This window comes from Macrobrachium nipponense, chromosome 18 (assembly GCF_015104395.2).
Source record: "Macrobrachium nipponense isolate FS-2020 chromosome 18, ASM1510439v2, whole genome shotgun sequence".
NCBI lineage: Eukaryota > Metazoa > Arthropoda > Malacostraca > Decapoda > Palaemonidae > Macrobrachium > Macrobrachium nipponense.
Genome location: NC_087211.1, coordinates 29438456 through 29505460, shown reverse-complemented (window position 1 = coordinate 29505460; position 67005 = coordinate 29438456). Strand labels below are relative to the sequence as shown.

Here is a 67005-nt window from a genome sequence, read left to right as displayed (position 1 = left end):
TAGTGTGTGAGTGTGAATTTATGTGGATATAATGTGTAAAACAGAGCAAATGATATTTACTTAATTTATTTAATGTCGTGTTAACGGCCTCCGTATTCTTGGAAATCTTCTTCTTCTTCCTCTTTTTCTTCTTCTTCCTCCTTCTTCTTCTTGTTCTTGTTCTTGTTCTTCTTCTTCTTCTTCTTCTTCTTCTTCTTTCTTCTTCTTATTATTATTATTATTATTATTATTATTATGACCTTTCATATTGTGTTAACAGGATATCGAAGAATGCAAGAGAAAGCTTCATGCTCTGGAGGAGATCCTGACTTCTTATCAAAAAAAGAGACACATTGACCTCTCTCATGGGATGGTTGCCATGACAGCAGAAGAAGATATCCCTGAGCATCTGACTGTAAGTTACTTCTCATTCATTACATAGATATACAAAGTCTAAACTACTGATGATAACTATATAGAGAAAGAGTGGATCAAGGAAGGACAAAGCATTTCTTAGCTAAGACACAAGCCTCATCCAGTTATAACTAACAATATCGTTCATTAGACATAAGATTAGCATCTGTCATTAAAAATATATGTAGATAGCTTTCACAAATGGGGCTTTTATGAGCTGTTCTCATGCCTAACCTAAAGGTTTCATATCGGTGGGTAACCCAAACAAGAGAAATCTACAAAATCGCATAAAAGTACAAACTTTCGTCGAGTCAGCATTACGAGCCAAGTTTGAGTCATTCTAACTCACTAAAAACTTATGGAAGTATTATCAGATGAATATGGGAAAATATACTATTTGTTGATAATTGTAATTAGAGTCGGGTTATGAGAGATATCGCTATTCTAAAAACAATTACGACAACTTTTTCCTACCTGCAAATACGGACAAACTGAGATGGAAAATGTTTCCGAAAAATATTTACACAAAGTTCTTGGAATTAGTATCATAACTGTAATCTCCATTATTGTTAATATACATCAGTGCTATAACTGTGATTGTTTTCATTATTACATTATTCACTTCAAATCTGCGCAGGTTGACTACCTGCGAAGATTAAAGGAACCGATCAAGCAGGCGTTGAAGCAACGGAAAATATTCGCCATTCAGAATTACCTTGGACAGACGCGCTATGCAAGAATCACCATCACAGAGGGCAACGAAATATGTCTTCACCATCTGACGGAAGAGCTGCCGCCTCCCAAGGCCCACTATATCAAAGTGAGTTATTAAGATCGCGAGGAATTTTGATCAGCGATTTGAATTTTGATTAGGGAACCTTTTTTTACAAGTTTCATCGCCAAATCGAAAGAACATTATTAATTAATCTGAATCTAAAACGATTGGTTTCTGAAGAAACGCCTTCAAAAGCTAAAGAATCAGTATAAGATTGACGTTGCTTTTCAAACGTCATTCTTTTTCATAAGCAGGATATTATGCCCAGAGAACCTTCTCTAACATTTCCAGTTCATCAGTTCTTAGTTCAATCAGCCTTCTCCGTCTAACCCACGAGAACTTTTCCCACTTAAAAATTCATTCATTCCCCTGCCATCCCTTCACAGCTATGATTTCTGTTCGACAACCAAATGGTCATTTCCTAATCAAATAACGCCATTTCTCCTTCAGCATTGCGAGGTGATGAAACTCGTTGATAAGTCTTCCCGAAGGACTTTTCTGGACCTAAGAATTGGAGAAGAGGACCTCGGCAGGCTGTTGCTAAAACTGACCCCGGACACTGTCAAGGCGCAGCACCATGCCCTCCTCTGCACGGGGGAGAGGGGCATCTCGTACGCCAACGGCTATCTCTACGGCGTGAAGGGATCCTCAGACGACAACGAATGGCTGTGGTTCAATCCGGACGAGAGGAGGGTCTCCTGCGGAGGGAATTTCATATTTTCTGACATGGACGTCGAGGAGGAGTGGAAGGATGTTTATGTCAGGCCCATGGTTGTCGGTGCGGTCGCCACCAACTTCTTGGGCAGGGATACCCTCAAGTTCACTATCTGCCTCAAAGAGAAGCCCCATGAGAAAATCCGCGGGACGTTCGGCATGGTGGAGAAGGGCATGGGGGTGCTGAATAGCGCTCTCTCTCGACAGCCCAATCTCAAGGAATTCAGGATACACGACTGCGGTATTGTCCTCTCCCACGAATAGTCAGTCAGTCAGTCAGTCACGCGATGTCATAGAAGAGATTGGTCGTTTCCACAATTGTGCTTTCAAACTACTGTAACCTAACCGAGATACCTTTGTCAATCAAGAAATGACTCAGAGGTAGAGTAAAATATTTTATAAGCCTGACATGATTTAATATGTTTCCCTCTGGAAGTTTTGTTATGCTACGGTTAACTGTAATCGCTGTTTCTGCTCCTGTTTTGGGTTCATCTATAAATGGTAAACTGAAAAGTCACGTCACAGAATTACGTACAGTTTGAAGTCATTAGACAGCCATTCTAAAGGTTACCTCATTAACCTTGCTTTACTTAGAGTTAGGCAGGAATTTTGCAACAATGTAGCTGTCCTTCCCAATATCGGCTTTTGGGTCTTTGTCAGAGAGAGTTTGGTTGAAGAAAATACTTACAATAAAGACAGCGGTCGGTGTTGGTTGACGGCGCTCTCTTCTCCGCCTTCTGGTGCCGAGTGACGGCCCACATGAGTGCACCAACTGGAATATAGCTTCCACTGCCGGTGCCTGGGAGGAATTCTCGGGATGCAATAACATCAATTACAGGTTTAAAAATGTAGAGTTTTGGAATCGGATGAATTTCTACTCTGTTATACTTTCCCAGATAGGACAAGATTCCTCTAGATATTTCATCTTACGAAAATGGATGTCAGTCAAATTCCAAAGAAAATGGGGCATTCCCATTCTGTGAAACGCGATGTAAGAGTCAGTGCAAAATAAATAACTAGGAAGCAAGTGCCCATGCCCGAGGTCCCTAGAGAGCGGTCAGCAGCGAAAGTGAAGAAGCACGAGGCGCAGACGTGTAAAAAAATAAAATAAAATAAAATAAAACAGATCTTGTAAGCACACCATGAAAGTAATTTTGGGGTTATGAAAATGACAGATTCTAAAGATAATGAATAAAATATTTAACTTTTCAGTTACACTGAAATCTTCGTGTCCTAACACACTGGTGTAAAAGAAGAAAATATTTTGCTTTGACCCTGATTAGTTGGGACATTCCCTGGAAAACACCTGAATATTTGACACACGATGGGTCCTAAGCGTATGGGCACGGGAGGGGGGACACTTCTAAAGGTCTCAATAGATTACTGCAGCATTGTTTACTCAAGGGAGAAATGAAAGGCGTATTTACCTTCAAATTCAGGTTATTTATCCTTGTTATGTATTTTAACAGATTAGTAATTAGTATAAAGGAAGCAAGCCCCTATTAATGAATCGCAAGGAACATCCGTACGGTTGACTGCAACTGAATGTATACATGCTCTTGTAAGTGCTATAATTGTAGCCGTAAGAGTTATCAAAACTTTTATAAATTCTTTCACACCAATTTGGTTGACCTTGACTGCCATGTCTCTAAATGTGGGTTCAAACTCCCACGAGCAGTATGACACCTGAACTTCCAACGAAAATGATCGCCTTTGGGTACGAATTTCTGTTTTCGATATAAATCGAGTGACGGTGGTCTACATATATACGTTTAGTTCCCACACCATTGGAAGCTTCTCAAATGATTTGTTGAAGTTTTTCAAATCTACGTAATCGCATTTCGGAGAAGCACAGGATAAATGCAGTCCGTTAATAACGGTGTCTCATTCATATTCAGATAAGTGCTTCTAAACCTATTCGTATTTCTCACATCAGCAGGTTTGTATTGATTCTGAAAGTCATGGAAGCAAATTGCAGCGTAAAATTACGGCGTGTGTATGCCTAAATCTATGTGAATGTGGATGCGCACCTAAGTTAAGTGACTGAATTTTCTGTGTTGTTGGTCTACTTTCTAGAAAAGGTTCATGAACCAGCAAAAATTGGGTGAAGATAGCCCCCCGACGAGCAGTCATACTCTTTCTCAGTTAAATTGTCAGATTAATATAAACTGTCCACTCGTTCCGAGTTGTATAAGTAACATGACATTCGCGAGCTGGAATTACGGCTCAGTTTCAGAAATTTCAGGTGGAAACCGGGAGTCATTACAGAATATAGATGATTAAACCCAAACGCAAATATTAGCTGAATACCTGCGATTTAATTCAAGTAGATGGCCTCATCATGACATTTGTAATGGACGACTCGTCATCCTATAGAGCCAATTTAAGTCTCAGGTCCCTCTTCGAGTCATAGTAATTACAACTCCATTAACTATTGAAAACGGGGCGTTGAAGATTCCAAAAAATTAAATTCCGGTTTGATTTGATTCTTTTAAAAAAAGAGTTTATATCAAAAGAATTTAACAATGATTTCATATTTTCAAAACCACTGCAATAGGGCAAGCTAAAAAGTTCTTAGGGATTTCTTTCTCCATATTACTTTCACCATAAATCTTTTTATGGCTTTATTATAACAAATAATCTGTCCCTATTTTTCTAATGTATTAAATTTCTTGATCCAAATACCGGGGACTGACAATGCGCAATGCTCGTAAAAACGTAGAAGAAAAGATTGATATTTTTATGAGTGGTGGGCTGAATAAAAAGGGACAGAGCTTAAGTTGCTGGTTGGAGTCCTATAAATACTGAGTTTGCATTGTGTATTAAAACATCTAAAAACGGGATGCAAGTGTTGTTTGCTAATTCTAAAGTAAATTAAATGGATGATACCTCATTATTCAAATTAGTAAGAATCATTCACATGAATACCGGCAGGCAAAAAGGCTAAAATAGCGTCAACATATCTATACCACTTTGAAGGAGTAAAAATAATATTAGGTAAATATCGTCTTTCAAAGAATTCCACTTACAAGTTTGAGAGGAATGAGGATAAAGGGTTGGTTATTGCCATACAAAAATTTGTTCGTAAAATTCACCATTCAATATAGATTTACAGTCACAAATGCACAAACTAGTAAGTGAAATGATGTGACTCACTGGTAGAGGTAATTTATGATGGATTAGTTCATTACCAAGATGCTCTAGGGTAGAATCTATCGGGATTTTAGTAAAAAGAGCATCAAAACTAACGAATCTGTCAGTGGGGAAAAAAAGTGATTATGTTTAATTTATCAACCAGATCTAGAGAATTATGTATGTGAGAATCGGAGAGAGTTCTAAGTAACGGAAGTTTATATGATATTGAGCCAACAGTACTGATAATAGGCAGCACAGGATTATTTTCGTTGTGCGTTTTCACTAATCCCTACAAGTAAGGTAACAAAGGAAATTTTACTGACAACTGAGCTGTTAGCTCTTAACTATTTTGTTGTATATTATCTATAAGAATTTTTTTTTCACTGTGCTTTTGAAATCTTTTTATGACTTGATCACGGATATTTTTTGTTAGTCTTTTGTGATGTGAATTATATAGTCTTTTTTAAGATCAGTCAAACTTTTCTTACAGCGAGCAGGGAAGTTACTTTCTTGCCAATAAACAATACCTTTAATTATGTCAACATGAGTTTGTGGAAAATCACAATACTTTTTCAAATATACTACATAGTGACGACGCAATCATTAAACCAGACGGTCTATTCGATATAAAGAAGGAGTAATCATATCCGAGCGCACTCTCAACATTTGCACTTATTTGTTTATTTGGTATGTTTACATCACAATCATGACGTACACTATTAGTCCAGTCACACCTACTAATAAGATTTTCAGTTTTCTGGCGAGTTCCTTGTTTGGGCATCTGCAGTCCTACGAAGTTTTCCATAAATTTCTTGTCGCAGCGAGTCCGTCCAATCAGCCGGGACGGAAGACTGAAAGAAATTTTGGCTTTTCCTCATTTCTTAAATTTTTCTTTTTCTTCTTGCTCTGCGTGCTGCGATGTGGCGTATTAACATTGTAGTAAGGATGAAATTCACAAAATCAGGCTCACTTATTAGATGAGTAGACCAAAAACCTGACTTAATATTTATCCTTTTTAGTTTGTTTATGTAAATATAAAACAAAGATACTATATATATATATATATATATATATATATATATATATATATATTATATATATATACATATATATATATATATATATATTATGCATTAGTTTGAAAAATACATATATTTCATTATAAATATGTACACACAAACAAAACAGCTGTTTGCTGGATTATTATGCATGTTTCTTCATCTAGATTATGCACATAAATGAACACATACATGAATGAACGCATAATAACGTAGGTAGGGGTAAGAGTAATACATGATTTTTTTTAAACGACGCACGGCACTGGTCATGACTTGCTGTTAACTGAGGCATGAGGGCAGTACACAGGTGAAACAGAAGCAATTTACCTTGCACCTGCAAAAAAAAAAAAAAAAAAAAAAAAAAAAAAAAAAAAAAAAAAGAGAGAGCCATCATCAAAACGAATAAAAGGCCGCAGTCGGCTGGCGAACGAATCACTGGCATCTCTGTCGTAGGGCCGTGACAGAAGACATCGTCCAGTTCGTTCTAGACTCAACTTCCTACAGTCAAGGTCTCCAGCACTGGTTTGGAAATGAGGCTGGCAGAGAGAGCACTGTTTTCGTGGCCTTTAGTCTTCCTGCTTCATGTTTTCGTCATAACTGGTACCGGTATGTAATCACTGACTTTCTCTCTCTCTCTCTCTCTCTCTCTCTCTCTCTCTCTCTCTCTCTCTCTCTCTCTCTCTCTTGCGTTAGATTACATCAGAGGTGGCCAAACAGTCGATCGCGGCAACTTGTTGGGTCGATCAAGTGACGCAATTGTACTCATGTTTTATCGTGCTATGGCTCTGTGAAATATTTTTTCCCCACGTAATAATATGTGATTATGTCGTATGGTAGATCATAAAAGAGTTTCAGTGTTTAGAGTAGATCTCGGAGTCCAAAAGTCTGGCCACCCCTGGATTACATACATGCAAATTCAGACAATAAATTCGTAATTCGGCAACGAGAAGCTGGAAATGCCCCTATATTAGAAGCACATACCTTCATTGTTTATTGAGAAGACTCATATGTGACTGTATTTGTTCAAGGAAAGATATTGGTGATTTCAGACGACACGTCCAATGTAACTGGTTGAGGACTATAACTTCCCATGGCGTCAGTGGTGGAGTTGTTGCACGTGATGATCGTGATAGCGAGAAAGACAGGACAGGGCAGATCCCTGATGGAAGATTGTTGCACAAAACTTCCGAATTGATCACGAATGAAGGGCCTAAGCTAACCCACTTTACGGAGCTGTAGAGAGTTGATATCAGATTAAATGATCAGTTATTCTTGACAATTTTTATCTTTTATTATCTGTCCCGTAGGGCGATAGTGCCGTCAGTGCTTAGGCATTACTTAAGGTTCTTTGCAGCTTCCCTTCCGCCCCTAGTTGCAACCCCATTTATTCCTTTTACTGTACCTCCGTTCATATTCTCAATTTGCAACTAAAACACTGCAGACAAAGTCAATCAGCGAGGAAATACCCGACGCGCCACTTTTGCGGAGATTAATCCCCCTTTCAATTCTTTTTACAGTCAATTTCCGTTTCAGCGCTGAATGACCTCTTAGGTTCCAGCTCTTGGCCTTTGGCCTAAATTTTGTATCATATTCAATTCTGTTTTAAATTACCTGCTTTATTTATCGGCGCTTGGCTTTATGCCTAAAATCACAAATTCCAAAGTTAAGGTTACCACATTTTTGTATTCTATTTAAAAATTACTTTTACATTACTTCAACAATTAAAATGCTGAAAACAGTAATTTTTTGTAACAATTTCCTCAACCACAAACAATCTCCAATATTTTCAAGACTAAGACAAAATGGCATTATCAGCTGTCTGACTTATTTGTATAAAAGAAAAACATAAAAACTATGTAAATTCTTGAAAATACAGAGAATCTCGATTTCACACACACACACACACACACCAAATATGTATATATATATATATATTATATATATATATATATATATATGTATATATATATATATATATATATATATATATATATATATATATATATATATATATACATATTATGTGAAGTTAAAAGGCCCACAAATAAACACTAAAAATCATATATTTCGTTTGCCACTACTTCAACACCGAACATTTGCTAATGTGGGAAGATGACTCAAGTGATTGTATGCAGTGTGGAAATGAGGAATAACGACTTGATCAGAGATGGTGATTAAGTTTCATGATCCATGATGGTTCGCACCCTGAATTATTCCTATTCTTAGTTAGATTGTAGGTGGCAGATTCCAGAATCACCTATGCTAGGTACCTTTTCGTAGTCCCAAATAAAATATGCAGATTGCATCTGATGATTTAATATTTTGAACACCCCCTAGATAGCATCACTTCTCATCATTACGCCGCTCGTGTCCGCATCGGCCTTGATAACACCTCGGTCTAGGTACTACAAGGCCACGTAACCCCTGCGTAACGAACAACGTTACTCTTAAAAGTAACTTTTATAAACAGAGATTCTGCCGTAGTATATTGTGGTAAATTTCGAAAGGGAAATTTTTCTTCTCATTATACCTCAAAATATGACATGTTGATGATATACTCATGATCTGGGAGAGCAGCCTACGATTTTTTCAGTAGACCAAATAAGTTGAGTCCAGCTATTAAATTGAAAACAGTAGGCAAAAGATTGCTCTTCCTAGGCATTTTGATCATGAGAGAACAAACAAAATATGATAGCGGTGGGCCAAGTCGTAGGAAGTAAGACCGCTTTCGGACATACAGTAGGGCATACTACAGCGGGAACTGATAGGGCAAAGTACGGTTTGGTAGGACAGGTCAGGCCATATTTATACCAGTTGAAAGAGAGCCGGTCACATCTGGTTCACGCTGGCGTGATTCTCCTCGGGTGCTTTCATCTCCACCGATAATCCTTGTTAATTACCTGAAACAGGTCATTGGACCCCAGCAGAGAGGTATGGAAAATGGGGTACAATAGAGGCTATCGTGAGTCAAGAGGTACCGCTGTCATGCAGGTGTGTGTGGGCAGAATGGCAGAGGCGGAAGGGTTGCGATAACAGTAGCAGAGAAAGAGGTCAGGTAGGAGGCAAGATGGGGCAGGTCATCGAGACGTGTGAACTTTCACGAGTTGGCTTCTTGGAAAATTAGACTGGGGACCTAAGTACAAAGGCGTGTAGTAGAAAAGGGGTCTTTATTCCCTTAAGTGCAAGTGACCCTTCTATGGGTTTGGCATATGGCCGGCATTAACGTCTGACAATGGGGATGACACCATATAGGTGGACACCATGTAGGTGTGGAGTGTCATTAAAATCATATTCGCTGAGGAGAAGAGGTTTGACTGAAAATGGAATCTCTCACGGTGGTCCAAACAGTCAAAACAAGATGGGGGTCGCGTTTACTTGATTTGACACTTCCCGTTCCTGTATTTTAGTCCTTTCAAATATTCCTTCAGTTTCCCAATTTGTTAAGGAAAAGATAAATAAGAAGAGGGTCCAGATTGGACGCTCTTAGCATATAATACATATATATATATATATATATATATATATTATATATATATATATATATATGAATAACTTGATCACGAAGTATATAAAACGTGATGCTATGTATACGTAAATAAAGGTTTTTTTTTGCCACGAAGGAAAAAAATGAAAAAACGAGTTGGCCGAGTACTTTCGGTCCTATTCGGACCCTTTACTGAGGCATATATATATATATATATATATATATATATATATATATATATATATATATATATATATATATATATATAGGATATGCAGGAACTTCCATATACATTCATAACTTCAGGAAAGCCGAAGACACATGAAGAGTTAAAAGGGTTTATTCGCTAAGAAACGTTTCGCACAAGGAACTTTGTGCATCATCAGTCTGTAGTAAACTTGATATTAATTTACAACACACTAATATCAAGTTTACTATAGAAGAGGAAAAGGAAAATTGTCTACCATTCTTAGACATTTGCGTTAACAGAATTGACCATCAATTTAATACAGCTGTCTATAGGAAAAAAACGTATACTGGTCTAGCCAATAATTTTTACAGCTCCTGCCAAAGAAGTTTTAAACTTAACACTATCTCCACTTTAGTTCATAGAGCCCTGAAGTACTCTTCGAGTTGGGACATTTTTCATAGGGAAATAGAATTTTTACTATCTTTTTTCCAACAAAATTCATATCCCAAAGACTTAGTTCAGAAAATAATTAACAAAATTTTAACTAAATATCTGAAACCAGTACCACCGATTGTTGACGTTCCAAAGAAACTCATGTATGCCTCGATTCCTTATATTTCCAACCTGAAACTGTCAAAGAAACTTACTCAAATCATTGAAGGTGAAATTCCATGTTTAAATTTAAAATTAATATCAAATAACCCGAGTAAAATTGGCTCCCTGTTCTGCTTTAAAGATCGTCTGCAGCCTTTTATGAGGTCTAATGTTGTGTATAAATTTACGTGCCCAGGATGTCCTGGTATTTACGTTGGATCTACCAAGAGGCTGTTGCAAATGCGATATTGCAGCCACATGGGGTGTAGTTTTAGAACTGGCCAGAGATTAAGTAGACCAGAGCATTCAAATATCAAAAATCATGCCATCAAATGTAAGATCGAAGTCAAGAAACAGCACTTCTCCATTTTAGGTTACAATAAGGACTCTGAGTATTTAACAACACTCGAGTCATTATTTATCAAAAGACTTGTTCCCTCATTGAATAGCGGTAGTTCATCGTCTCCGCTATACCTGGCATAGTCTTCTTTCTGACCTCAATCTCATTTCTAGTCATTCTCTCTCCTCCTTTCTTAGCGAATGGTTGGTATTTTAGTAGTCGTGTTTTAATGTTCTTATTACACTTTTAATGTTCTTATTTCACTTTTAACTTTGAATTATGCTAATTTTTAAATTATAATTTTTAAATTTAAAATTTTAGATTGTAATTTTTATTTGTATTTTGCTTTTATTAATTTAAAATGTACTTTTATTTTTAACAGACTGATGATGCACAAAGTTCCTTGTGCGAAACGTTTCTTAGCGAATAAACCCTTTTAACTCTTCATGTGTCTTCGGCTTTCCTGAAGTTATGTATATATATATATATATATATATATATATATATATATATATATATATATATATATATATATATGTATATATTGTATGTATGTATGTGTATGTATGTATGTATGTATACATATGTATGTGTATGTGTATGTATGTATGTATGTATATTACACATACATACATGAATACATCCATATAGGGGCATAGAGAAGTCAACATGATCATAACTCCAAATGTAGGAAAGAAACTTAAAAGCGATTAGTAAGCAGAAGATACTGCTGGCAAAATTTAAATCAAATCAGTGCAACATGAAAATAATAACGTACTGTTTCCCATCTAAAAAACTAAAAGGATTAATTTCATATGGACTTCAGAATGTCGTTACATAAAATGCTAGATATGTTGGTGATATGAATTCAATAGTTGGCTGGATCAGTATAGTAGGTATAGTGGGCAAGGAAGACTGCAAAAAAGCATGAGATTCATTTTATTAGTGATCCTATTACGAACAATATGACAATTACAGATACTCTTTCCCAACAGAAGGACATCCAAAAACACACTTACACATCTCCAGATAGATCACATCGCCATTAACTGTCAGAAAAAAAGAACACGAAAATGTTAAGAGCTTTGGAAGCACAGCCGTCGGTCATGACCACCGACATGTTGCCACAATAAATCTGAAACTTAAAATCACCTAATCAAAATCTGATGGAATAACTATGTGCAATCTAGTCAAGTTTCTTGAAGATGAACGTAGGATTTTACGAGTGCATCACCGTCAAAACGGGTTCGGAGTTCTAGAAACCATATCAGAGACAGAGGGAGGACAGTTTTGTCGCCAAGAATGTGCATCAGTCTGGTGAAAGAGAGAGGTTCTGTGATATGGGGTCAAAAGATGGAAACCTTGCACATCGGATAAGACTTGTATGCAAATGGGACTTGGAGAAAAATTTCAGGGAAGACATGAAATAAGGTTTAATGCACTCAAAATAAAATAAGGTTTAATGCACTCAAAATAAAATAAGGCTTAATGCACTCAAAATGAAATAAGGTTTAATGCACTCAAGTTTAGATAAGGAAGATGAATAAAGACCTAGAAGAGGTAATAGGGAATATTTGGTCAAACAAGAGGTTGACATTGACTAAGGCACATATTCCGGAAGTGGTATTGGCGTTAAGGGTAGGCTCCACTTTGGGGGGTGCCGATCGTAAAAAATATTTGCCAAAAATACACTAATCAAGACAGGCTAATGAAATTTTCAGGCATTATTAGCACTATAATAATGCATATTCCCTGTGAGTTTTATCATCCTACAGGGAAAATTCATGATTTTATGAAAAAAAATGTGAAAAAACGGAAATTTCCGGCTCCTCGTACTGAAGGTTATTTGGTGATTGGTGAGAAACTACAGTCTTGAATAGAAATTCGGTCTGACAGAATGTTGGTATATCCACCTGGAACATGCACAAAAAAATTATCAAAATAGAACAGTAAATAAGCACGTAATAACAAAAAAAAGAGCAACAACTTTGTAAGTTCAGCGAAAGCCCCGCCGAAATAGCAGACTATAGCTAGGAAGAAATATTCAGGAAAAATTCAAATCTCGATTTAGGGACAAAACCTTTTGAGAGTTTGTAGTTAATATGTCACTTGATAGCCTAAAACATCTAAAAATTATATTATTTAGGACAATCAAAGAAAAAACCACCCCCACCCTTTTTTTTTTTTTTTTTTTTTTTTTTTTTTTTTTTTTTTTTTGTTTTTTTTTTTTTTTTTTTTTTTTTTTTTTTTTTTTTTTTTTGGAGGTGGGTTTTCTTTGATTGTCCTAAATAATATAATTTTTAGATGTTTTAGGCTATCAAGTGACATAATAACTACAAACTCTCAAAAGGTTTTGTCCCTAAACCGAGATTTGAATTTTTCCTGAATATTTCTTCCTAGCTAATGTCTGCTATTTCGCTGGGGCTTTCGCTGAACTTACCTGAAGTTGTTGCTCTTTTTTTTGTTATAACGTGCTTATTTACTGTTCTATTTTGATAATTTTTTTTGTGCATGTTCCAGGTGGATATACCAACATTCTGTCAGACCGAATTTCTATTCAAGACTGTAGTTTCTCACCAATCACCAAATAACCTTCAGTACGAGGGGCCCGGAATTTTTGCATTTTTTCACATTTTTTTTCATAAAATCATTAATTTTCCCTGTAGGATGATAAAACTCACAGAGAATATGCGTTATTATAGTGCTAATAATGCCTGAAAATTTCATTAGCCTGTCTTGATTAGTGTATTTTTGGCAAATATTTTTACGATTTTTTACAATCGGGACCCCTCCAAAGTGGAGCCTACCCTTAAGGTAGTCAACAAAATTTTGAATAAAATATGCATGAGAGAAAAGAAAAAGAGGAAAATAAATACCGGCCAAAGGATTAACTATCAATACAGTTAACTCCTCATGGAGTTAACTGTATTGATAGGAATGCCAGAAGCGGAAGAAGACGTGAATGTGCTGACCCATGAACTATGAGTTTTTGAAGTGCAATCAGTAATAAAAAAAAACTTAAAGGAGGAAAAAATCATGTTATGATTGTAATAGATTTTGGCACCCTAATTCTCGCAGGTACTTTTAGTTACTTTTGCATATTGGCCATTCTTTTATATACTAAGACATCAAGAGAAAATATAATTGAAATCAAACTAGAAAATCATAAGTAAAATTCAAATCCTCAAACCAATCAAGAAATAGTCAAACCTGATCAAAGGAAATTATATCACCAATAACATTACAAACAAAATAGTGAAAATAAGGGAGGAAAACAAAAATTTTTAATATAAATATAACTTAAAGTGCCTGTTAAAAGATGTATCAAGCACACAATCCCAGCTGCCGTCCTAAAATGGCACAAAAACACGTTACAGAAACAATGAAAATTTTTTTGTTAAGTTCTTGAAAGTACCTCACTAGAGTCTTTTACTCATTTACCATAGTTTAACAATTCACTGAATAGAGATCGATAATTCTTGACACGGTCGCTTGGCAAAATCACTTCACAATTCGGTGAACACAGTGAAGTAACTAGGCTGAAAACCTTTCATCGCAACCAAGACTTTCCAAGAGTCATGAAGCGACCATGAATCCCTTAATGAGTAAGGCAATAGACTGCAGAATAACGAATAGGGAAACTAAGCCAGACTATTAGGAACTGGAAATCATAGCAAAGGTACCAAGGAAACGTGACCGGTTAAAAGTGGTAACTACTGAAGCAATGCATTTGCGTTGTTCAACAGTAGCGCCCGCAAAAATTCGATGAGGCTGGGGGGCACTTTTCCATGCCACCCAGTCTTTCTCCCCCCCAAACTGATGAAGACCCAGCCCCACCTAGGAAAGTTGTACCACCAAACTGCAGATTTGAATACTGCTTTATTTTCAGATATCATTACAAATGAAGCAACATCTATTTTGCAATAGAAAAAATATAAAAATTACTAGTAAATGTTTCAAAAATCAAAATGGTATGTGAATTAGATCTTTCTTTCGAAATTTTATAAATCCTGTAGTCCCTTTGATTAATCTTAGATTATCGTGAAAGACAAACTATTTAACTACAATATAAAGTCAAGTCGCCTTCTAGAAAATATATCGGTAACAGAAGAAATAATTTCCTGACGATTTTCTGATAAATCGGCACGCTGAATATATAATTTGGCAAGACCATTCAGTTGATCTTATCCCATTGTTGCTCTTCTATATCTCTTGACGAGATCGAGGGTTGAAAAGCTCCTCCGGCAGATGCAGAAGAAGCAGGCAAATATGCATTTGTTTGTAACAGCCTTCTCGGTACTGGATCATTTTCAGAACACCTCTCTAAAATCTCGTGCATTTCACCTTCCTCTCCAAAGTTTGTGTTCAACTTCATATTCCTCAACATCGAATATACAATCAAGTACATCATTTTTATACATATTCAGTGCAGGAACCAAATCCTGGAATGTTGTGCGGCTGAAATAAGTTGGCATCATGAAACTGAGCCCACACACACACACGCACAACCCACACACAAATATATATATATATATATATATATATATATATATATATATATATATATATATATATTCATATATATATATATTATTATATATTGCTACTTTCAAAATGCATGTTTCCCCTCTTTGAAATGTCTTGTAGATTGTGTAACATTTTTTCAGATTCCTAGATAGCTTAGAATAGGATGTTTTTAAAATGTGTGTTCAGATTTCGCATTAACGTCTTGTAAAAGAATATAGATATAACGTAAAGAGAGAGATCCTTGTCTTTTCAAAGCTGCAAATGTTTAACTTTTATGTCAGCACTTTAAGATTGGAGTCTGCGAGATCCGTTTGCTTCCCTGCTCTGTCAGCGCGTTTGATAGCGAGCTCGTTGTCATCAAAAACATGTCAATCTTAATTATCGTTTACCCTCCGTTTCAATCGGGTACGTATCTGTTGAGCATACTTGTATGGTACGTGTATATCTTTGTCAAGTCCCACGTGGATGTTGCACATTATGTGTGTAAGATTGCGTCAGATTTCATAACTTTCAAGAAGCTTTCGGCCTAGAACGTTTTGAGACATCTGCTCTGTCATTTCCATAAAGGAAGAGATTTTCATTCGATTTTAAGACCTCGAGGCAGTTAGATCTCCCTCTCTCTCTCTCTCGCTCTCTCTCTCTCACTCGACATCGAGATTATATTAACGTAGCGTAAATTTGGTCACTCATAACTTGTGAGAATTCTATATTTGATATTTCTTAGAATTTATTTAGTGTTATTTAGTTTCTTTTGTGGAATCTGAACAAACATTTCGTAACGGCGCCTGGTTTTTGTGAAATGTAATATACAAGCTGCAGCAAAAGAGAAAGAAACTGGTATACCAAGGTAAAGTGTTGTATATTTTTATTAGTTGCAACTAATAATTGTTAGGAACAGTGAATAACTAATAATGGATAGGGAGTGTGTTTAACTAATAACGGATAGGAATTGTGTTTAACTAATAATTGATAGGAAATGTTGTCTGTTACGAAGGTTTGGTAAAAACTGTTGGTTACAGTATTTTGAATGAAAAGATTTACACTTTTACACATTGCTGATATTTTTTTGTGTTTGTGTCTGTTCCATTGTTTGTGCACTTATTCATTCATTATTGAAGTGTGTCTTTTTGTTTTATATTTTCATTTACATTCACCATTTAATTGACTTAGTTATTTTCATTGCTTATCATTGCACATTTAATTAAATTTAACACTTGTGAATTGATTTGCATTTACTTAGAATTCTTTTCAAGTTTTATTGTTGTTTAGCACTTGTGAATTAATTTCAAATTTTCAATTATTGCCTAACACTTTTGAATTTTGATTGAATTAATTTTCTTGAATTTTGTGATAAAATAATTTTGATTTAATTTTACTTAATTTGATTCAAGAATTAATTAAACTTTACTTTGTTTTCAAGTAACAGTAATTTTCCTGATATTGTGAATTTCACTTATAAATTTTGAATTTAATAATAAATTTTTGTATTTAAAATTTTTATAAGTGTTTTCTTTATCTTACACCAGTATAAATATATTTAATTATGATTATATTCATGTTAGGTAGAGACATAGAGTGGTAATTGATTTGCTTTCCTTCAATTTACTTGAAGTGACTTAGAACCAGGGAAGTACTTAGACTTCTGAAATCAGGGAAACACTTAGAGTTTTAAAGTTGTTGAAGGAGTGATGCCCTTTGATTAATTTAATTACTTACAAGATTACCTCACACCTGTTTTAATGAACTTAGTCTGATTTTCTGCAATACTGGTAAGTGTTAAGGGATCACTGTTGCCTTTAGTGTATTCAGTCGTTTAAACGTGTTATGAGGGTTCAGGTGTTTGGCTTTTGGTGAGGTAATATTTGATGCAAGGTAACCAGATACTTGGCACTTCGTAACATTGTTTAATGGTGCCCAGACCAGGGAAAGCAGATTTCATTATCACTCTAGAATATACTGGTGGTGTTAAGAATTTATTTTGTTAGGAGAGTGACCATATAATTTTTTTTTGCATTTATTGTATTGAATTGTAAATTGATAACTTAGAGGAAAATGGCTCAGTTCAATGTTCAGGAATTTTTAGCAGCTCCTTCCGTCCAAGTTTTGTCTGAAACCACTCTGTCTAGAGCACAGTGGAGCACTTTAGCAGAGGCATGTGGTGGTTATGTGTCTACTAGTATGGTAAAGGCACAAATAAGATGTATTGCTATGGAATCATTGATAAACTCTGGTAGAATAACAGATGAAGATGAGTTAGAATTGGCTCAAGAGTTGTTGAATGTAGCACGTGCTGATCTCATAAATAAGCAAGCAGAAAAGAAAGAGAAAAGTGATGCAGAGTTAGAGCTTAGACGCATTGAAGCAGAAGAGAATTTGATTAAGCTAAAAATGCTTGCTGAAAGAGAGAGAATGCAAGCTGAAAGAGAAAGAATAGACAGGGAAAAACAAGAAAGAAGAGAAAGAGAAGAAGAAAAAGCAGCAGAAGAGGAAAGAGAAAGAATAAAAGAAGAAAGAGAAATCGCAAGACATGAAAGGGAAATGGAATTAATGAGCTAGATCCCCATTACCTGTAACACCGTCTAACCCTAACCAAGGTAATCAAGACCCTGTATTTGATGTAGTGAGAGTACAGAAGTTAATCCCTAAGTTTACTGAAGAAGCTCCAGATGAGTTTTTTGATCACTTTGAGAAAGTGGCTTCAGGTATGGGATGGCCAGAGGATAAATGGTCAGTTTTGCTACAAAGTGTCTTGATTGGTAAAGGGAGAAGCGCTTATCTAGCCTTAACAGCTAATCAGTGTAAAGACTACAAGGTACTTAAACACAGTGTGCTACAAGTTTACCAGATGACCCCAGAGTACTACAATGAGAGATTCAGAAATTTAAGAAAAGATGAGAAGGGAACCTTCTTAGATTATGCTTACAAAGTGAGGTGTTTCAAACGTTGGGTAGAAGCTGCTAAAGTTAAAACTTTTGATGAGTTAGAAGAGTTACTTGTTCTTGAACAGTATCTTAAGGGAATTCCTGAACATATAAGAGCCTATTTAAGAGAGAGAGAAGTGAAGAAACTTGACAAAGCCGCTACACTTAGTGAAGATTACAATATAATCAGTAGCAAACGCAATTACAATGTCAAGTACCAGAGTCAACAACGCCCAGGTTTTAAGTCTTATCCAAATAACAGGAACAAATTTAATGGGAAACCTTCAAGTGATACTACTAAGAGTACACAAGGTAATACAGCTCAGCAAATTAATGTGAAATCCTCATCCAGTTTTTCAAGACAGTTACAGAAACCTAATGTTGTCTGTTTCAAGTGTGGAAGAGTAGGACACTACAGTCAAGAGTGTTACCGGAATCAACAGCAGTCAAAACCAGTTAGTCAAGTTGTGAAACAAACTACGAAGAGCAGTGTGGGAAAGAATCAGACTCCAGAGAAGAATGAAACTAAACAAGCTGAATGTTTAGCAACCAGTGGAAATGTTACCTCAAGCAGTGAGTGGTTAAGCAGTGTAGAGGCTTTTAAGCCATATATCTATGAGGGTATGCTGTCAACTCAAGAAGGAAGTATGCAGGTACCAGACAAGATATTACGTGATACAGGGAGTAACCATAGTGTGGTAGTACGTGGTTCTCACCCTCAGTTGGAGAAGAGTCTCACAGGAGATTCAGTTATTTTGAAGGGTATAGGAGGAGAGGAAGTAACTCCTATATGCCGCTTACACCTGTCATGTGAATTGGTGACAGGGAATGTTGATTTTGCTGTAAAGGACTCACTAGCTGTGGAAGGTATACATGTTCTGTTGGGGAATGAAGTTGGTGGTGTGCCATTTATTCCTTGTCCTGTAGTGACAGACAAACCATTGAGGATTAGTCCTACAGAAGAGTTGGAGAAGAATAACCCCCACCTGTTTCCTAGTTGCGTAACTACCAGAAGTATGAAGAGGACTACGACTGTAAGTGAAGAAACTGAGGATTTACACACTCAAGAAGGATCAAGTGAAGGATCTTTGTGCTTAGAAGAATTATTCCAGGGAAGTGAAGTTTCCCATAGTGCTGACCAAGAAGAGATTTCCCAAGAAGATGAAGATGAAGACGACGACGACGAAGAAGAAGAACCTGATGTTCCTGAAGAGACTCCGAGTAGTCAAAGTGTTACTGAAGACAGTAGTGAAACTACAGTAGCTGAGTTAGCAGATATTGAGAATTCAACCCTTGAAGTTGGTCAAGTGACAAGAGAGAAGCTGATGGACTTGCAGAAGAAGGATGCATCGTTAAACTGATTTGTTCTTCAGAGTTGTTGATCGAGAAGAGATGCAACAAACTCCTACCTGTTACTATCTGAAGGAAGGTTTACTGATGAGGAAGTATAGACCTACAGATATACCAGGAGATGCTGTATGGGGCGAATATCATAAAATTTTGATTCCATATCCATTGAGAAAGCAAGTGGTTGCAGTAGCTCATGAGTCTGGACATATGGGAATCAGGAAGACTGTGGAGAAGATCATGAAATATTTTTTCTGGCCTGGACTTCACAGAGATGTTAGCAGGTTCTGTCGTGAGTGTCATACCTGCCAGATAGCTGGAAAACCGAATGAAACCATCAAGAAAGCCCCCCTACAACCTATAGAAGTTAGAGGAGAACCCTTTAGCAAAGTGATTATAGATATGGTTGGACCGCTGCCGAAGACAAAGAAAGGAAATGAGTATTTGTTGACATTAATGTGTCCTGTGACAAGGTATCCAGAAGCGATCCCTGTTAGAAACATATCTGCCAAGGTAGTTGCTGAGAAACTTGTGGAGTTTTTCTCAAAGTTTGGTATACCAGAAATTGTACAAAGTGATAGAGGAACGAACTTTACTTCCAAGTTGTTCCAGGATGTGATGAATTTGTTAGGGGTGAAACAACAGTTATCAACCGCTTATCATCCAGAAACTCAAGGTGCCTTGGAAAGGTTCCACCAGACATTGAAAAAGTATGCTGACAAAGTATTGTTCTGAGTCAGGAAGAGAATGGGATGTTGGTTTACCATTAATGTTGTTTGAAGTTAGGAATGCTTATCAAGAAAGTATGGGATGTTCACCTAATGAGATGATTTTTGGAAGAGAAGTGAGAGGACCGTTGAAGATTCTTGCAGAAAATTGGGAAGAAAATCAAGAGGAAAGCCAAGCAGAGTATGTGAAGAACTTAAGGCAGAGGTTGAAAGAGATTAGAAAATTCTCTTTAGAAAACTTGAAAATGAGTCAAGAGAAAATGAAAAGGAGATTTGATGCTAAGACTAAGCTAAGAAGTTTTAGTGTTGGTCAACAAGTGTTAGTGTTCTTACCTGTCAAGAGATTTCCCCTCACTAATAAATTTCAAGGTCCTTACAAGATAATTCAGAAGTTAAGTGATAGAACTTATGTGATTGAAACACCAGAAAGAAGAAGAAGACAAAGGAAGATACATGTGAACCTCTTGAAACCTTATTTCTCAGAAACTAAAACTGAAACTGTGTCAGTAACCCAGACAACTTTATCTACAGAAGACGATGATGGCTACGAATTGGGAGCTGCAAGCAAGATGAATAATTCTTCAATTTTGGAAAATTTGGAGGATAAACTGAAACATCTGAGTGTTGAACAAGGTGAAGACTTAAGTGACGTAATTAGAAGTTTTCCAGAAATTTTTTCAGATGTGCCTAGGCGTACTGATCTGACCAAGCATGAAATCAAGATTCAAGAAGATGGAAAACCTTTCAAGCAAAGAGCCTATCGCTTATCACCGTATCATCGAGATGTTTTGAAGAAGGAAGTTGAGTATTTGCTGCAACATGGATTAGCAGAACCCAGTTCAAGTCACGTTAGTTCTCCATGTGTGTTAGTGAAGAAACCAGATGGTTCATTTAGGATGTGTACTGATTATAGGAAGCTGAATTCTATCAGTGTGGCTGATAATTATCCTTTGCCTCTTATAGATCAGTTACTTGATAATATTGGGCAAGCCAAGTTTGTTTCCAAGATAGACTTGTTGAAAGGATATTATCAAATTCCCTTAGATGAGAATGCGAAGCTGCTGTCAGCTTTTATTACTCCTTTTGGACTATATCAGTATACTGTTCTGCCGTTTGGTCTGATGAATGCACCCGCAACATTTCAACGAGTGATGGATCAACTGCTAGGATCAATAGAAGGAGTAGGTGTATACCTAGATGACATCGTGATTTACTCTACAACGTGGGAAGAACATCTGAAGATTCTGAAGAAAGTTTTCAAGAAACTACAAGAAGCAGGATTAACAGTCAACCTAGAGAAGAGTGAGTTTGGAAAGGCAACTGTACAGTATCTTGGGTTTGAAGTTGGGAAAGGCCTTCTTGCTCCAGTAAATGCTAATGTAGAAGGTATCCGTAAGGCTACCCCACCTACTACCAGGAAACAGCTACAGAGATTTTTAGGCATGGCTGGTTTCTATCGTCGTTTTTGCCCAAATTTCTCAGCTGTAGTAGCTCCCTTGACAGACTTGACTAGTCCCAAAGCTAAGTTTATTTGGACTCCAGAGTGTCAAGAATCCTTTGAGAAGGTAAAAGCCATTTTAACTTCAAGACCAGTACTTCAAGCTCCAGACTTCGAAAAGAAATTTGTGATACAAGTTGATGCGTCAGACTGTGGTGTTGGAGATGTTCTACTTCAAGAAGATGAAAATAATATCTACCATCCTGTATGCTTCATGTCTACAAAATTGAAAAAACATCAGAAAGTATACTCGACAATCGAGAAGGAAACTTTAGCCTTAATCACCGCATTGAAAAAATTTGAAGTGTATGTGAATAGACCTAGGAATGAAGAAATATTAGTGTTTTCTGATCACAATCCACTGTCATAATCCAAAGAAAATGACCTCACAATCAAAGACTGACCAGGTGGTCTTTGTGCCTGCAATAGTATAACTTAAGAGTGCAGCACATTAGTGGCAAAAACAATGTAGTTGCTGATTATTTATCTCGTTGCGAATCGTTGGATTCAACACCGTGATAAAAAATCTTCTGGGGGAGGTATATTATATATTGCTACTTTCAAAATGCATGTTTCCCCTCTTTGAAATGTCTTGTGGTTGTGTAACATTTTTTCAGATTCCTAGATAGCTTAGAATAGGATGTTTTAAAATGTGTGTTCAGATTTCGCATTAACGTCTTGTAAAAGAATATATATATAACGTAAAGAGAGAGATCCTTGTCTTTTCAAAGCTGCAAATGTTTAACTTTTATGTCAGCACTTTAAGATTGGAGTCTGCGAGATCCGTTTGCTTCCCTGCTCTGTCAGCGCATTTGATAGCGAGCTCGTTGTCATCAAAAACATGTCAATCTTAATTATCGTTTACCCTCCGTTTCAATCGGGTACGTATCTGTTGAGCAGACTTGTATGGTACGTGTATATCTTTGTCAAGTCCCACGTGGATGTTGCACATTATGTGTGTAAGATTGCGTCAGATTTCAGAACTTTCGAGAAGCTTTCGTGCCTTGAACGTTTTGAGACATCTGCTCTGTCATTTCCATAAAGGAAGAGATTTTCATTCGATTTTAAGACCTCGAGGCAGTTAGATCTCCCTCTCTCTCTCTCTCGCTCTCTCTCTCTCACTCGACATCGAGATTATATTAACGTAGCGTAAATTTGGTCACTCATAACTTGTGAGAATTCTATATTTGATATTTCTTAGAATTTATTTAGTGTTATTTAGTTTCTTTTGTGGAATCTGAACAAACATTTCGTAACGGCGCCTGGTTTTTGTGAAAGTGTAATATACAAGCTGCAGCAAAAGAGAAAGAAACTGGTATACCAAGGTAAAGTGTTGTATATTTTTATTAGTTGCAACTAATAATTGTTAGGAACAGTGAATAACTAATAATGGATAGGGAGTGTGTTTAACTAATAACGGATAGGAATTGTGTTTAACTAATAATTGATAGGAACTGTTGTCTGTTACGAAGGTTTGGTAAAAACTGTTGGTTACAGTATTTTGAATGAAAAAGATTTACACTTTTACACATTGCTGATATTTTTTTGTGTTTGTGTCTGTTCCATTGTTTGTGCACTTATTCATTTTCTTATTGAAGTGTGTCTTTTTGTTTTATATTTTCATTTACATTCACCATTTAATTGACTTAGTTATTTTCATTGCTTTATCATTGCACATTTAATTAAATTTAACACTTGTGAATTGATTTGCATTTACTTAGAATTCTTTTCAAGTTTTATTGTTGTTTAGCACTTGTGAATTAATTTCAAATTTTCAATTATTGCCTAACACTTTTGAATTTTGATTGAATTAATTTTCTTGAATTTTGTGATAAAATAATTTTGATTTAATTTTACTTAATTTGATTCAAGAATTAATTAAACTTTACTTTGTTTTCAAGTAACAGTAATTTTCCCTGATATTGTGAATTTCACTTATAAATTTTGAATTTAATAATAAATTTTTGTATTTAAAATTTTTATGAGTGTTTTCTTTATCTTACACCAGTATAAATATATTTAATTATGATTATATTCATGTTAGGTAGAGACATAGAGTGGTAATTGATTTGCTTTCCTTCAATTTAATTGAAGTGACTTAGTACCAGGGAAGTACTTAGACTTCTGAAATCAGGGAAACACTTAGAGTTTTAAAGTTGTTGAAGGAGTGATGCCCTTTGATTAATTTAATTACTTACAAGATTACCTCACACCTGTTTTAATGAACTTAGTCTGATTTTCTGCAATACTGGTAAGTGTTAAGGGATCACTGTTGCCTTTAGTGTATTCAGTCGTTTAAACGTGTTATGAGGGTTCAGGTGTTTGGCTTTTGGTGAGGTAATATTTGATGCAAGGTAACCAGATACTTGGCACTTCGTAACAATATATATATGTAATGGGGACATTTCCCATTATTTATTTGGTAAACGTGTAACTCGAGCGTCAAAGCAAACCAATACACACAGCCCCTCTCTCTCTCTCTCTCTCTCGTCTCTCTCTCTCTCTCTCTCTCTCGGCAACTCCTCTCTCTCTCTCTCTAAGAGACCCCTCTCTCTCTCTCTTTCTCTCAGCAATCTCTCTCTCTCTCTCCACCTCTTTCCACTCTAACAGGTAACCAAAATGAGAGAGTTGCATTACAAAAGACACATTTATTAACAACGAATAAATAATGAATCAATTCAATTAAAACCCCAACAAAAATGTCTGAACAGTTATAGTCACACCAATCGTCTCTATCCATCTGGGACTCCCTTTCGGTCCATTGCCAGAACCGTCTGTTTCAAAGACACAGGACACATCCCATAAGTACACACACAAGTTTAACAATCAGAGACTAAAGACTGAATATCCTCACAAAATGTCAAATAGATAACAAGCCAGTCTTCGGCTAAAATACTTCAACACTCACCCAAGCAGCCGGAATATCTCACTCACTATTCCAAAAACACTTAGGCACCGCCATCGTGGCTCTGCCTTCCTCCCAAAGACGCCTCTATCAAAATCCCCCATAGACTTGTGTATGATACACTTTTAACAGAAAGAGGCGCACACGCACATACGAACGCACAGTTCGTTAACGCCTCACACTTACTGGCCGCAACCAGTTTCACAAAGGCACTTTGAGAAGAGTTAATAAACTATCGTACATTGACTTGTCTAACTAAGCAGTTTTATCTCACGCCATCCATAGAAACCCATTGTCAGCTTCTCTCGGGTCGTCGCCTCTGCTCTGTTCTTCACATTCCATAGGTTATTGGCAATATATTATTAATCAAAAACCCTGGGCCTTTCATATATATATATAAATTTTTTTTACCTCAACTTAGAGAGGGGGGCCACGTCTCCTAGTACCCACCACCCCTGCAGTCGCAACGGTTGTTCAAATGGAAGAGAAGCGAATCTTTCACTTATTTAGAAACAGGGATATCTAAAATAATATGTTCAGTAAAGTAAGAATTTACTGAAACACTAAAAGAGGCAAATATAAAAAGTTGCTGACTGAAACTGCAATGAAAGGTCTATTACAGTTTACATCACTATACGGGCATGCATCATGGTATGTCAGTGAAAGTTAATCAACATGATTTATCTATTAGACAGCAAAACTTGAAGCATTTGGAGTCAGGACAGAGTTAGCAATGATACCTTCAGGGAAATTACGGAAGTTCCATGTCAGTTGCGTATCTAGACACTTAATATTATCACATATGGTATATATGTAACTCGTACACACATATTTATATATGCGCGCGCACACACACATATACGTATACATACATACATACATATATATATATATATATATATATATATATATATATATATATATATATATATATATATATTTACACACACACACCCAGTAGTAGTTGTTGTTGTTGTTGAAATAATCATGAACTAAGCAAATGTTTGCTACTAACAATGATTTATTGAAAGAAAACAATGCTCTATGGGACCCAGAAGAGTTAGAAGACCCAGACCTCTAGAGTGGAAGCTAAGGGGTGGAGGATGGAAAGGAAAGGAGATCAGAGGAAGATAAGTCTAAGGGAAGATATGAATGGCAAAATTTCACAGAGGTACTTTCCGTCTCGTACCGTTGGAGATGATAGTAAATATAGATAGAAAACGATTAGCTGAGAAATGGGCACACACATGCACGCATATACATGAGTATATGAAAATAAATACACAAGCACACACACGGCAAATTATAATAAAAAACCCATTATTTTGTGTTCAACCTAAAAGTTTGCAGTCGTGTTTGAAAATCCTTTGATAAATTACCTGTTACTGAAATTCCATTCTACAGTCTCCAGGAACCTTATTCGTCACTTCAGCAACTCCATTATATACTACTGCATGATTTTCATATTGAATGTACTTCTTGCATTTCTTGAATGCTGTTTCCCATTCTGCTCAGCTTTTTGACTCTTCAACTTGCAAACATTTTCTCCATTTTCCCATTATTCATTCCTTTGACGGCAAACTCTTCTATAGTAATTATCCTTTGAACCGCCCACACTTCTTGATACACGTCAGACACCAGCTGCTTTTAACACTTGCTGCCTAGACTAGTCCTTGATTGGTTTTTGCCTGCTGTTCATTAGAACCACCAAAGTGCTCTTCCCCGTCTTCTTCTCTTGTAGGGACTGATACTTCTTTTGATTCCACACTCTCGTCAGAACTCCCTCTGCCTCTCTTGCCTTGTGCAATCTTCGTTCTTTCGGAGACATTCTTCAACTATTTTTATTCTCTTTCTTTGTCAAAACACCATGCGAGTCAGCCATAAACAAATATGTTAGTAAAGAAAGAAAGAACTGACCACCCTTGCTTAATTAATTAACTTGGCTTTGCTGAAAGTTTGACCTAGGACTCCATCAAGGGCGTCCAGCGGCGATGTATTCAACCTAATATTTGTTTGTTTGATGTCCCAATGACCTCTGAATAAACGACAGGCTCTGGAATCAGAAAAATGTGTCCATCGGTGCAGACTTCAAACAGTGACGGATTCGTATCCTGGAAACTTGAGTGGTTCTTTTTATTTCCAATATGCTTTAGGTGACGATCACAGCTCTTCTGTCCATTACTTTTCTAATATCTAATGCCGACAGAGAATGCGACCCTTTCTTCCTTTTTGAAGAAAATGATGCTTTTTTCTTTTCAGGAGGACAGACTCACGTATGCGATGGCATTTCAGGCGACTATGATACTTGGTGAGTTACACTATAATTTATCATTTTTGTTTTTTACTTATCTTCAAATACAGTAAGAATAAATTCAAAAGTGTCAGCTTATTCAGGGTAAATATCGGTTTTGCAACTGCCTAGTGATTTTTGCAGCGAGAGAGAACTGATTAGAAACCGAGCAAGAAGTTTGATTCATAGCTGTAGTTAATATAGATGTGGTTATTAGTTACCAAAGGATTCACTGGACGCCATATGTATTTGCCTATTAACAGCTGTAAATAGAGATTCTTAACAATATTCCATAGCAAATTGCTCTCTTGACAGTCTTCGTGTCATGTACTCGTCCTTTTTCTGTTCTATGAATATAATCATCTCTTCTACTAAAGTAGGGAAAAATAGTATAGAATTTAAAGTCTATGATTAGAAAAAAAAGATAATACATGGGAGTGCGAAAAGAAGAAGTTAAGTATATCTTAGTTTAACCAGACCACTGAGCTGATTAACAGTTCTCCTAGGGCTGGCCCGAAGGATTAGATATATTTGACGTGGCTAGGAACCAATTTGTCACCTAGCAACGGGACCTACAGCTTATTGTGAGATCCGAACCTCGTTATATCGAGAAATGAATACCTATCACCAGAAATACATCTCTCTGATTCCACGTTGGCCGCGCCGGGAATCGAACCACCGGATTGGCAGCCGAGCGCGAAAACCACTCGTCCAACGAGGAACTGCGAAACGAAGAAAATTCAATTTATGATAAGCCCTGAAAGATCACACCATAAGGTTTTCTATCATACTTCTAGAAGTCGATTTGTAATGTAAGGGGTTTCTGGATTTTAAAAGAAGTACAGCGGATAGTTCAGTCAAGTGAATGAAATCATAAATGGTCATTGCCATTCATTAGGTCTATTCTTGTATCCAACATTAATACTTTCATAAGGTCGAATTTGTCATGAATCTACCTTTCTTGAGCTGTTCCTTGTGGTGTACTCTCACATTACTCTATAAATTTCCTCGCAACTCTCTCTCTCTCTCTCTTAGTGTAATAATTGGGTTATCTGGCGTTGCCTTATCTATATGTTGACATTTTCACTTGAAAGTGAACACACACCGATACAGAAGAGCGAAATTGTTCATTGCAAGATCATCACTCTCTTATGAGCTTCCATTGGCCGTGTTTATCAAACTCTGTACATACGGCGGAATTGCATTGAGATTGTTCGTAATATCCATAACCTTATTCTTAATCTTTTGAGGACTTTAACCTCTAGTAACTTAGAAACTTTAATAATGCACTGGTCAACATACAACCCCATCACCATCCCAGTCGAAAAAAATAAAAACATAAGCCACACAAGAACAATGACTATATAGATAAGTAAACTATGGTAAAAATGTCATGTAATGAATTTATATAGTTTTTTTTCTCTCCCTCGAGTTGAAATATATTGTATCTAGAATAAACACACCACCGCCTGTTTTTTTATACGAGCAACAGAAGAGAGAGAGAGAGAGAGAGAGAGAGAGAGAGAGAGAGAGAGAGAGAGAGCAGTAAAACCACTGAATTGATTGCTTAAATTTATTTTGTATACTCTATCTAAATTTTTTTAGTATTATTATCTTTCTCTTCCGAAATGGAACACCTATGAACCAAGTGTAAAATCTTCCTCTTCCGGGAAAACGGTGAAACCGGAAGTGACACCCTCTTTTCCATTCGATGACGTTCGTTCGTCGCTACGATGAGCCGGAAAGAATATCTGAAATTGATGGGAAACGGTTCTTACCAAAATTCGCAGTATTGCTCAAAGGCCCACATGCTTCCTATGATTTTCGAAACAATCGGAACATTCCTGGCAAGGTGAAAGCAGTTCACAGTCGTAGACAGTTGGACAAATTTGCATGCGTTTATTGTTCACGTTTCAGGAGAGCAAAAGCTGCCGGTAACTACAAAGTGATCGTCGTGGGAGGCGGCATCGCTGGACTCGAAGCCACTAAGACCCTCCTTGCAAAAGGAGTCAGAAATGTCCTTCTGCTCGAGGCTCAAGATTACCTTGGAGGACGAGTGAAAACCTACAGGCAGGGTAAGGAAGGAGTTAGGGAGACATTTTTTTCTGAGAGCAAACATTGAATCATTTATTTCTGATCTTCTAGACTTCAATACAAGGCATTGTTTTCTGCAAGAATTCAGAGAGAGAAACCATCTTTACAATTCCTCATTTACATTAGTTACTAAAAATAATTCCTACAATTCTTTTAGTACTGAATGATCAAAAATTATAATATTTGCATGTAAGTTCGTGCTACAACTTTGCTTGATCATGACGTGCCTGACTTCATTACAAGAATCTTTCCCTCAGTGGTCAGTACAGATTTCAAACCCTTGCATGCTTCCGTGTCAGCAAATTCGTAGTAGACAATGTGAAAGGGTCAATTATCAAAACTTTATCTCTCATCCACACTGATTTGGTGGCAAAATTATTACACGGAAATTTACTGATTATCGTTTTAGAATTTTCGGAAGGCAACAGGAACTGTTTCTTGATGTGAGCTACATATGGGTTCAATAATTACCTTTCTTAATGGAGCTTTTGATGCTAAATCTGCGTAAAAAGACCAGCAGACAAAGAGGCTCGGACAAGAAAACATAGAGAAAAGTTTCACTGACCAATTCTTGCACCTTAACAGGGTCAATTCTGGTGGAAGATGGAGCAGAATGGATTCATGGAGGCTACATGAATCCACTCTATGGATTAGCTGAAAGTCTCGGCGGTCTGACGCAGCCTCTACCTGACGAAGCCTACGGTAATAAACACAGGATCTTATTTGTGTTGGCGAGTGCGTGTGTGTGTGTGTTGTGTGTGTGTGTGTGTGTGTGTGTGTGTTTGTTTGAGTCTCGGGCTTATTTCATTCAATTTTCCAGTCAACGTTAGACATTCAGTGTGGTTTCCTCCCAGACAGACTTCCTTATCACGATTTTCTTTTTGTTTCCCCTCGTTTGCAGCTTATGAGTCTAATTTTCTGAACAATCATCTTCATGATTTTTGCTTATTTACCCGTTGATAATTCTCAGCTTTTTAATAAACGTGTATTTAAGCTCTTTCGTTTATTTGATTTAATTTCTCCTTTTCTTTCTCATATGAACTTCTGTACTGTAATGCTTCCTTTGCAAAAAAAAAGTAATAATGGATTTTAGGGGGGACGGTAAAAAATAATAATTAAAAAAAAATAATTAATTTAAATTAAAATTAAATTAAATTAATAATATAGAATAAATTAATAATAATAATAATAATAATTAATAATAATAATAATAATAATAAGTAGAGAAATGGAACGACTGAAATATTTTCTTCCGTTTATTCCCATTACCGGAAAATGTCGTCACATAAAGGAAGTGAAGAAGGAAAACTGTCTTGGGTCAGCACTTGGATCCAGGTCCGTCTCGAAATCTGGACTAACTCTTCCATGGGCCACAGCCTCGCTTCCAAAACATTGAACTTAATGAGCAAATCCTGGCAGACAAAAAGACTAAGAAAAGACACTGTAAAATGTATAACCTCTTTCCAGCTTCACTGGCGGAGGTATTTCTCGCGACTCCAAAACACTTTCAGATAAGTCATACAGTTTATACCAGTCAAACGGCACAACTTTAAAATGACTCCTCAGGAGATGGACCTATTATGAAGCAGAGTTCTCTTTCAGAAGGTCATTAACAACGCCACACATTAGTATTTCTGCATAATGATACCATTATATAAACGCTCCCATCCACCTGATAGGCATCAGACTTTACGAATATTTACGTTATCTATTCATAAAATACCTTACAAATTGTCTTCTTCATATTCCGTTTTCATTTTGAAGCTCTCCTCTCAATCCTCATTTGGTTTCATAGACATGTCCCTTTTTGCTTGTCACTTACAATTTATGCTGTAGTTTCCTGAAAAACTTAATCATGAATATATAATAGGTATTTATTTATTTCTGAAATCTTGGTTTCCGCATCTTTGCTTGTGTAACTTTTGGAATATTCCTTCGTGACACGATGGTCAGAAACCTGTCGTATGGAAATTTTCTTGCTCACCTTTATTTATTTATTGATTTGTTTATGATCACAAGAAATTCAGAGGTGTCAAGGTAATAAAGCCTAAAAGAGGTTTGTTAGTTAGTGTTGCTCTCTCGGAAACAAAAGTCCTAATTATTTGTGCATTACATATAGGAGCATCAAATAAAGTATTCATTGGCCCCAGTTTATCATCTTCACTCACACTATGACACTTTTGATCACCATCATAGTTCGTTGCTTTATTATTCCACAGACTGGCGCGTAAGAACTCAAGACGGCCAGGTGGCAGACGAATTTGGGTACCTCGCGGCAGCAAAAGTCATGGAAAAATGTGAGATAGACTCAATACTGGCCAACTACCACGATAAAGGATATGGAGATTGCTATCTTGACCAGTAAGACATACTTAAGGAAAGCAAAATGCTATCAATTTTGCTATTAAACAGGTCTCAGTTTCCACTTGTTCTTTCGTGCAACATAATTTTCTTGTATTGCATATGTAAGGAATTATTTTTCGACCTGTCAACCCACCTTGAAATTTATGCTTATCTTATTTGCTCCAAAGCCTCCGAACAGTGGATGAAGGAAGTCGACTTACGAATCCTAGTGGCTATCTTAGGCTCTGAAAATGAACTGGACTCTAAATTATGAAAGACTGACATTAATATAAAAACTTTTATGTCGGTTTAGGGCAACAAACGAGTCTTTTTACAGCATGTCTACTTGAGCGGGATAAAAGTTCTTCAGTAATAAACAAAAGAAAGAAGCATACTTTTGAATTCTGGTAGAGTGAAGTCTTGACTTGTAATGAAAACCGATATTTTGGAACTTATCGCTATGTGAAATCCACCGGAAAGAGAAAGGAGAGTGAAAATCTGACATGCTTTACACCGGCTGAACAGAGTAGATCCCTACAGCAACAGTGCTTGATAAGGCTTTCAGTATCGAGAACTTTCTGAGGAGCTCGGAGGGTTCAAGTACAAGATATACGAGTATGGCCAATTCTTTATCGTCGAAAAAGAATTGCCGGGAGAACTTTGCAAGGAAGCTAAATAGAAACGACTACTTCAGAATCAAACAGTATTGGACTCTTTGTGCAAATTGCCCCTATGCGAGAATGTAGCTGAAGTAAAGGGTTGGGCTTTAAGTGCAACATCAGATTTAGAAACAAATCTTGTCAAAACCTAGTCAAGTTTATTGCTTTCATTCCTGTTCAAATTTTACGCTAAATATGCCCAACGCACTAATCTGATTAGACATAGGTGTTATTTACCCATGACTGCAAACAGGCCATTGTGGTGAGAGACCTTAAGAGCTGTGAAATGATATTGACAAATATGAAAACTAAATAAGCTAAATTCTTTATACAACTCATTCAAAGGCAGTACAAACACTAGAATTGATGTAAACATTCGAGCAACAGAAGAGTTTTGAAATATCTGACCCTTCAGATTTTTTGCTAGACTGACACATTAAAAACCAGCAATATCGCCTCTACTGCTTGACAAAACTACTTTGTCAAGAAAGCAGCCAATCCAGAATGAAAGTAATCGAGGAAACCTTCGAGAGCCTTTTTACTTCGCAAGAATTCATTCACCAGACCAAAGAGAAACTAAAATGTTTTCGATTCTCAATCTAGTTAACACAACCTGGGACTGACAGAGTAAATCACGAGAGAGAATATGAAAATGCTGTGATTTATAGAACTAGATCAAGGTCATCATAGCAATTAATATACTGGATGCCTTAGATTACCAGTGACAATCGATGCCTAGCAACAATACCACAATTGCACTGTTGAGATGAACAAATTAATAGTGATTTCAATTCATCAGTTTTGTGACTCTGATTAATAATATGTGTTATTGTATTACATATGCATTCCTTCAGAGTTAATCTCCGAGTTTCCTTCTAATATCTAATTCTTTACTAAAAGGCGATAGCACAGCAAGTCATGTTGTTTTTAATGAATTCCATATTTCGTCATCAGAGTTAATTATTTTTTTTTTTGCAACGAGCGACTAATTTGGATGTGTGCCAGGCAAGACTGTCCGGAATGCTCATTCCTTTCAGAATGCAAACATTTGCCTCTATTGCCGTTTTCATCATAATATACTATGTATCAGTGAGAATAAACATTTTCATCCCTTCGTAACTATTACCAGACATCTTTCCTTTCAACAGATTTCCGAATGTTTACCAGAATTTCGGAGCGGTGTCATCGGAGAAAGACGCCTGGCTCCATTACTTGCACATGGTAAGCATAGGTCGTTCCTTACCCTTCCATTAGAAACATTATCCAGATCATGTCGAGATGCAAAGTAATTACGGCTGTAGGTAGGAGACGCTACTAAGCTTTTCCCAGACAACTTGTGTATACAAATTTACATTTGGGAAGGGGATAGAAAGCCTACGATAATGTTTAAACTTTTCAGTAAAGATGATCGATTTGGATGGTCTGAAAATAAACGGGAACTCTGCTTGTAACGATGATGAAAGCAAAATAAGTAATCCCTTCAGTAATAATGATAAATAACAATATACCTAACATTTTCTTGAACTGCTGAAACTATGAAGACAAAGAATGGCACATTTCATTATTATAAATCAATCAGAAAGAAATCACCAAAAGGCGTTTAGTCCAAGGTATAACGGCTACCTTTTCGTTAGAATGTTCTTGATATCTGAAATAAAGGACCGATTGAAGCCCCTTAACCAAGTGCCACAGCCCAGCAGTTGTTTGGCTGGACTTCAGAGCTAAGTCTTTTATTCGTGTATGTATTTTTATGGCCAGGGAGGTGCTTCATCAAACGAGGCACCGAAGAGGTGAAATGGTTCACTGTAGCTCTCCCTCTCCTGTCATTGTTCCTATACCTTCATAAGCAAAAGATCTCCTTTCTCTATTCAGAATGAGCGATGTTCAAAGTACAGACGAAAATTAACACGCAACAGGAAAAATATCAGGGTCAATCCACGTGGCATCTCCGTACTATGTAATGAATGACAAAACCGTCAGAATTACTTCAGCCGAAACCGCGTCAAATTGCCACGTATTTGATAGCAAGTATATATGTGCATATACAGCACACATATACTTATTTTACTAAAATATTTAACTCCTAATCTCTGGTTCTTTAGAAATTCTCTCTTGCTATATTATTCTAAATCGATTTGTGTCTGCGGAATATTGGTATAGATTCATATATACCACATACGTATGTGTGTGTGTGTGTTTTTAGTGTATGTATATGATATATATATACGTATGTATATATATATATATATATATATATATATAATACACATACACATACACATAAATGTAGTATATATGAATGTATACCAATATAGCGCAGACTCAAATTGATTTAGAATAATATAGCAAGAAAGAATTTCTCAAGAACCAGAGATTAGGAGATAAATATCTTTAAAAAATAATGGAATTTAGGGCCGTTCTCAAATTATTGTTTATCTCTTTCACTCTCTCGTTGATGAAATTGTTTGACTTTCTTAACACAAACCCTGTTACATGCATTCATTATTATTATTATTATTTTATTTTTTTTATTTATTTTTTTTTTTTTTAATTCTATCACAGTCCTCCAATTCGACTGGGTGGTATTTATAGTGTGGGGTTCCGGGTTGCATCCTGCCTCCTTAGGAGTCCATCACTTTTCTTACTATGTGTGCCGTTTCTAGGATCACACTCTTCTGCATGAGGCCCGGAGCTACTTCAGCCTCTAGTTTTTCCAGATTCCTTTTCAGGGATCTTGGGATCGTGCCTAGTGCTCCTATGATTATGGGTACGATTTCCACTGGCATATCCCATATCCTTCTTATTTCTATTTTCAGATCTTGATACTTATCCATTTTTTCCCTCTCTTTCTCTTCAACTCTGGTGTCCCATGGTATTGCGACATCAATGAGTGATACTTTCTTCTTGACTTTGTCAATCAACGTCACGTCTGGTCTGTTTGCACGTATCACCCTATCCGTTCTGATACCATAGTCCCAGAGGATCTTTGCCTGATCGTTTTCTATCACTCCTTCAGGCTGGTGCTCGTCCACTTATTACTGCAAGGTAGCTGATGTTTCTTGCACAGGCTCCAGTGGAGGGCTTTTGCCACTGAATCATGCCTCTTTTTGTACTGGTTCTGTGCAAGTGCCGGGCATTCACTTGCTATGTGGTTTATGGTTTCATTTTTCGTATTGCACTTCCTACATATGGGAGAGATGTTATTTCCGTCTATCATACTTTGAACATATCTGGTTCTTAGGGCCTGATCTTGTGCCGCTGTTATCATTCCTTCAGTTTCCTTCTTTAGCTCTCCCCTCTGTACCCATTGCCAATTGTCATCGCTGGCTAGTTCTTTAGTCTGTCTCATGTATTGTCCGTGCATTGGTTTGTTGTGCCAGTCCTCTGTTCTTTCTGTCTTTCTCCTGTCTCTGTATATTTCTGGGTCTTCGTCTACTTTTATTAGTCCTTCTTCCCATGCACTCTTTAGCCACTCGTCTTCACTGGTTTTCAGATAGTGCCCCAGTGCTCTGTTTTCGATGTTGTCGCAATCCTCTATACTTAGTAGTCCTCTCCCTCCTTCCTTTCGTGTTATGTATAGTCTGTCCGTATTTGCTCTTGGGTGTAGTGCTTTGTGTATTGTTATTTGTTTCCTGGTTTTCTGATCTATGCTGCGGAGTTCTGCCTTCGTCCATTCCACTATTCCTGCGCTGTATCTGATTACTGGCACTGCCCATGTGTTTATGGCTTTTATCATATTTCCGGCGTTGAGTTTTGACTTGAGTATCGCCTTGAGTCTCTGCATATATTCTTTCCTGATCGTGTCCTTCATCTCTTGGTGTTTTATATCTCCTCCTTCCATTATTCCCAGGTATTTGTATCCTGTCTCATCTATGTGTTTGATGTTGCTCCCATCTGGTAGCTTTATCCCTTCAGTTCTCGTTACTTTGCCTTTTTGTATGTTGACTAAGGCGCATTTTTCTATTCCAAACTCCATCCTGATGTCCCCAGATACAATCCTTACAGTCTGGATTAGGGTATCCATTTCCTTGATGCTCTTACCATACAGCTTGATGTCGTCCATGAACATCAGATGGTTGATTTTGTTGCCTCTTTTCTTGAGTTGGTACCCGGCATCCATCTTCTGTAGTACTTTTGTCATGGGAATCATGGCTACTACGAAGAGTAGTGGGGACAGTGAGTCGCCCTGGAAGATCCCTCTCCTGATATTAACCTCTGCTAGTCTTATTATTATTATTATTATTATTATTATTATTATTATTATTATTATCTTATTATTATTATTTAGTTATTATTATTATATTATTATTATCATTATTATTATTATCGACAAATCAATGAAGAATGTCACAGAATACAAGAGAGAAAGGAGAAAATACGCCAAAAGCAAAGCCCAGAACAACAGATGATCGCGACAAGCAACACTGTGGCAAGATAGACCGAGTAGAACGGTTACATTACCAGACAGACGTATGTATCACTACGTGAATATTTAACGTGATGTTTAATAGTGGCGTTTGCCTTGACATACAAAGCAACCTAACACTTCTTTCGTTTACTGATTTCTTGAAACCGACACGAAACTTCAAGGAAATGCACAAATCAAGATCAGTGATCATAAAAAACCTTTGCAAACTGTAGATACATATTTATAGACACGCAATCTAGGAATGCTACGCAGTGCTACGTATACGTTTCTATAAACGAATGTGCGTCATCATGCTGGTATATACGAAGGAATAAAGAGGTCACGAGGCTTTTAGTTTTATCGCAGGTGTTCTAACCGCCTGGTTCAAAGGTCTTTCATTAGCGGGAAAATTATTACAGCAGGCGCTTTCATTTTTCAAACGTATAATGATAGATACGAAGCATATAATCTACGAGAGGACGTGGAAAGTGCGTGGAAAGGAGAGTGAGGGAGAGAGAATAAAGTAGGCGCAGTCATTGCCTACAATTGCAATGGGAACGGGAACAGGCCTAACGTGATGATCTATTTAACGAATAACTTTTCATCCTAAAAGAGTGCTTAAGAGAAGATAGGAATAAAAAAGGGCTTTCTCTCTCTCTCTCTCTCTCTCTCTCTCTCTCTCTCTCTCTCTCTCGTCTTTTAAAGTTTATTTTAGGATACAACTTTCTCTATTCCTGACAATTCCTAAATCGCCCATGATCACTTTCTTCCTTTTTATGATTATTCAGACCTATTAAGCATTTTTTTAAATTAATTTTTTGTATTAATGATGAGTAAGTTTGAAGCTTGATGAGGGAATTATCAAAGCACCCAATCCTTGTCTCGACGGAAGCATTTGGCCCCTTTAGCAGGAAAGACTCACACGAAACAAGTTAATGGCCATTAACTGCAAGGAGAGCTTAAACTGAAAAAACACCCATTTGTGAAAGAATGAATAAAAACAAATTACTGATGATAAATCAACCAAGGAGTACTTCCTTGGGAAAGGTTGCAGTGCAAGTCAGAAAAGCTACAGCAATGGTACAGGGAACTTAAGATTGGTATAGGCCCACAACCTCTTTTAATCTTATCCTAACCAGCATCTCGAACAGTGCAGCCACTTCATTATACTGGAATAAATACTTGTGCTGAATCCAACCCTTAATTTTTTTTCTTTTAGCAACGAAGTTTTTAGCCATAAAAATCAACCAGTAATGCTAAAACCATGCAAATCAAGACTCACTAACTCCTTGATAATGACTTTTGTATATTCTATAAATAAATTTATACAGAAGCACATTACTGTAGCTACATGTAGTTGTTCTGATCACTATACTCTGTTTTTTTTCATCTGTCCATCTGCCTGTGGTGTTTTTGTATGGTAACACTGCGTCCCGGGCTTTAGATAGTAACGCTATGCGTAAGTTTTAGGTAAATAAAAGGATATCTGGGTGTACATTTGCAACTGAAAAGTGTTTTAATAATTTACTGTATGCGAATTACACCGTTAATATTCGAAATAGGATATTATTATAATCGTTGAATGTAAGCTGAATGTAACTATCTAAAGCCCGGGACGCAGTGTTGCCATACAAAAACACCACAGGCGGATGGACAGATGAAAAAAACAGAGTTTTTATAGGTCTTATCACAGAAGTCTGTGATACTAAATTTCTGTTTCTTTGCACATTTTATATAAAGAACTCTCGCCTTCTTCCTCTTGTCTCTCTTTACTGATTTCTCTCTTATCATGCATCGACAGGAAGTAGATATCACTGTTCCACGTCAAACCAACAGACGAGAGCAAGATTTTATAGTTGTGGCAACAGTCGGCTGTGACTGTCTGCCTCCGATAAAATCCACACGCGTGTCATTTTCCGAAAGTCTTCCTCCTCGATGAAATCATTTCCTCATTGGACTTCGTTTCCTTTACTCTTTATGATTCTGCGATTTGAAATGACATCCAACTACATAGACTGAACTTGAAACACTAACGATCTGCATAACACTTCTTTCACTATTTTATAATAAAAGGTGCACACATAGTTTATGAATTGTTACCTTAAATAAATAAACGTTGATGTGGTAACAGGCAGTAATCTGAAGTTCAGTTTTATCTAAGGTTAACTGATTGATTCGACAACATACTAGGCATTACAAACTTTATGGTCGTTGGCGATTATATGTGATATGATTATATTTGTTTTGCAGTGGGTGGTCAAGGATACAGGAACCTACGACTGGAGAAATCAGTCCGGACGAGACGCTGACCACTTCACTGACTGGGGTTTGGATGAGTGGAATCAGTGGGCAGCAGGATATGACACCCTCATTAATTATACTTTGGTGCGTTACAAATCTTTTAATATAATGAATATTTACAAATGCGTGAAAAAAAAAAACTAGTACAAGAACGAAGATATGCCACCATGGCTCTATTAGGGCAATATTAAGTTACCAAATTTGATATTCATGGTGCTGTGGGGAGATAATGTGACTGTCAAGGTGATTAGGAGACGTGAGTTTGATAAACAGGAAGTGAGGAGAGCATATCAGTAGAAAATAGGCGATCAATCGGTTGGAGTTTAATTACCAGATGATGAGGGAGCATATAACGGGTATGTAAAATTCGATGTTATGATACTACTGAGTCGCTTCAGAGCAACGAGTAGTGCAAAGTTAACATCTGAAGTTCAATATCGACAGGTTCTCGTTCCTTTAAGCTTGCCAGGAAACTGACCCATGACTCTAATTACAGAAAAGCATTGACTCAAACATCACCAAAACATCCTCGCCAGTCTGCAAGATCTTCTGGAATTCAAGTTCGAGTCGTAAGGCTGTCGTTGTGACGTCTGCACAGAAAGCTTATACCGCAGATTATGTCCTCGTCACAGCGTCTGTTGGGCACCTGAAGGAGAGACACGCCAAGCTCTTCTCGCCAGCCCTTCCTACATCCTACAGCGACAATTTTAAAGTGAGAACACCTGACTATTATCAAATTCCTTTCTGAGAACCTTTCAGCGTGACAATCAGATGAAAAAGTTGAATTTTGTGTCATTCCTGTTAACTGTTATTGCTTTATGCAAGAACTCCATAAATTTCCAGTAGCTTGATCTTTGAGAGTCACAGATGATTATACTTTGATGTGTGAGTATTGGTAATACTATTTCACCGTAAACTCAATCGGCTTTTTAAACTTTAATGTGGAAACTCCTAACGTGTACATTGTGAGAGCTCTATTTTTTAACATGTCTTATTTCGTTTTAAGAGTCAAATAAATTTATTGCACTTCAGTTCAGCAACATACTAGAACTCAATAATTTGTTTATCTTATAATATTTCAGCTGAGAACTCAGTTGAACTCTATTTCCTATTAGTGTTTTGATCTGAGTCCCTCATACACATATCTTTTCGGTGTGAGATCTTTCTCTGTCTTTACGTGAACTTCTGTGAACTCACTGCCGACGCTGATTCACAGCATCAGCTCTATATATATATATATATATATATATATATATATATATATATATATATATATATATATATATATCAAATGTCTACCAGTAACATTGAAAGCATTTGCTCTCTTACAGAAAATCGAGCTGGGTATTGCAGATAAAGTCCAGATTGGATGGAACAGCCCGTGGTGGGGGTCTGATCCTCTGGATTTGAACGTTATTTTCACTGCAAAGACGCTGCCCGCGAATGAGGTAAAGTGGAAAGTCTCTGAAATGAATAATACCACGAAAACAGTGGCTAATCGTTCGAAATATTTCGTAATTATTGTTCAATGACGTTTCAGGATAAAAACTAATGAAAAATGACGCTCTTATTGAGTCCGTTGCATTTCTCCAATTGTGTTACTTTTATGACTGGAATCTCAAGTTACGTACACACAGAAATAGGTTAGGAATTGCCGATGGTGTCATAATATTCAGCTTTACATAGACTGGAACATTATAATTCTAGCTTTCACTTTCTTATTCAACTCGAGACAGTTGCAACCTTCTTTCTGCTAAGACAAAAATATTCTATTAAGTCGTTAGGGATTTTCTCTTTCTGCAATTGTTTCTTTTCCTTCTTGAAGCTGTTTCTCTACCGGGATTCACTGCCGTCAATTTTCTTTTCATCTGATGAACACCATAATTCAATATCTTTCGAGTAGTCAGAGCCTGTGCTATGTGCTGGCTTAATCCAACAACAACAAACTGAATCACTTGCCAATAGAAGCTTCAGCGCAGCTAAGCGGAAGAGAGGGTGGGTGACCTATGATGTCATACTAATGATCACATACTTTGTAGGTGTCATGATACCCCTTAGTCATCCTGAAAAAGTGGGTCTCAGCTGATGCCCAAAAGAGCTAAAGCACAGCTTTATTTCCTTCAGGGGGAGATTAAGACGTGTTTGCATTATCGACACACATTAGGAATACCAGAATCCCAAATTGTTCACTAATTTGTTTAACATTGGTCACTGTCGGGGCATGTAAAATCCTGACTATTTCACTCTTCACGAAAATGTAAAAACATATGCTCACTCACTCTTCCAGACTTGGCTTTATGGCATTATGGAGTACATGAGCATCCACCAACAAACTCCCATAATCCAGAGTTTTCTCACGGGAAACCACGCCCTGCTCATGGAGGCCCTTTCAGATCAAGAAGTGAAGGATCACCTGCTGCGCTTCCTTCGAGCAGTGACGAAGAAGGACATCCCACCGCCTACATTCTTCAGGAGGTCATATTCCTCTAAAGTTGCCGCAAAGGGCCTTCTCTTGATTCTCATATCTCTCAGCTTTTGTTTCCATATGCATATACTCACTCCTTTGAATATTTATTGCCTTCGCAAGAAACACGATCATGTTCCGATTCATTGTCTTTATTCTCCACTTTTATTACACATGACTAAGCAATCAACTTTATAGCAACTTGGCAGTTTACCTACCAGGTTAATGGCCACTTTTATAACGACGATCACCTTCAAACACACTTCACGTTTCCTGCTTCAAAAAGAGAAAGAAAGAAGGAAGGAAAGAAAGAAACAGGAGTATAACGTCTGAAATCATTTTCCCTCGACACTTTGGACGACGCTGTCATCTGCAGGATGTAACGACTTCCTATCTTAGAACAGAATGACAAATTTTTTTTTAAATCGCCACTCATCGTTACTTTATCGCTACTTTATCTAATAAACTCTTGCTTTTTTTACTATAATCTGTGAGCAACGTTTGACGTACATTACAAGAAACCTTAGACGGAAAGTAGACAAGGAGCTAAGAAATAAAATAATTGACAAGATTCCTTTACCAAAAGTGCAACATGGTACTCATATCTATTTTTGTTTCTTTATATTTGCAGATCCCAGTGGGGTAAGAATTTATGGATGCGGGGATCCTACAACTCTTTCGTCACAGTGGAAGGGGATCGACTGGGCCTGAAATCCAGAGCGCCATTCCTGGTGCCAATCACCAACAAATTTGGGAAGGTAATTTCGTGACGTTGACGTGAACGGCAGGGACAACCTTGAAGGGTGAATTTCGCCCTTCAGTCTCCCGCTCCGTTCGTTTCGCCTCACTTCTATCACATACCAAAAGTTCTGATAGCTGTTCAAGAGGTCTACAAGAAGGGAATCTAACATTCTTTCCCTCAAGGACACCTGACTTTTCGAAAGATATATATTCAGAAACTAACCTCCAATTTGTAGAAGATTACAGTTACAGCTTGATTATATTGGATGTGAATAGCTGAGAGGAGCCGTTTTTTTTCATGTTCGGGAAGGGAAGAAAGTCGGGGGTGAGGGTGCAACTCTCAGCCTTTGCATCAGTTGCAGAAGATTCTCGCCGTCTGGCTTTTGCCATACGCACACACACACACACACACACACACACACACATATATATATATATATATATATATATATATATATTATATATATATATATATATATATATATATGAGTAAAGAGAAGCAAGAAGAAAAGAGAAAAACGATATATAAAAAAATTAACACCAGGGTACATAAACAACAACATGAATCGACAAATCTTTCAAAATTATGAACTTGGGTCTTCATTGCCAACGCAGTCGGAGCTATGCTTCCAAAGTTGACCTGAGTGTTGTAAGCAGATATTATACATACATATATATATATATATATATATATATGTATATATGTATATGATACAAGCACATATACATAATATATATATATATATTATACAAGCACATATATATAATATATATAAATATATATGTGTATGTACATATTAAATTTATAGTACTGGAACAAATAAGTAATATAAAATGTCCGTTGAAATAGCACAACAGTCAGAAGCGAAAATAAGATTTAAAATAATTGATTCTATAATGGATGAAGTGTGCCAGATCTAGAACCGGACCCAGGCATAAAAGTGGAGTCCTTAGAGCTTTGGGACAAAAAAAATTATAATAAGTCCTTGGATATTAATGCATTCTGTCATTCACGTATTTTCAGAGGTAGCCAAGTGTTAATACGTCACTATAAGGGCTGCAATCGACCCAGGTATGATTGTAGGTATTTGCTACAAACATGATTTCATGTCAATCACATTCACATTTCCCTGACATTAAAAAGAAGCCGTCATTTTAACGAAAAGCCATTTCTTGTGTGCATACAACGTGAAAGGAAATAACCGAGTTCATTATTTTTAGAGAACAAAGTTCTGCTTACAACACTGAGGTCAACACTGGAAGCAGGGCTCCGACAGCGTTGGCAGAAGACCCAATCTCATCAGTTTGAAAGATTTGCCGATTCATGTTGCTGTTTATGTACCCCTGTGTTTTTTTCTTATTTATTGTTTTCTCTTTTCCTTCTTGTTTCTTTTTTCTCTTATTGGCATTCGATACTGTGGGAGCGTTCTTTGCAGACTGACTCCTGCAGCCAAAAAGCGGACAACAATAGATTAGAAATTTCGGTACACCCCATACCAGGTAGGAACCAAACGAGGGTGAAACCCTGGAGCTGATATGGATTTAAATATCAACAGGTCACCTGGGTCAGGCTTTTATGGAGACAATTTCTGAAGCCCAGGAACTAATAAGTAAATGGGCTTTGAAGATCCAATGTGCAGTGAAAGTCCTTTTGGTTAAAAGAAAAAAAAGGAAAGGTAGGAATTTTTTTTTACCTTACATTAACAGCATTCGAGCTTTCTGTGCCGCTTCCTTGGTCGGAGTCACGTCATTTCTTCTGTCGTTCGGACGAGGCAAGGTTTGGAAACTAATGATAAGAGCGAGAAAGAAATTGAGATACAGGGGGTGGGGGCGGTTGTGACAAACCATGATGAATGTAAAAAAAAAAATTATAAGGAGAGAGAGAGAGAACAGAAAAAAAATAACAAATCACTATAAGTAATAGTCAATATTTAGTTTCGGTGACATTGTTAGATGCTACTCTGTCGCTGAACGAGTGGGTTATGTGCTTGCCTATCGATTCGGTAGTCCCGCTCTGCCAACGTAGAATCAGAAATTTGTTTCTGGTGATTAAATAGTAATTTCTCGATATAATGTGGTTCGGATCCCACAGTAAGCTGTGGATCCCATTGCTAGGTAACCAATTGGTTCCTAACCACGTAAAAATATCAAATCCTTCGGGCCAGACCTAGGAGAGCTGTTCATCAACTCAGTGGGCTGGTTAAACTAAGATATACTTAGATGCTACTCTGTGACAAATAATAATGACTGCAACAGGGAGGGAGCGAGAGAGCGGACGTGACTTGTGACAAACCGTGAAGAATGCAAAGAGAGAGAGAGAGAGGAGAGAGAGAGAGAGAGAGAGAGAGAGCTTGGGGTTGGTAGAAATTGAAATGAAGACTGAGAAGAAGACACAGTCATCCAGTCGGGAATCATTTTCAAAGCTGTTCACTCAGCTTGGTATTGAATAGCTTCTTAGGAGTCGCTTGCATTTTTGACAATGAAATGTTCCTCAATTTTGCACCTACCAACTCTGCCAAATAAGAGATAATCCTTTCCATTCAAGTAATGCGGATGCAAATTTGGATAATACATTTTGTTATAAAATTTTACGACATTCTAATAATGCAATTGATAATGTCCTGACAGCACAAGGTCATTAAAGTGCTTACACGAATCACGACAAATATCTTAAGGCAGCATCAGTTCATTCAAAGTAAAAGGCATCAGACGATTGACGTAGTATCACCGCTGTATGAATCACCACTGTATGACCACTTACCTATATAGGTAGTAACTCTGGGTACCACGCGGTCAAGAAACCTCTTTCGTGACTGTAAATTGGCTAATGGCCAATTTTTCGTCCAAAATCCCGGCAAATGAGACATTCTCATACTTAATGGATTAGCACCGAACGTGAGTAAGCTTTGCTCTTACTTTGCCGATTCAGTAGACTTTAAATGTAGTACTTTTCCACTGACCTTCGAGTTGACATACATCATATCACCTCCATCCTATATATAGTACGTTGGTAGAGTTTTGGTCTCCTAGGCCAAAGGAGTATTGAATGGTCTTTGAAACTTATCTTGCACTACAGTCGGTATATCTTCAATAATAATAATGATAATGATAATAAATGAATAATGTTTTAATTTTCCAGGTCATCTTTTGGGCAGGAGAACACACAAGCAATACCCGCTATGGCACCGTCGATGGAGCTATGCTGAGTGGCGGCAACGCAGCAAGAGCAATCAAAGCAGACATCAGGCGCAGGCGCAGACGCTGATTTGGTCATATCACAACTTACCACAGGACGTCAAGCATGGCCGCTGAGAACTGATGTGGACATAATTCTTTGGTTCATTTTTCTTTCTCTTTTTTTTTTTTTTTATTTTCTCAACATTTTCTACTTCACTCAATTGTTGATAAATTAGGATTCAATGTACTCAGGAACATTGAAGTTTAAAAACAGAAGCTCTGACAACAAGAACTGTTAAAATAGTGTTTATTTCTTTTTGCCATTATTCTTTCGTTAATTACCATCTTCCATTATTTCATTTTTGCATTAATTTAACCCATCGTTTTTGAACGTGAGTATTGCCATCACTCGCTCAATTGATTTCTTGTCGCCAGTTTAGGTGCCATTCATAGAGCGATCTGATCTTTTTAGTGCCTTGTTTTTCGTAAGCAATGAAATTGAGAAAATAAATAAATTCCCTGCAGTGTGCTTTATTCTATTTTACTTTCCTCTTTTTGTGAAATACCTTTGTTTTCTTTGGTGGCTCTGATTTCTCTAAGTTTGCCGATTTCTATCGAAAAAATCTAAAACAATCTCTCTATACTAATAAGAAAGAATTGGAGCGGGGAATCCGGTATCCACATACGGGTCCAGATCCATCTCATCTCTAGAGATATCTTGAGGACCTGCTTACAAACAAAAAGATAAGAAACACTGGATCTGCTTCTAAATCCAGATTCACCTGAAAATCTAATCAACTTTTCCTTTGCCTATGACCCATCCCTTGACAAAATGAATCAAGAGAAAAGGAAACTTCTTGAAGAAAACTGAACTGCAGGAGGTGACGAGCAAATAGGGAGAGGCAAAAAAGAAACTTGAAAACTCTAAGCGACTGATTTGTTTGGCCGCTTGACTGGAACCCTTGACGACCTTCTCTGAGTGTTTCAGTTACAGGTACAGGGATGATCTAAAGATATCCACCTGCCGAGGAAGTTGAAATGTTTGATACAAAAGGTCTCGAAAGGTGCTTCAACTGCACAGGGAATTACATTTAACGGTTCCTCCTAATAAAAAGAAAAGTTACACTTACACAAATGAAGTTTTCATTGTTCAAAATCATGTTGAAAAATAAAGTGTTCTTGGCACAGCATTAATACTGTTAGTATCTTTATCTTGATTAGTAATAATGACAAAAGAATACTCTATGAACGCTAGGGTCCAATTATTCCACATTTAATTCTGCTAACAAATGTGAGATCAAGATAACAGGGAAAACTAGCAAATGACGACAGCCTCATGCTGAGATACTTTTCAGAAACTCCAGCGCTGTTAACACGGCAAAATATTTCATTGAAAAGGCAAGTTCTATAACTAGAGTATAATTATTCGCCAGCAGCTTCTAGACTTATCTCTTCCCCCGTGTGGGTATGTATAGTAAAGGGGCCAATACTCTTACAAGTGTTCGCAAATTTCATTCTAATCGTCGACCTTTTGGTGTTTGCTATTGAGTATCAAGCACAAGGAAGACCATTCTTTCCTAGTTATAAAGCAATGTTATCCAATGACTGATGAATTTTGGAGCAAAGTCATCTTTTGTAATGAAAAAACTTTCTCGACTGATGCTCACTGCAGCCTTAACCGTTGGCGGCCCAGGATGACGCGTCAGCTAATTAAATTTCGGTCGAGAGGGGTTTTGAAAGTACAAGTTGAATAAAAAAAATAAAATAAAACACTACGTAGACTTTAAAAAGATAGGCCTAACAGTTCCAGTAAGAAGATGTCACTTGAGATTAATTTTACAACAATTACGTCGCTGTTATAACAATCGTATTGCTTCATTCATAATGGTCCGTTTATAAGAATGAAGGCTTTAATGACACAAACCTGTCATACGAGTTAGAGGTTTATGTAATTAATAGGTCTTTTAGAAAAAACAGACCGTTATACTTCTCCTTATAAACCTATTATGAAAAATAACTATAACATTATAGATCTATGATAAGGATTTGATCTTCATATCACCAGAGACCAGTGATTCTTTAACTGGGGTGCGCGCCCCCTACGAGCTTCTAAGGGGGGCGCAAGCAGGGTGCCTATTATTTTTTTAAACTGTGATGTTAATTGCAAAATTGCCAAAGGCATTATCACTGCTTCCATGTGTTTTCTAATTATTATCTCAAAAGATGCCAAAAAGTCAAAATATATAAATTTTCATTTAGAATATAGTACAGAGCATATCTATAACAAATTTTAGAGTAAGAAACAAAGATCTATAATTCATCCATATACTCATAAAAGCAATGAAGCATTATAGTATACAAATAGACAACGTATTGTTTATAGTTTATAGTTGGCAAAAATTTCAGGGGTGGGGGTCGTGCCAGGTAAAAAGTTTAAGAACCATCGCTATAGACCTATCAAATGAACTGGAGTATACATAGGTCTATTATATGAACCAATTAAGGTTTTATTTCATTACAGAGATATTACTGTCAGTGCATATTTAAGGGCTATTTTGTTTTATTCTAGCATTTCTTTCCTTTGATTGATAATGATCCATCTATGCTTCTCTCGTAAGTTAAATGCAAATCATTCTATGAATACTTTTCTACATCATTTATCTTAATGATCTGATTCATTATCTTTTATAGTCCTTTTATTACTTTCAAGTATTAATTACCCTGAAAATATGCAACCATCACGGAAGAGCGGAAGAGCCCTATGGGGATGGATGTCTGCCAGTAGTCCAAGGGAACTCACTGAAAAAGATGCACCAGTTAACAGTTCCCAATATATTAGTATTCTAGATGAAGTTTTGTTGCCTACAGGGAGAGCCCTGCTAATCCCCGAGCCAGAACCAATTGTTGTCATATTCAACTCTTCTGTCCATAATGCCCATTTTGTAAAAGAATGGTTCAGAGAATATCAGCAAATCATTAGAATCGAATGGCCAGCAAAGTCACCCGAATTAAATGCCACTGAAAATCTTTGCGGGCTATATACCTTGATATAACTAATAAATGGAACGCAAGTAATAACGAGACCAGGGAGCATATGATAAGACATATTAAGTCGGTCTGGGAGACACTTAAAGGCCCCATACACTGAACGATGGTATGAACGATTGTCTGAATGATTGCCTGTACTGTTCCCAAAAACTTTGTGTATGGGCTTGTCTGAATCCAAGAATGGGCGGAGTTTCATGGTCTGAACGATCTCGGCGGGAATCTGTCACGAGTAGGTCGCTGGCTTGCGACTTATGTCTGTCATACACAGGTCGTGCAATGTATGTTTGTCTGACGATATGTTCAGTATCTCAGCAACCCTTGAGTGTAAAGACGTAGTGTGTAAACCTAGACTACCACAAAATGAATTCTGCATTCGCGGATAGGGAACTCTGGGTAGGATTCATAGAGTTGCATAAAGAACTGCTATGTCTTTGGATGGCAGGAGACAAAAGATAATCATTTCAAGCAAGTTTCCTCGTCCATACGTAAATAATTAAACCAGTTTCCTGATTCTGGAGCAAGTTCCTTGAGCAAAGAAGTCTGAGAAAGTTAATTTCTCGTAGTCAACCATTTTCACAAATTTTCTTTTCTTTCTTTTTTGGCTTTTCTAATTTGCCACAACGTAGGCGGCAGCAACAGCTTCTAACGCTATCGCACACCTCTGACGTCCCTTCTTTGTTCAGACTAAAATCGGTGCGGAGATCTTTCATACTGTCTGAATAGTGTGTGTGTGTGTGTGTGTGTGTGTGTGTGTGTGTGTGTGTGTGTCGATAACGACAATCGTTCGGTGAATCGTCCCTTAGACCAAAACGGGACGAGATAAATATTCATGAAAAGATAATGGGGTTCAATGTCCAAGAGATAATTATGTTAATTGGCAATGGGTGTTCACACTAGAGTAATTGAGAGAGAGAGGTGGGGGACACGCCACGGATCTTTAAATTACTTTATCTTATGGTTTTATATAGTGATGTTTTGACAAAACACCCAATTTATTCATTTATCTACTTATTTTATTTACATTTAATTCTTACAGTCAACATATAGGTCTATGTGAAAAGTGTTTTATTGACTTTAAATATATTGTTGAGAACGGATAGATATATTTATTCATATTATATTCAATATGTTATTTACCCCATATCTTACAGGACAATGTTGTAATCAGTCGCAACAATGATTGGCAAGCAGATACGTATAGTAACGACAAAAGAATGGGATTTTATTTCAAGAGCCGCAAGAACTGCAGCTTACACCCCACCAAGCTCTCTCTCTCTCTCTCTCTCTCTCTCTCTCTCTCTCTCTCTCTCTCTCTCTCTCAAAACCAAAAAGAACAAAAGAGAAATCATTAAAGACATTTGATTATGAAAAACATGACACCCATCATGTTATTTATGTGTCTGCTTTTCCCTGTAGTAGGCCACGTATGACATGGTAAAGGATGCCCTCGTGAAAGTTACTGCTTTGGAAACTTTTGTCCGAAATGCACTGAAGAGGGTGCCAGAATTTCCAGAGTGACTGTACAACATTTAGCTAATGTCAAAAAAAAAAAAAAATACTGCAATTACCGTTATTGCAGTTTAGCACAATGCTTGATGCATGAAAATATTCCAAGGGCACTTGGATAAATGAAGGTGTGGCCCCTAGATGCCAAAAGATTGCCCACGCCTGGTCTAGCATGTAATACCAGTCACTTCTCACATATTTTGATTTCATTGGGTTGAGCCTTTAAGGATATTTCTTAATCAAGGGACATCACATACTTTGATTTTATAACTTGCAATGACTATCTTGTTCAGTAATAAAGAGTAACGAAGAGTCAAAATATCAAACAAGCAGAGCCTTTCTTCCCATAGGGGTATATTTGTAAGAAACGGATTTCCTGAACTGCGAGCGTGTCAGCGGAAGTATTCAGTTCATACCTGAATCTCTTTGACCACTCTTCGGAAGCCCTGAAACACCATCAAAAGAGTTGGGCGCAGTGATTCAAGTAAATTGCCTTTCTGTTATAATGGGAGAAATGCGGTGCGGAATAAATGACGATGACGCATTCATAAAGAATTTTGTATTTGGAGATTGTTTCCACTTAACACTACGCGTAATTTATACAGATTTGAAGAAACATATAACGTACGTATTTACACATTTTTCAGACATGATTGCATGTAGATACTCCGTGATATTAGCTATAAATAAGTTTTAACTTTCAGTCTACTCTTCAAGTAAAAGATGCATGAACTTCATGCGTCGGTTAGGAGAAAACTTCAAATGACCAACTTTTGGGAAAGAGCTCAGGTTACAGGACGGTATTCTCTGACAAGGCTATACATACGACAAATCAATGTGAGAAGTGTAAATAAAAAAAATTTAAGAAAAAGACGCAACTCACAATGGAGAACAACTCAGGCTATATTATAAGGCTGCCTTTTGAACGATTAGTACGCGATAAACCAAATTATTGAACTACAAGAAAAAGAACATAAAATACAATACTAAAATTTCAATAAGCATAAAACTCCGGCAGTGATCAAGGTTATCTGGGATGATGACAGATCTAAGTAAGTATTTCCTACATTCAGCAATGACTTATGCAAGACATGAAAGGTCATATTCTTCAGCACCCTAAAGCAAATAAGAGAAACATGAGCCTCTGATTTTGTAAGAGTATTGATATCAGTCAAAATCTCCTTGCTCAACTTACGTTTTGCAAAGTCAGCTGGATTATTGGCACTCAATTAGAAGGACTGTAAACAGTTAGTTTGCTTCTCTTGCAACATGCCGCTAACCAGGGCCCGCAGGTCCGTAGCCGGGCCATAGACACGATACTTGACTTTATTTACGTCCCAAAATCCAGCTCGTGTCTAACACAGCAACAATGCCGTCATATCTTAATAATGATGAAATATGCAAAACTTTAAATCAGGATTTCTTTCTCGGAATCATTTATCAATTAATGTTAAATCAAGTCATTTTAAACAGAATTCAACAGCTCCTCAGACAGCAAAGGTCGCCCTGTACGACACGGGAATTCTTTGTCGCCATATCCCGAAAAAAATAACTTTGTGTTATGGCTACACGTGATCAATGACTCCTGACGCTTTAATTGTGTTAATTTAGAAGTGACTAAAATAACGGAACAACCATTGTTAATTTGCGTAATGCAATAATTACTGTCCAATATAAAATATCTCAGGCAAGTCTTCATGCTTTCTATTTGTAACAGAGACTAGGCTGCATTCGGGTGGAAAGTTTCCTTTAGGCTAAAATACAGGACAGTAAAATTAGGAGACCTTCAAATATCTATGAACTTTAAGAATATTAAATGCGAATTAAAACGATCCACACCAACAAAGTAAATACCTATTAGGAGCATGGTTTCAAAAATACACTCCGGTACTTCAAAATTGGTCAGCGATAGAAAACAAAGAAAAAGAAAAACTCTCAAAAGTTTCTTTGCAATTGGTAACAAAATAATTAAAAGATAATAGTTTTTTTTAACAAGTAACAGAATAACAGAACCGTGTGTTATTTGTAGCATAATATCTGCAAGTATAAAAATGTAAAAACCCGGGGTAAACAGACTCTTAAACACTTGCACACATTTTATATATATATATATATATATATATATATATATATATATATATATATATATATATATATATGAAAGTGTTTATGTACAATTTTGTTGGTATTTGGTGTTGCAATGCTAATCTTGTTATTGATCGAACAGGCCTAAAGACATGGTCCCTTCTAATAATATCTTAAAAAGAATGGTAAATGAGCCTCCCTATATAAAAAGAAATTTTCATAAGGATATCAATATCACCCTTAAAAACTTAAACTAGATTTATTAATTTCAAAAGAAAATACAAAAAAAAATTTTTAAATTTTAAAGAGTGATAAAGCTTGGACCTGAACGAAACCAAATGATACGCTCTATAATTTCCTTTAAGATATAATCTAGAACATGTGTCCTGCGAAACAAGACTTATAATTATTAACATACCTCTCTCAAAACAGCTCTGGCTCATCTTTGCAGGTGTCAAGGGCTGCCTTTTTATGTTTGGACGTTCTTTGCACTGTGCTTTCATCCTAGAATATATATATATATATATATATATATATATATATATATATATATATATATATATATATATATATATATATAGGAGATCCTAACGTGAAAATGGAGACGGTACCAAGAATTTCAACTTTTATTCAAAAGTCATCTTCAGGGTACTAAACAATTTTAAGAATGCAACTTTTACAAGAAACCAAAATGAGGTCACAGATAGCAATAAAACAAGTCAACAACCGACTGAAGTATGTAAGTAAACATTGTTAAAAAAAAAAGTACTTAGCGGAAATATGCAGTTACGACAAATCGCAGCACAAAACTATCTGTTTGTAAAATACATAGCAACTCGTTTAACTTTTAAGTCATTCAGAATAAAGCTTTTAAACAATTCTTCCATCTTAAAAAGACAATAGCTCATATTCACGTTGCTAAAAGAACTAAAAGAACTAATGAGGCATTCTTTAACTAATAATCTGTCATCCATTGATGAACTTCTAAAAACGACCCTAGCTGAATTCCAGTCTATAGAGCGTTCAAAGTCTCTTACGTAACAAAGATGGCACTTGAACTGTTTGGAACCCGTCCATTGTATTTATGCTGCGTAATCCTCTTACTTCGTCTCTTACCAGATTGTGCAATATAAGGTATATTACGAGTTGCCCAATTAATTTTGTACACCCCTCCTGTTGGCATTACTGGTCTATTACAAAACAAATGAATTCTTGATAGACGAATTATTGCTAAAAACAACATCCATTTTCAGACAATTCAGGCTAAGTACAACTGATAAAAATTCACAACAGTATGGCAAAACTAAGATATTTTCAGTTTCAAAATTACCTGTTCTTTCGTGACTATAAAATGCCTTTTTTGCACTTTGTAGGCAAATGTCAATAAAATACCCTGGGTAGCATAATTACCCTGCAATTTCATAGATATTCTGAACTTCCTCTTCTAAAAATTCAGGATCACAAATTCTATATGCTCGTAAAAACATCCCTGAGACTGATCGTTCTATCTTTGGGTGATGGCACACACACACATACATACATACATACATATATACATACATACGTACATATATATATATATATATATATATATATAGATATATATATATATATATATATATATATATATATATAAGATATGTACGTATGTATGTATATTGTATGTTATTATGGTACTGGTAATTATGTAGGTATATATATTATAGTATATATATAATATAGATATATATTATATATATATATATACTACTATATATATATATACGCCATTTAGCTACAAATGTTCTTTAATATCTAATTCGCTCTATCTTGGAATTAATACATTTTCATATATGTTAACCAAAGGAGAAATTTTTAGTCCGTAATAAATTCATCGGCTCATGGGCGCGAACCATGAACCAAGAATTCAGGACGTACTTTGAAGCGCACTAAACCACACAGTTATCTCGTGTTAGCTGTGTGGTTTAGAGCACTCCAGTGTACGTCATGAATTCTTGGTTCTGTGGTTCGCGCCCATGAGCCGATGAATTTATTATCGACTAAAAAATTCCCCTTCTGCTAACAAATATGAAAATTAAAAAATATTAATTCCGAAGTAGAGCGAATTAGATATTAAAGGACATTTGTAGCTTAACGCGTTTATTATTAATCGTGGTAATGTGATATGACTCATATATGACGATGCCTCTCCCCTGACTCCCTTCATGGTATATATAGTATATAGATATATATATATTAGATATATATATATTATATAGATATATATATATATATAGTATTCTTAGCTTAAAAAACCACAGCAGATGCACGTGACTTCATTAAATAAGCGAATACCTCAGGAAAATGATAGGCAGAAATCCAAGCGCTTTCGTTTTTACTAAGACATTGTCAAGGAACGAATGATACAGTTGGAAAGAAAGTTATCAGGTACACAAAAAGATCAAGAATACCAGATGGTTAATTGTCAAAAGGGTAAAAAATTAAAGAGATAATCCAGGATTATCGGATGTCAAACGGTCACAAACCTAAACATAGATTTAGCCCTAACAGAAACTACAACGTATCGGTATAGTCCAAAACATGTAAAAATTGAATATATTAATTTTGTTGCTCATATTTATTTCTTTCCAAATGTATTTCATTCGTTCCTTGAGAATGTCATAGTAAAGACGAAAGCGCTTGGATTTCTCACTTTCATTTTCCTGTGGTATTCGCTTATATATATATATATATATATATATATATATATATATATATATATATATATATATATATATATAGCATAATTATAACGAAGGAAGTAATTGGGAAGGCCATCGTCATCATTCCACAGATTGTTGTTAATGGCGACCCATCGCGAAACATCCGAAGTCGCTTTGAAGGCTATAAAATATTTTGCAAACATTAGTATCTAGAATTAGAAATTCGATGATCATATAGTATAACAACAGCTCTATATAAAATAACGACGCTTAAAACTAAATAACATATTCATAGAAAAACCCACCTAAACAAAAGGCGTTCACTAAAACCTTGAAATAATCCACCAGTGTGAAACTAGCTGAAATCCATAAAAGCAAATTGTGGAAAACCAGTTGCCTATACTAGGTTATAAACAATTGTGCAGAAGAAGACAGGGTTTATGACGATACAGTTTTTATGACTATAGACTCTAAGATAGTTACGTAAGTTGTTGCTCTTCGGTGCTTGGACTAAAGTAGAAAAATCCTTGCTATCAACAGAAATTTTGTTACTACACACACACACATGTGTATATATATATATATATTATATATATATATATATATCATATATATATATATATATATATATTATGTATTGCTACTTTCAAAACCCATATATTCCCTCTTTGACTGTATAAAATATTGTGTATAAGATTTTGGCAACATTTTTTCAGATTCCTAGCTAGCTTAGAATTAGGATGTTTAAAATGTGTGTTCAGATTTCGCATAACATATTGAAAAAGAATATGTAACGTAGTATGAAAAGAGAGAGAGATTACCTTTGTCCGTTCAAAGCAAGAATTGTTTCAGTTACTTTTCATCGCCTTGAGATTAGAAGAACTCCGAGATCTCCGTTTGCTTTCCTAATCTGTCAACTGTTTGATTAGAGACATCGAGGTCTCCGTTGTGTTTTGGGAATTCTGTCATCACGTCTGAATTTCATACGTTTATTTCGTTGCCGAAACCACGTGCAGATTTCACAGTTTTTTTGTAAAGTTGCGTCATAATGGAAGTTTCTAGAAGCATTATACCATCTTTCTCATTGCTCCAAAACGTTTTGTGTCATCTCTCCACTGTCCAGCTTTCGCAAGGAAGAGATTTCATTGCATCATAGAACAGCGTTGCGTTCAGACATCTCTCTCTCTCTCTCTCTCTCTCTCTCTATCTCTCTTCCTTCTCTTTCCTTCCCCTCTCTCTCCATTGCAAGGCACTTTTGATTTTAAAGTAACGTAACGATTTCATACTTACTGAATGGTCACTCGTAACTTGTAGATTTCAGATTTGATGTTTCTTAGAGTTTATTTAGTATTATTTAGTGTTTTGTGGAATCTGAACAAACATTATATTAGTGTGTAACGGCGCCTATTTTTGTGAATTGTGGTGAATTTTTGAACAAGCTGCAGCAAAGAAAGAAAATTGGTATACCAAGAAGGTAAAGTGTGTTATACTTTTATTAGTTGCAACTAATAACTAATGGTCAGTGGTTTGGTAAGAAACTAATAACTAATGGTTACGATGGTTTAGAGACCTAATAACTAATAGTTACAATGGTTTGAGAGAAAAGATTTACATTTTTACACATTGCAAATTTTTGTGTTTTGTGTCTGTTTCATTTGAAGTGCATTTTTCCATTTTCTTATTGAATTGTGTCTTTTTATTTTATATTCTGTGATTAATACATTTTGCAATTTTGGTATTTTCCACACTTTTCTGTGTTTTCATTTGCATTCACAATTTAATTAACTTAGTTATTTTCATTACTTAAGGGTAGGCTCCACTTTGGGGGGTGCCGATCGTAAAAAATATTTGCCAAAAATACACTAATCAAGACAGGCTAATGAAATTTTCAGGCATTATTAGCACTATAATAATGCATATTCCCTGTGAGTTTTATCATCCTACAGGGAAAATTAATGATTTTATGAAAAAAAATGTGAAAAAAACGGATATTTCCGGCCCCTCGTACTGAAGGTTGTTTGGTGATTGGTGAGAAACTGCAGTCTTGAATAGAAATTCGGTCTGACAGAATGTTGGTATATCCACCTGGAACATGCACAAAAAAATTATCAAAATAGAAGCAGTAAATAAGCACGTAATAACAAAAAAAAGAGCAACAACTTTGTAAGTTCAGCGAAAGCCAGCCGAAAAATCAGACTATAGCTAGGAAGAAATATTCAGGAAAAATTCAAATCTCGATTTAGGGACAAAACCTTTTGAGAGTTTGTAGTTATTATGTCACTTGATAGCCTAAAACATCTAAAAATTATATTATTTAGGACAATCAAAGAAAAACCCACCTCCAAAAAAAAAAAAAAAAAAAAAAAAAAAAAAGGTGGGGGTGGTTTTTTCTTTGATTGTCCTAATAATATAATTTTTAGATGTTTTAGGCTATCAAGTGACATAATAACTACAAACTCTCAAAAGGTTTTGTCCCTAAATCGAGATTTGAATTTTTCCTGAATATTTCTTCCTAGCTATAGTCCCTGATATTTCGGCGGGGCTTTCGCTGAACTTACAAAGTTGTTGCTCTTTTTTTTGTTATTACGTGCTTATTTTACTGTTCTATTTTGATAATTTTTTTGTGCATGTTCCAGGTGGATATACCAACATTCTGTCAGACCGAATTTCTATTCAAGACTGTAGTTTCTCACCAATCACCAAATAACCTTCGGTAAAAGGGCCGAAATTTCCTTTTTTTCACTATTTTTTTTTTCATAAAATCATTAATTTTCCCTGTAGGATGATAACAAAAACATTAACAGGGGAATATGCATTATTATAGTGCTAATAATGCCTGAAAATTTCATTAGCCTGTCTTGGTTAGTGTATTTTTGGCAAATATTTTTTACGATCGGCCACCCCCAAAGTGGAGCCTACCCTTAATCGTTGCACATTTAATTGAATCTAATACTTGTGAATTAATTTGCATTTACTTAGAATTATTTTCAAGTTTCATTGTTATTTAGCACTTGTGAATCAATTTCCAAATTTCAAATATTACCTAACACTTCTGAATTTCAATTGAATTAATTTTCTTGAATTTTGTGATAAATTAATTTTGATTTAATTTTACTTAATTGATTCAAGAATTAATTAAACTTTACTTTGTTTTCAAGTAACAGTAATTTTCCCTGATATTGTGAATTTCACTTATAATTTTGAGTTTAATAATAAATTTTTTCATTTAAAATTTTTATAAGTGTTTTCTTTATTTTACACCAGTATTTAATTATGTATATAATTATGATTATATTGATGTTAGGTAGAAACATAGAGTGGTAACTGATCTGTTTTTCTTCAATTAACTTGAAGTGATTTAGAACCAGGGAAGTACTTAGACTTTTGAAATCGGGAAATATTTAGACTTTTAAAGTTGTTTTGATGGAGTGATGCCCCTTTGATTAATTAATTACTTACAAGACTACCTCACACTGTTTTTTGGATGAACTTAGTTTTGATTTTCTGCAATACTGGTAAGTTGTTTAAGGGATCACTGTTGCCTTTAGAGTATTCAGTCGTTTAGTACCTGTGATGAAGGTTCAGGTGTCTGGCTTTTGTGAGGTAACAATTAATGAATGGTAAGTGTAGTAACCAGATACTTGGCACGTCGTCACAATATATTTACATATGTGTGTGTGCGAGTGTGTATGTGGGCTCCTTGTATTAGATAGAATGCTGTTTTAACAGAATATATTTCACAGTCACATATATATATATCTATATATATATATATATCTATATATATATATATATTATATATATATATATAATTAGATATATATATATTATATGTATATACACTATAATTTATATTTTATATGATATATATATATAGATATATGAAATATATTATATATAATTAGATAAATAAATATATATACTGTAGTATACACATATATATTTTATCATAGTATATATATATATATATATATACATATGTAAAAGAAAAGCGGACAATAGCCAACGTTCCTGTACCAAAGCCACCTAGCATGGATAAATGTCCTATGCCCATGAATACTCGAATGCATTACACATGAGCGCGCGAGCATGAAACATGTTAAGGAATCCACAGATGTGTACACAGCTGTCGAGCATTTTAATCCGCTGAAAAATCGAGATCTTTATAATATAAATATATATATGCACACACACATTTATATATATGTATATATATATATGTATATATATGTATGTATGTATTGTATATATATGTATGTATGTATATATGTATATATTATATATATATATATATATATATATATATATATATATATTTTGGGAATCGCTCGCACCTCAAGAGAACTACTGTCTCTATTATGAGCTCTCCCATAGTAACCAGGATTCGAACTATGCCTTATCTAGGTTGGTACATACGACGATAATGACATGATGTAGTCGGTCATCAAGGGAGATATAAGTCGATTTTGACCCTGTTGTACATACACATTATATACATACATATATACATACATACATACATATGTATATATTATGATGAACACCATTCTTTTCCCCTTTAATGAACCGCAGTGTAGAGCTTCCTTATGACCTTGGAAGTAGATATAAATCCAGAGCCATCTATAGTGCGACATGTTCTCTAGTGCAGTGGTGGTTTTGCCTTCTCAACGAAGTTGTTTGTCCATGAATAGTTGACTTTGCTCGGAGTCGCAGCTGTGTGAGCGGATGACCTCAGGATCCGCTACTTGCAGCACAACAATATGTCACTTTACTGGAAGTCGGTGCAATTCGACTTTTATGCGTTCTGACTCCATTCCTCATTGCTTTCTTGGAATGCTAATGGTTTATGTTTAATTTATTTAATGAAGCTTGGGTTTTTACTGTTATTATTCGGTATTTATTTGGTTGTTTGTTAGTTGCTAAGTTGTGGTATTGAGATACGATAATGTGTATATATATATATATATATATATATATATATATATATATATATATATATATTATATATATATATGTGTGTGTGTGTGTGTGTGTGTGTTTATATATATACATATCATATATATATATATATATATATATATAATATATATATATATACATATATATATATATATATATATATATATGTATATATACATATATATCATATTTAGTATTTATTAACCACAATGCCCTCTTAACTTCCTGATTTCTTCACATTTGGAGACGTCTGTCGCTACGAAGAGAGGAACCAATTACGACAGAAATGAAGTCTCTTACCGATGCCCTGCTACATATTCGATCTCGGTCCGAGGTATCCGAACGAGGCGACGATAATTACCTGGATACGAAGAATGATAGGTCTAATCCAAGGCCCAGGATGCCAAGGCCAATAGAATTTTACAGGTCAACCCAACGCGCAGCTTTCGCTCGGATAGCCGTTATTTAATGTGACGTCACTAGGTTCAACAACTGAGACACGTGTCCTCTCTCTCTCTCTCGTTTTCTTTCTTTCCTCTCTGTCTCTCTCTGATTGCTTATTCATAATCACATTAATTATACTGTTATTATTATTATTATTATTATTTTTTTTTTTTTTTTTTGCTCTATCACAGTCCTCCAATTCGACTGGGTGGTATTTATAGTGTGGGGTTCTGGGTTGCATCCTGCCCCCTTAGGAGTCCATCACTCTTCTTACTATGTGTGCCGTTTCTAGGATCACACTCTTCTGCATGAGTCCTGGAGCTACTTCAGCCTCTAGTTTTTCTAGATTCCTTTTCAGGGATCTTGGGATCGTACCTAGTGCTCCTATGATTATGGGTACGATTTCCACTGGCATATCCCATATCCTTCTTATTTCTATTTTCAGATCTTGATACTTATCCATTTTTTCCCTCTCTTCTCTTCAACTCTGGTGTCCCATGGTATTGCGACATCAATGAGTGATACTTTCTTCTATGACTTTGTCAATCAACGTCACGTCTGGTCTGTTTGCACGTATCACCCTATCCGTTCTGATACCATAGTCCAGAGGATCTTTGCCTGATCGTTTTCTATCACTCCCTCAGGTTGGTGCTCGTACCACTTATTACTGCAAGGTAGCTGATGTTTCTTGCACAGGCTCCAGTGGAGGGCTTTTGCCACTGAATCATGCCTCTTTTTGTACTGGTTCTGTGCAAGTGCCGGGCATTCACTTGCTATGTGGTTTATGGTTTCATTTTTCGTATTGCACTTCCTACATATGGGAGAGATGTTATTTCGTCTATCGTACTTTGAACATATCTGGTTCTTAGGGCCTGATCTTGTGCCGCTGTTATCATTCCTTCAGTTTCCTTCTTTAGTTCTCCCCTCTGTAGCCATTGCCAATTGTCATCGCTGGCTAGTTCTTTAGTCTGTCTCATGTATTGTCCGTGCATTGGTTTGTTGTGCCAGTCCTCAGTTCTTTCTGTCTTTCTCCTGTCTCTGTATATTTCTTTCTGGTCTTCGTCTACTTTTATTAGTCCTTCTTCCCATGCACTCTTTAGCCACTCGTCTTCACTGGTTTTTAGATATTGCCCCAGTGCTCTGTTTTCGATGTTAACGCAGTCCTCTATACTTAGTAGTCCTCTCCCTCCTTCCTTTCGTGTTATGTATAGTCTGTCCGTATTTGCTCTTGGGTGTAGTGCTTTGTGTATTGTCATATGTTTCCTGGTTTCTATCTATGCTGCGGAGTTCTGCCTTCGTCCATTCGACTATTCCTGCGCTGTATCTGATTACTGGCACTGCCCATGTGTTTATGGCTTTTATCATATTTCCGGCGTTGAGTTTTGACTTGAGTATCGCCTTGAGTCTCTGCATATATTCTTTCCTGATCGTGTCCTTCATCTCTTGGTGTTTTATATCTCCTCCTTCCATTATTCCCAGGTATTTGTATCCTGTCTCATCTATGTGTTTGATGTTGCTCCCATCTGGTAGCTTTATCCCTTCAGTTCTCGTTACTTTGCTTTTTGTATGTTGACTAAGGCGCATTTTTCTATTCCAAACTCCATCCTGATGTCCCCAGATACAATTCTTACAGTCTGGATTAGGGTATCTATTTCCTTGATGCTCTTACCATACAGCTTGATGTCGTCTATGAACATCAGATGGTTGATTCTGTTGCCTCTTTTCTTGAGTTGGTACCCGGCATCCATCTTCGTAGTACTTTTGTCATGGGAATCATGGCTACTGACGAAGAGTAGTGGGGACAGTGAGTCGCCCTGGAAGATCACCCTTTCCACCGATTATTAAACCTCCCTGATAGTCTTATTCCAGAGCTTGTAAGTATTGGTATTCCAGTTGCGCATTGTATTTTGAGGAAGCTGATGGTATTTTCCTCTGCCCCATATATTTTCAGGCATTCTATTAGCCATGTGTGTGGTATCATGTCGAAGGCTTTCTTATAGTCTATCCATGCCATGGTTAGGTTTGGTTTTCCTTCTCCTACTGTTCTTCATTACCATTTTGTCTATTAGGAGCTGGTCTTTTGTGCCCCTACACTTCCTTCTGCAGCCTTTCTGTTGGTGGGGATGGTGTTTTGTCTCCTCTAGGTAGTTGTATAGCCTTTCACTGATGATACCTGTTAGTAACTTCCACATTATTGGTAGGCAGGTGATAGGCCTGTAGTTACTGGCTATATTTCCCTTACTCTTGTCTTTTTGTACTAAGGATGTTCTTCCTGTGGTCATCCATTTGGGTGCTTGGTGATTTGAGATACAATGCTGGAGTTGTTCTGCTATTCGTGGGTGTAGGGCCTGAAGTTTTTTTGAGCCAGTATCCATGGACTTCATCGGGACCTGGGGCTTTCCAGTTTGGCATTTTCTTTAGTTGGTGTCTGACTGTGTCTGTCGTGATGTCTGTGAAACTGTTATTATTATTATTATTATTATTATTATTATTATTATTATTATTATTATTATTATTATTATTATTATTACTACTTTTGATATTAATAATATAAAATAACAATAACAACAACAACAACAACAACAATATCAGGAGTATTACAACAACAATCATACTATAATGGGCGTAATGTCTTTCTGTCTGTCTGTCATTCAATCATGGCCAAACGGCTGGTCAGATGGGCATGAAACTTGGCAGGCTTATGGTGGGGACCCCTAAGATGGTTTGTAATGGGGTTTCATCCAACCTACCCCCCTCCTTTGTAGGGGGTGGGGATGAGAAGGGATTCCCTGAAACGCAGCTGTGTCTGGCCGTGAAACGAGGTTGGTTATTCCCGTAGACTTAGTTACTTTACGATTTTTCATACTTAATTTCTGTACAACTTCCCCTGAGAAAGTCGCTAATATTTCAGCTCGGACACAATAGAAGATGAAAATTATCATCAATATCCGCAAGATTTTTTGAATAACTTAAATCCATCGGGACTGCCAGTGCACAAAGTAACATTGAAGTAGTACTGCCCGGTAATGTTGCTTCAGAATTTCGATCCTGCCAATGGACATCATAAAAAGGAAACTGACAAGTTCCTACTTTCTACTCTTTTTGTCACATTTGTCTGGTGTTTCTTTATCCTTCGGAAACCGATAATAATTATAAATTGATTTTCCTATCGAATAATTTGTACAGTCACGCACTGCGCATGACAAGTTGGTGCGAGTTAAAATTCTGTTGGCCTTGGGACCAGTATGACCTTGGGACAGAGCAAGGCCGCGAGACAGATTGAGAGGGAGAGAGATGGATGTCTGAGTCTGACCTTCTGGCCCTCTCATTACAGACTGACCATAGGTTCAGTTCAGACCGTTCAGTTCAGCCTAGGACCTCTTTTGAACCTATTGACGTCATGGATACGCATGCGACAAAAATTTCAAGCGGCCGTGGGTTGACCTGTTAAAATTCTATTGGCCTTGGGTCTAATCCCGCTCATATTTACTTATATCGGTCGAATTCAGACTCACTCACTAGTACTGAAATAGACCCAACTTCGCCACCATAGCCAAGTATTTATTCCTTTATAAAATACTACATATATATTTGGTAAAAAGTGACTAGTAGTTTCTCCCTACGTATTTCAGCCTAAAAAAGTAATAAATGAATAAACACTTGGCTATGTTGCCGAAGATGGGTCTATTCCAGCTCTATTATATATATATATATATATATATATATATATATATATATATATATATATATACTATATATATATATATATATACATATATATATATATATATGCATTAAGTTACAAAAGTCCTTTAATATCCAATTCGCTCTACATCGGAATTAATATATTTTAATAGAGGTATGTTAACCAAAGGGGAATTTTTTTAATTGATAATAATTTCGTTTCTCGAATCCCCGAGAGGACGAAATTATTATCAACTGAAAAATTCCTTTCGGTTAACATATATGAAAATATATTCATTCCGAGGTAGAGCGAATTGGATATTAAAGGACATTCGTAGCTTAAAGCATGTATATGAATCACGGTGATGTGATAAAGATTCATATTATAAGGCCATATATATTATTCCCAGCATTTCATTACCACATTTACAGTTTACAAACATCTAAATAAACTCCGAAGTATACAGTCAAAAGCTCAGCTCGGCAAAACAATTTAAACACAATCCATTTGCCTGCCCGCAAGTACAGCCAGCAACAGAACCGGCGTCGCCCCCCCCCCCCCCCCCCCCCCCTCCCCCCCCCCCCCCCCCCCCCCCCCCCCCCCCCCCCCCCCCCCCCCCCCCCCCCCCCACCCCCCAAAAAAAAAAACATGGCTCTGAGAGATCATGCCCTTCTTGCCCTGAAAGGTGGCCCACGTTCAAACAACCAGTACATCTGGTAGAATGGTTCGAATGGGAAGAGGAGGGGAAATTACGGTAATCAGGCATAGCAATACAATAACGAATCAATTATATGGACAAAGACACACAGAGAGAGAAGAGAAGAGAAGAGAAGAGAGAGAGAGAGAGAGAGAGAGAGAGAAGAGAAGGGAAGGGAAGAGAAGAGAAGAGAAGAGAAGAGAAGAGAGAGAATACGAAGAACGGTAACGAAAGAAATGCGTACAGTTTATGGAGAGAGGAAAGAGAGAGAGAGAGAGAGCTTTTATTCCTTTTAGTTATTAAGCTGATGGATATATTTGAGACCTTCTTTAAGAAATATGTTATCGTACATTTTTTGGTAAATAATTATTATGAAATCTTTTCTCACAGTATTGTTTTAAATCGTTATCATATTTTCTATGTAAAAAAAAAGCCTTAAATATTGTTGGAACTGACTATTTATTTATAATATAATTCAGACGTGTCATTCTGTCCTCTATCTTAAATCACCTGGATCCATTATTTAAATAATGGTAAACGTTTCATGTTATTTGGATGTGGCCAAGGATCACGAAACCGTAAATCCCTACTCTACCAACCTGCGCTTAGCTGCATCTAATTTTGCTCTAGATTGACTGGACTACAATTACCTGAATTACCAATAATATCGAATCTAGTCACAAAGATGTAACACACCAGGTTTTATAGCCGTGGGTTGTGTGAGTCAGCAAAGCATCAATTTTGCAAAGGTATTATTTTATTAACTAATCTATGCTAAGAACACATGGCTGGATGTGCTCATCTGGTACTACAGGATCTGTATTTATGGCATAACTTAGTTGAGTTACTAGTAGTTCAGTGGGATGGGCGACTTGGCTCCGCCCCTCGCAACCATCTAGACTACTTATAGAAAGTATTTTAATTTCCTATATTTCTCATATTTTAACATATTTATTATATTGCTTCTGAAACTCTTGGTGAAAGTAAATTATGTGAAATGAAATGCAGTGAATGTGTGCATCGGTGCATTAATATAATGATGGTAGGGTATAAAAGATGTAGGTTTGCAAAACCGTATACTATTAACATATTATTTAGTCTCAAAGTATTCGCTGATAGTCTTTAGACCTGGGCAGATCGGTCACGTCTCAGCTATATGTAATAATGTTAACTGATTGGGAATTTTTAATTAGCTCCCGGGAGCGAACCTTGGAACCCAGAAATCAGGACGTACAGTGAAGCGCCTTTAACCACACAGCTACCACGAGAGGATATGAGTTAACACCACCTCTCACCTACAAATCCCTGTCGCGCCCAGGGATTCTTTGTTTTGGATTCGGCGCTTCGCTGGACGTCCTGATTTCTTGGTTCCTAGGTTCGCGCCCGGGAGCCGACGAAATTATATCAACTAAAAATTCCCTTTCAGTTAACATATATGAAAATATATTAATTCTGAGGTAGAGCGAATTAGATATTACAGGACATTTGTTGCTTAATGCATACACATGAATTACGGTGATGTGATCAGACTCATATATATATATATATATATATTTATATATATATATAGATATATAATATATACTATATATATATATATATATAAATATATATATAAAGTATATATGCATATATATATATATTATATAATATATATATATATATATATATATAAATATATATAAAAGTACTATGCATATATATATATATATATATATATATATATATATATATATATATATATATATATATAGTTTATATGCATATGGATATATAGTATATATACATATATATATATTATAGTATATATATATATATATATATATATATATATATATATAATATATAAAGCTATATATATAATACATACATACCCTATATCATACCTATGTAATTTTCGTTAAAAGCAATTGCTTTAGTGGCATCAATAAGTTTCTTGCAGGTATCTTCACGGATGCCACTAAAGCAATTGCTTTTAACGAAAAATATATAAGAGAAAAACTAAGCCTTAAAAGTATATACATGCATGTCTTATATACATATATATTACATATATATATGTATGTATATATATACATATATAGTATATATATATTATATATATATATATATATATATATATATATACTACATGTATATATATATATATATATATGTGTGTGTGTGCATTATATATATATGAATATGTATATCTAATATAATATATAATATATATATATATATATATTATGTATAATGTATATATATATATGTATATATATATAGTATATATATATATATATATATATATATATATATATATGTATACACGTCACTAGGACTATTGCCACTGGCAAAACTACCACTGGGAAAATTGCCCATCTAGGAATATTATCACCGGGACTGTTGCCGTCCATTGACATATTTAAAAACACATTAAATGTAACTGCATTTGATTGATAATAGTTAACAATAATATGGATGACAAAGAAAACAAAATAAAAAGTCCGTAATTCATTACAAAATAGAAATTTGAAAAATTGCACTGTTAAGTGCACAGTTTATAACCTAAAGCAATAATTAAAAAAAAATTAGAATGGGACTTATTCATTAAAAATATGATTGTTATAAGCAATAAAATTTAAATTCGTTATTTTATTATCCCAATTACTATAGTTTAGGACTATATTTCTAGTCTTGCATTCAGGTCTTTGTATACATTGTATCTTGAGGCCTGTCCCTAGGCCTGCTGCAGTTTTAAGTCTTAATGAAGTGTTATGCTGTTATTTACCTTTTTATCAACAAGTTCTTAAA

The 67005-nt window shown here is 36.1% G+C and overlaps 2 protein-coding genes across 2 annotated transcripts in view; both read left to right on the top strand.

Moving 5' to 3' along the window:
- Positions 1 to 2287, top strand: part of LOC135196944 (uncharacterized) — a 19774-nt gene extending 17487 nt beyond the window's left edge. The window contains exons 4-6 of the mRNA XM_064223789.1: positions 260 to 394; positions 1031 to 1213; positions 1619 to 2287. Coding sequence (XP_064079859.1) covers positions 260 to 394; positions 1031 to 1213; positions 1619 to 2146 — 846 coding nt within the window. The 3' untranslated portion in view covers positions 2147 to 2287. The remainder of the gene's footprint in view (positions 1 to 259; positions 395 to 1030; positions 1214 to 1618) is intronic.
- A 4212-nt stretch (positions 2288 to 6499) lies between these two features.
- LOC135196943 (peroxisomal N(1)-acetyl-spermine/spermidine oxidase-like) lies at positions 6500 to 45615 on the top strand. Its single transcript, XM_064223788.1, has 12 exons — positions 6500 to 6681; positions 26869 to 26917; positions 28817 to 28974; positions 29579 to 29695; positions 31213 to 31354; positions 33144 to 33216; positions 38654 to 38788; positions 39201 to 39416; positions 40036 to 40152; positions 40992 to 41179; positions 41800 to 41926; positions 45049 to 45615. The coding sequence occupies exons 1-12, from the start codon at positions 6606 to 6608 to the stop codon at positions 45172 to 45174; spliced, it is 1524 nt and encodes a 507-aa protein (XP_064079858.1). The 5' UTR covers positions 6500 to 6605; the 3' UTR covers positions 45175 to 45615.
- The last annotated feature ends 21390 nt before the right edge of the window (positions 45616 to 67005 follow it).

Excerpts from the sequence above, each read along its gene's own strand:
- LOC135196943 (XM_064223788.1), top strand. The coding sequence starts at position 6,606 with ATGAGGCTGGCAGAGAGAGCACTGTTTTCGTGGCCTTTAGTCTTCCTG. Across the intron at positions 28,975-29,578 it reads AGTGAAAACCTACAGGCAGG|GGTCAATTCTGGTGGAAGAT; the intron begins GTAAGGAAGGAG and ends GCACCTTAACAG. Across the intron at positions 41,927-45,048 it reads TCACCAACAAATTTGGGAAG|GTCATCTTTTGGGCAGGAGA; the intron begins GTAATTTCGTGA and ends TTAATTTTCCAG.